The 72089-nt window shown below is 45.3% G+C and overlaps 2 protein-coding genes across 3 annotated transcripts; one reads left to right on the top strand and one right to left on the bottom strand.

The window, feature by feature from the left end:
• Positions 1-37984: 37984 nt before the first annotated feature.
• On the top strand, positions 37985-57323 carry LOC123096914 (protein PIN-LIKES 6). The gene is made up of 11 exons (XM_044518711.1): positions 37985-38448; positions 54770-54849; positions 55015-55184; positions 55226-55347; positions 55431-55610; positions 55711-55785; positions 55902-56002; positions 56104-56156; positions 56300-56494; positions 56627-56772; positions 56869-57323. The coding sequence occupies exons 1-10, from the start codon at positions 38266-38268 to the stop codon at positions 56746-56748; spliced, it is 1281 nt and encodes a 426-aa protein (XP_044374646.1). The 5' UTR covers positions 37985-38265; the 3' UTR covers positions 56749-56772; positions 56869-57323.
• On the bottom strand, positions 38848-40950 carry LOC123097571 (uncharacterized). Of its 2 annotated transcripts, none has more exons than XM_044519341.1 (4): positions 40875-40950; positions 40393-40496; positions 39791-39878; positions 38848-39709 (listed from the first exon to the last, which is right to left on the bottom strand). In XM_044519341.1, the coding sequence occupies exons 1-4, from the start codon at positions 40933-40935 to the stop codon at positions 39429-39431; spliced, it is 534 nt and encodes a 177-aa protein (XP_044375276.1). In that variant the 5' UTR covers positions 40936-40950; the 3' UTR covers positions 38848-39428. The 2 variants fall into 2 exon arrangements, with proteins under 2 accessions (XP_044375276.1, XP_044375277.1); XM_044519342.1 differs by having other exon boundaries at positions 40393-40487.
• Positions 57324-72089: the final 14766 nt, after the last annotated feature.

The following is a 72089-nucleotide window of genomic DNA, read 5'->3' as shown; positions in this document are numbered from 1 at the left end:
CTAGGATATCCCGGAGTACCCGTGTGATCATCCTAAGGTCCGCCACCCAGGCTCAAAGGGAACTGAGATATTTTCATGCTAGAAACTTCCGTGTGCAGCCACAAGCTATTATGGGCTCTAGCATAGTTGAGTAAGTTGCATGAGCTCTTGAAGAGGTGGATCAGCAGGTAGAGGGATGTAGGTTTGGTATGGTCTGCCCGGAGTAAAGATTTAATATTTCTGAAAGACTATGTCTCGGTCATCCGTTTCTCAAACACCTTGTAGTGCGAGAAATCCAACGGAGGAGATCGAGTCTTGTGGGGAAAAGTGCGCAAACCTCTGCAGAGTGTACAATCTAATCATGGTTAGCCGTGTCCCCGGTTATGGACAATCTTGAGTATCTAGTACTTGGAGTATCCTAAGTATCTCATCACTCTAAATTAATATTGTTGGGTTGATAATTACTTTAATTGGGATTGAGTTGAAGGAACCTTCTCAATGATGTTTCAACTACCATGATAGTTAAAATAAAACTTATTCCTTTGTTGTAGGGCAAAATTGGCTTTTCGCGGAACTATAACCATAGAGCTTTCCACCAGCCAAATATGCATGTAGTGATAGCATTATTCTGTTCTTGCTCTACTGTGTTATATTGCTAGCATATTCCATGTGCTGACCCGTTTTCGGGCTGCAACGTATTATGTTGCAGACTTTTCAGACAAGGAGTAAGGTTCGTTAGGTCGTTGCCGTGCAGCTCAGCTATGTCGTTGGAGTTGATGGACTCACTTTATCTTCCAAGCCTTCCGCTGTTATCGTATTAGATGGCCTTAGGCCATATTTATTGTAATAAGTTCTATTTTGAGACATTGGATGTAATAAGTGTGTGATTGCTACTCCGTTATAAATCCTTCGAGTAATGTGTGTGTCAGCATTATCGATCCAGGGATGACACTGAAGCACAGAGACTTGACCGTTTGAGGTCGGGTCGCTACACAAGTGCAATATGGATGGTAGATATAGGATTTTGTAATCTGAAAATATAAAAACAGCAAGGTAACTAAAGATAAAAGTGAGCGTAAACGGTATTGCAATGCTAGGAAACAAGGCCTAAGGTTCATACTTTCACTAGTGCAAGTTCTCTCAACAATAATAACATAATTGGATCATATAACTATCCCTCAACATGCAACAAAGAGTCACTCCAAAGTAACTAATAGCGGAGAACAAACGAAGAGATTATGGTAGGGTACAAAACCACCTCAAAGTTATCCTTTCTGATCTATCTATTCAAGAGTCCATACTAGAATAACACCTTAAGACACAATTCAAACAAAACCCTAATGTCACCTAGATACTCCAATGTCACCTCAAGTATCCGTGGGTATGATTATACGATATGCATCACACAATCTCTGATTCATCTATTCAACCAACACAAAGTACTTCAAAGAGTGCCCCAAAGTTTCTACCGGAGAGTCAAGAAGAAAACGTGTGCCAACCCCTATGCATAAGTTCACGAGGTTACGGAACCCGCAAGTTGATCACCAAAACATACATCAAGTAGATCACGTGATATCTCATTGTCACCACAGATAAGCACATGCAAGACATACATCAAGTGTTCTCAAATCCTTAAAGACTCAATCCGATAAGATAACTTCAAAGGGAAAACTCAATCCATTACAAGAGAGTAGAGGGGGAGAAACATCATAAGATCCAACTATAATAGCAAAGCTCGTGATACATCAAGATCGTATCACCTCAAGAACACAAGAGAGAGAGAGAGATCAAACACATAGCTACTGGTACATACCCTCAGCCCCGAGGGTGAACTACTCCCTCCTCGTCATGGAGAGCACCGGGATGATGAAGATGGCCACCGGTGAGGGATCCCCCCTCTGGCAGGGTGCCGGAACAGGGCCCCGATTGGTTTTTGGTGGCTACAGAGGCTTGCGGCGGCGGAACACCCGATCTCTTCTGTTCCCCGAAGTTTTTAGAGTATATGGATATATATAGGCGAAAGAAGTCGGTAAGGGGAGCCACGAGGGGCCCACGAGGGTGGAGGGCGCGCCCAGGGGGTGGGCGCCCCCCTGCCTCGTGCCTTCCTCGTTGCTTCCCTTACGTACACTCCAAGTCTTCTGGATTGCTTCCGTTCCAAAAATAACTCTCCCGAAGGTTTCATTCCGTTTGATATCCCTTTTCTTCGAAACACTGAAACAAGGGAAAAAACAGGAACTGGCACTGGACTCTGGGTTAATAGGTTAGTCCCAAAAACAATATAAAAGTGTAAAATAAAGCCCATTAAACATCCAAGATGGATAATATAATAGCATGAATACTTCATAAATTATAGATACGTTGGAGACGTATCACCCCTCGTCGGAACCACGGGCGGCTCCTCTCTCTCCGGGAGGACGCCGGCCTCGTCATCATCATCAAGCAGGGTGCGGAGGATGTCGGCCTTGCGCAAGGGGGAGGTCTCCCCCATCCCCTCGGGGGTCACCTCCGAGTCACGCTCCTCGCCCTCCTCCTCTTCCTCCTCCTTGCGGGAATCGCCAGAGGACACGTCCACCGGCGTCGTCGCCACCGGGACCCCATGGGGCGCCGGCGGCACCGGGCCGCGCCCGTCAAAGGTGGGCATGGCGGCCACAACCTGCGCCCCGTCCTTGCGGAGGAACAAGGGAACGAGGGCACTCGGCGGATATTCTTGGTCGTCTCCGACCAAGAGGCGGAGAGCCACAGCCTGCTCTTCGTCAGACAAGGCCTCTGGACTCAGGCGAAGCTTGTCTTCTTCGCCCCCAAGCGTCCACAAGGAGCGCGAGCGTGCTTGGAGCGGAGCCACCCGCAGCATCAGGAATTCTCTCAGGAGCATGGCCCCTGTCAGCTTCGCCGCCTTCGCGTTGCCCGACCTCAAGTCGGCGGTCATCTTCCCCAGCACCGACTTCGCCCGGTCGTCAGTAAGCTTCACATGAGACCACCCCTCGTCAGACTGGGGCATCTCCGTCGGCAGCTTCAACCGTGGGTGGACACACTTGGCATCCATCATGACCCACTTGCTCCTGAAGCCATCGGCCTTCTTCCCGGCCTTCGAGATCGCGTTGGCCTTGCCGGCCGCGACGAAGTTGGCGCACCCTGAGGTGTGGCCGTCATTGATTCAGAGGAAGAAGAAGTGGCGCAGCAGTGCCACGGACGGCATCACCCCGACATACGCCTCACAGTAGAAGGCGAAGATTGACAAGAGAAGAATGGAGTTGGGATGGAGATGGAGGGCCTGCAACCTGTAGTGACGGAGGACGGCGTAGAAGAAGTCGGAGAAGGGGGGAACCAGGCCCGCGACGATGCTGCTCATGAAGAAGGGGTAGAAGGTGCTCTTCGAAGCCTCCGGCTCGGCGGAGCCAGCCCGGAGCTCGGTCTTCCCCCTCTCGTTTCTCTCCCCCGCCGTCAGCAGGCGCGTAGCGGCGAGGTTCTTCTCTGAGACATTGGGTGCATCCAGAGACGGCTCGTACCAGGCAGGCGGCGAAACGACCTTGGCCTTTCGGGGCGCCATTAGTCGGAAGCTCGGAAGGGGATTGAAGCAGATCTGGAAATTTTGGAGGCAAGGAGCCAGAAAGGGGATCTGGAGCAAGACGAAGGAAAGCAATGAAGGCAAGCGTTACCCGTGCCAGGCTTTTATCAGGCGGGCAGTTGCCGAGGCAGCGTGGGGAAGCGGAGACGCCCACGTCCAATCAACCGCCACGCGTCGAGCGGGGCCACAGGCTGTTGGGGCTCATGGCGCTCCGCACTTGCCCTTTGGCTTTGCCTCGAAGCCAAGTCCGAGCGCGCCTTGGGCCTGGGGGCTGTTGTCGGTGTCCTGGGAACGGGGCTCCCCAGACTTGCCTGCCTACGGCCCACGGCGTGGCTCCACCAGCGGCCCTGTACGGCCCATCTTCACCAGCAAACACTCAAGACCCTCGCGAGGGGCCAAGCCTCGCGAGGGGGACGACACAAGACCTCCTCAGGGGCGGCCTCACCAGGCTGGCTCGCGCGGGGCAGAGAGATCAAGGCAAGGGATGCCTCGCGAGCTTCCTATGACGCAAGCCATGACGACTGGAGCCAGGCAGGCGCCAGCGTGCACAATGTCCTCATTTCCTCTTTGGTGCTAAAGAGGCAAGCGCAGGCGAGGAGTCCCGAGGCATCAGGCAAAGGTTTCCATATCGGTGGAACGAGACCAAGACCAGTAGGATGATAGGACGGAGGTCACCGTGGAGCCCAAGACGGCGTCACCACCAGAGCCTTTGGCAGGCGAAGACCACCTTTAGTCAGAATAACTTGTACTAGTTGTCTCCCTTTGAATTTGGCCATTGTTGGATCCCTTCCCGCTCAATATTTGGGGAGAGGACCGGGGCCTCTATAAATAGGACTAGCCACCACCATAGAGGGGGGATCATTCAGATCATCCTCAACCACACAAGTTCACCAAGCATAAGAGCACCTCTCCTCAGGAGGCTGTTCTTCCCTTGTAACTGTTCATCCTCAGCCCAAGAGGCAATCCACCACACCACACTGGAGTAGGGTATTACACCACATCGGTGACCCGAACCAGTATAAACTCTTGTGTCTCTCGTTCTTCGGGTTCGTCGAGCTAGGCCTTGCGATTTGGCGAGAGCGATCTAGGGAGGGAGAGATCTTCGTGCGCACCCCAGTGTTCGAACCTCAAGGGTTTTGCTGGAACCCAAAATCCGAAAGACTTCATTCAAAGATCATGTGTTTTGAACACTGGCCCTCTACAATGCGGGATCCCTTCAGGACATCATCAAAATACCGCTCGGACGTGCGGTGCTCCTTGCCCGTGGGGGGTCCCTCGGTCGCGAGCTTGACGGCGTCCATCTTCGCCCACTGCACCTTGACACGGGCGAAGGCCATCCGCGCACCTTCGATGCAGACCGACCGCTTGACGGCATCAAGCCGAGGCAGGCATTGACCAGCCGCTTCACGAGCCCGAAGTAGCTGCTGGGTATGGCTTCGGTAGGCCATAAACGGATTATCAAATCTTTCATGGCCAGTTCGGCCACCCTATGCAGTTCGGTTAGCTGTTTCAGCTGATCGCTAAAGGGCACCGGATGCTCTGGCGCAAGGTATTGCGACCAGAACAGCTTCTCCATTGAGCTCCCCTCTTCGGCTCGGAAGAACTCCGCCGCATCAGCAACACTGCTCGGCAGGTCCGCAAACGCTCCTGGAGAACTCCAAATCCAGGTCAGTAAGAGGTACCTTTTCACAAATTTGCTCTGCATAATAAAGGCCTTACCCGCCGCGATTTTCCTGGCCTCCTGGATTTCTTGGAGGGCGCCCTGGGTTCAACCCGGGCATCTTGTGCGCTTTGGCGGGCCTTGGCAAGTTTGGACTCTTGATCCGCAATATTGCGCTCCAAGGACTCGCATTTCTTCACGGCGTCCTAGAGCTCCTGCTGGACCTCACCGACCCTGGCCTCGTGTTTCTCGCGAGCGGCTTGTTCCTTTGCCACTCTCTCCTGGGCTTCGGCCAACACCTTCTTGAGGGTATCCACCTCGGTCGCCGCTCCTACAAAATATAATGGCACTATGGTCAACACAAATCATTCATCCTTTCTGAATCTACACAAGATCATTGCATACCTTGATTGTCCTCCAGCTATTTTTTCACACGGCCAAGCTCTTCCTCGGTCCGCTCCAGACTCTGCTTCAGTCTGGAGAATTTGGCAGAATGGGAGGTCACAGCCAGCAACGACGCCTGCTTATTCACATAGACATGTATGGTTAGTCTCCTGCAAAAATTATTTGATCCTCTGCCGGCTTTTCTTTCCGAACACCGGACTGAGTCTCAGGGGCTACTTTCTATACTATGACATTCTTTTTGCATAATTATGTCGCATACCTAAAAGCCTGTTAGAAGGCTGGTGCCGGCTTTGGTCAGTCCGCTCTTAGCGGACTGAACCCTCTCAACCACCGTACCCATAAGGATACGGTGTTCCTCAACAATGGAAGCGCTTTGCAGCGCTTCCAGTAGAGTATCCGGTGCCTCTGGATGGACAGAGGTCACCGGTGGAATCGGTGCACCTCCTTCTTTTGAAGGAGGCTGCTTGCCTGATTCTGGAGCCGTATAGGTCTCCGGAATTGTATTTGGCTGGGGGCCGAATTGGATATGGCCCCCATCGCCAGTCTCCATGGGGATTTGCTCCCCCATGTGTCCGGCGGCCGAGGTTTCACCCTCTGGCGCCACCCTGATGGCCTCCTGCGTCTCTCCCTGGCCTGGGGAGGTCCTTCGGGACAGCACCTCGGTGTCATCCATGGCCTTGGGAGAAGAGGCCGCCGGAAGGGACCCGCTGTCCATCACCTTCGGATCCAGCGAATTCCCCGAAGATGAGGATCGCTGGAGGTCGGAACGAGCCGGACTGCAGCGCATGATTCAACATGTTAAAACCATGGAGTAAAGAATCTGGATATATGTGCGCGTCTTTGAGTACTTACGATTCGGCCAGAGGCTTATCCCTGGGGCGCCACTCGGAGTTGCTATCAATGTCCCACGCGGAGTTATCCACGAGGGAGACCTTCCCCTTCTTGGACGCCTCTGCCTCCAGATGTGTGGAGGCCGCCCTTTTCTTCCTTCCCCCCTCTGAGGGAGAGTTGCTTTCCTCCTCCTCCTCCTCGTCCTCGGCGGGGGAGGAGTGGGTCTCGGCGTCTTCGGACTTCACGTCCGAAGTGACCTTACGGCAGAGGCCACTCCTGGTCTCCTTGGCCTTCTTCTCCGGCACTTGGTAGGGCGCCAGAACCAGCATCTGTGTCAGAAGTGGGATTGCTGAGTTTTCGGGCAGCGGAGCTGGACACTGAATCTGCTCCGCCTTCTTTCTCCAGCCCTGAAAAAACAAATAGGGAAGCTTAGACATCTTCCTTGAGTATGCAAGTAAAGGATACACCTTGAAATACAAAAAACTTACTGGATTGGCAGGATGGGTCAGATTGTACCCACGATCCTCGGTCGTCTTCGGCCACGTCTCATTGGCCTTGAAAAGCACCTTCCAGATGTCTTCGTGTGTAGTGCCGAAGAACTGTTGTAGGGTCTGGTGCTCGGCCGGATCGAACTCCCACAAATGGAAAGTCTGGCTTTGGCACGGAAGGATCCGGCGAAAAAGCATCACCTGGATCACATTGACAAGCTTGATGTTCTTGTCTACCATGCTCCTAATGCGCGTCTGAAGCGCGGTCAGCTCGTCTGACGAAGACCGGTCCAGGCCCTTCTCTAGCCAGGAGGTGAGCCGCATCGGGGCTCCGGACTGGAATTCGGGAGCCGCGGCCCAGGTGGCGTCGTGAGGCTCTGTGACGTAGAACCACTGTTGTTGCCACCCTTTGACGGTCTCCACGAAGGTACCTTTGGGCCATGAGACATTGGGAATCTTCCTCACCATGGCGCCTCCGCACTCTGCGTGTTGACCACCCACCACCTTGGGCTTCACATTGAAGATCTTTAACCACAATCCGAAGTGGGGTGGGATGCGGAGGAAGGCCTCGCACACGACAATGAATGCCGAGATGTTGAGGAAGGAGTTGGGGGCCAGATCGTGGAAATCCAGCCCGTAGTAGAACATGAGTCCGCGGACGAATGGGTGGAGAGGGAATCCCAATCCGCGGACAAAGTGGGGGATGAATACCACCCTCTCATGGGGCTCCGGGTGGGGATGATCTGCCCCTTTGCTGGAAGCCGGTTGGCGATTTCCTAGGCTAAGTACCCGGCCTCCCAAAGCTTGGTGATGTCCTTCTCCTTGACGGAGGAAACCATCCACTTGCCCTGCGCTCCAGATCCGGACATGGTCAGAGTGCTTTTCTAAGGCAGAGAGGATGAGAGCTTGGGCGCTGGAGCTCGAGAATGGGTGGGCAGAGAGAAAGAAGGCATGGGTGAAAAGGTGAAATCCTTATCCCTTTATAAAGGCAGTGAATATCAAGCGCCTCCCAACTCGCCTTAAAACTTGCCTATTCCCCAAGGGCCGCGCAGACAGTGCGGTTGGATTAGCCACGCACGTATTGATGAGAATCCCGCAATTAGGGGACAGGATCTCTGCTTCGACAAGACGTGCCAATAAAACCGCATCTTGAAACATGGAGCGGGAGGCTAAAAAACGGTTTGAATAATGACCGGGCAGCGACGTGATGTCACGCTACAAAAGTTGTCAGTAGATTGGACTCGTGAAATGTTATACTCTCTGCGTGTGTGTGTGTGTGGTACTTGTTTTGCAGAGCCAGACACATTTTTTGTGTTCAAAGGATGTTTTGGAGTATTCGGAGGAGGAACCCGCCTTGCAATGCCAAAGACAATCTGCACGCCGGACACATCGTCATTGAAGCCTGGTTCAGGGGCTATTAAGGGAGTCCTGGATTAAGGGTTCCTCGGGCGTCTGGACTATGTAACATGGGTCGGACTAATGGGCTATGAAGATACAAGACAGAAGACTTCTTCCCGTGTCCGGATGGGACTCTCCCTTGCGTGGATGGCAAGCTTGGCGTTCGGATATGTAGATTCCTTCCTTTGTAAACCGAATATGTACAACCCTAGGCCCCTCCGGTGTCTATATAAACCGGAGGGTTTAGTCCGTAGAGGCAATCATAATCATACAGGCTAGACATCTAGGGTTTAGCCATGAGGATCTCGTGGTAGATCGACTCTTGTAATCCACATATTCATCAAGATCAATCAAGCAGGAAGTAGGGTATTACCTCCATCAAGAGGGCCCAAACCTAGGTAAATATCGTGTCCCCCGTATCCTGTTACCCTAGACGCACAGTTCGGGACCCCCTACCCGAGATCCGCCGGTTTTGACACCAACAATCGGTATGTTACTTGCCCGAGATTCGATCATCGGTATCATCATACCTAGTTCAATCTCATTACCCGCAAGTCTCTTTACTCGTTCCGTAATACAACATCCCACAACTAACTCATTAGTCACATTGCTCGCAAGGCTTATAGTGATGTGCATTACCGAGAGGGCCTAAAGATACCTCTCCGATACACGGAGTGACAAATCCTAATCTTGATCTATGCCAACCCAACAAACACCTTCAGAGACACCAGTAGAGCATCTTTATAATCACCCAGTTACATTGTGACGTTTGATAGCACACAAGGTGTTCCTCCGGTATTCGGGAGTTGCATAATCTCATAGTCAGAGGAATATGTATAAGTCATGAAGAAAGCAATAGCAATAAAACTTAACGATCATTATGCTAAGCTAATGAATGGGTCTTGTCCATCACATCATTCTCTAATGATGTGATCCCGTTCATCAAATGACAACACATGTCTATGGTCAGGAAACAGAACCATCTTTGATCAACGAGCTAGTCAAGTAGAGCCATACTATGGACACTCTGTTTTGTCTATGTATTCAGACATGTACTAAGTTTCCGGTTAATACAATTCTAGCATGAATAATAAACATTTATCATGATATAAGGAAATATAAATAACAACTTTATTATTACCTCTAGGGCATATTTCCTTCAGTCTCCCACTTGCACTAGAGTCAATAATCTAGTTCACATCGCCATGTGACAAACATCCAAAGGGTTTGCTAGAGTCAATAATCTAGTTCACATCGCCATGTGATTAACCGAAAAATATTTCCTTAGTCCCCTAAGGATAATTTTGACCGCTGTCGAGTGATTTACTCCTGGATTACTGTTGTACCCCTTTGCCAAACTCATGGCAAGGTGCACAATAGATCTGGTATACAGCATGGCATACTTTATAGAACCTGTGGCTGAGGCATAGGGAATGACTTTCATTCTCTCTCTATCTTCTGCCGTGGACGTGTTTTGAGTCTTACTCAACTTCACACCGTACAACTCAGGCAAGAACTCCTTCTTTGACTGATCCATTTTGAACTCCTTCAAATCTTATCAAGGTATGTACTCATCGAAAGTCTTATCAAGCGTATTGATCTATCTTTATAGATCTTGATGCCCAATATGTAAGTAGCTTTACCGAGGTCTTTCTTTGAAAAACTCCTTTCAAACACTCCTTTATGCTTTCCAGAAATTTCTACATCATTTTTGATCAACAATATGTCATTCACATATACTTATCAGAAAGGTTGTAGTGCTCCCACTCACTTTCTTGTAGATACAAGCTTCACCGCAAGTCTGTATAAAACTATATGCTTTGATCACACGATCAAAGCGTACATTCCAACTCCGAGATGCTTGCACCAGTCCATAAATGGATCGCTGAAGCTTACACACTTTGTTAGGACCTTTAGGATTGACAAAACCTTCTGGTTGTATCATATACAACTCTTCTTTAAGAAATTCATTAAGAATGCAGTTTTGACATCCATTTGCCAAATTTCATAATCATAAAATGCGGCAATTGCTAACATGATCCGGACAGACTTTAAGCATAGATACGAGTGACAAACTCTCATCGTAGTCAATAGCTTGAACTTGTCGAAAACCTTTTGTGACAATTCGAGCTTTGTAGATAGTAACACTACTATCAGCGTCCGTCTTCCTCTTGAAGATCCATTTAATCTCAATGACTCGCCAATCATCGGGCAAGTCAATCAAAGTCCGTACTTTGTTCTCATACATGGATCCCATCTCAGATTTCATGGCCTCAAGCAATTTCACGGAATCTGGGCTCATCATCGCTTCCTCATAGTTTGTAGGTTCGTCATGGTCTAGTAACATGACTTCCAGAAAGGATTACCGTACCACTGTGGTGCGGACCATACTTCGGTTGACCTACGAGGTTCGGTAGTAACTTGATCTGAAGTTTCATGATCGTCATCATTAGCTTCCTCACTAATTGGTGTAGGAATCACTCGAACTGATTTCTGTGATGAACTACTTTCCAATTCGGGAGAAGGTACAATTACCTCATCAAGTTCTACTTTCCTCCCACTCACTTCTTTCGAGAGAAACTCCTTCTCTAGAAAGGATCCATTTTTAGCAACGAATATCTTGCCTTTGGATCTGTGATAGAAGGTGTACCCAACAATTTCCTTTGGGTATCCTATGAAGACACATTTCTCCGATTTGGGTTCGAGCTTATCATGTAGAAGCTTTTTCATATAAGCATCGCAACCAAACCACAGCTCATACGATGTCATCTCAACGGATTTAGATGGTGCCCTATTTAACGTGAATGCAGCTGTCTCTAATGCATAACCCCAAAACTATAGCGGTAAATTAGTAAGAGACATCATAGATCGCACCATATCTAATAAAGTGCGGGTACGACGTTCGGACACACCATTACGCTGTGGTGTTCTAGGTGGCGTGAGTTGCGAAACTATTCCGCACTGTTTCAAATGAAGACCAAACTCATAACTCAAATATTCTCCTCCACGATCAGATCGTAAAAACTTTATTTTCTTGTTACGATGATTTTCCACTTCACTCTGAAATTCTTTGAACTTTTCAAATGTTTCAGACTTATGTTTCATCAAGTAGATATACCCATATCTGCTCAAATCATCTGTGAAGGTCAGAACATAACGATACCCGCCACGAGCCTCAACACTCATCGGACCGCATTCATCGGTATGTATTATTTCCAACAAGTCTGTTGCTTGCTCCATTGTTTCGGAGAACGGAGTCTTAGTCATCTTGCCCATGAGGCATGGTTCGCAAGCATCAAGTGATTTGAAAAGTCCATCAGCATGGAGTTTCTTCATGCGCTTTACACCAATATGACCTAAACGGAAGTGCCACAAATAAGTTGCACTATCATTATTAAACTTGTATCTTTTGGCTTAAATACTATGAATATGTGTATCACTACTATCGAGATTCAACAAAAATAGACCACTCATCAAGGGTGCATGACCATAAAAGATATTACTCATATAAATAGAACAACCATTATTCTCTGATTTAAATGAATAACCGTCTCGCATCAAACAAGATCCAGATATAATGTTCATGCTTAACGCTAGCACCAAATAACAATTATTCATGTCTAAAACTAACCCCGAAGGTAGATGTAGAGGTAGCGTGCCGACGGTGATCACATCGACTTTGGAACCATTTCCCACGCGCATCGTCACCTCGTCCTTGTCCAATCTTTGTTTAATCCGTAGCCCCTGTTTCAAGTTGCAAATATGAGCAACAGAACCAGTATCAAATACCCAGGCGCTACTACGAGCATTAGTAAGGTACACATCAATAACATGTATATCAAATATACCTTTCACTTTGCCATCCTTCTTATCCGCGAAATACTTGGGGTAGTTCCGCTTCCAGTGACCAGTCCCTTTGCAGTAGAAGCACTCGGTCTCAGGCTTAGGTCCAGACTTGGGCTTCTTCACTTGAGCAGCAACTTGCTTGCCGTTCTTCTTGAAGTTCCCCTTCTTCCCTTTGCCCTTTTTCTTGAAACTATTGGTCTTGTTAACCATCAACACTTGATGCTCCTTCTTGATTTCTACCTCCGCAGCCTTTAGCATTGCGAAGAGCTCGAGAATTGTCTTATCCATCCCTTGCATATTATAGTTCATCACGAAGCTTTTGTAGATTGGTGGCAATGATTGAAGAAATCTATCAATGACACTATCATCAGGAAGATTAACTCCCAGTTGAGTCACGTGGTTGTGGTACCCAGACATTCTGAGTATATGTTCACTGACAGAACTATTCTCCTCCATCTTACAGCTGTAGAACTTATTGGAGACTTCATATCTCTCAATCCGGGTATTTGCTTGAAATATTAACTTCAACTCCTCGAACATCTCATATGCTCCATGACGTTCAAAACGCCGTTGAAGTCCCGGTTCTAAGCCGTAGAGCATGGCACACTGAACTGTCGAGTAGTCATCAGCTTTGCTCTGCTAGACGTTCATAACGTCCGGAGTTGCTCCTGCAGCGGTGCTTCCAGGACGTAATTCTTCTGTGCAGCAATGAGGATAATCCTCAAGTTACGAACCCAGTCTGTGTAGTTGCTACCATCATCTTTCAACTTAGCTTTCTCTAGGAACGCATTAAAATTCAAAGGAACGGTAGCACGGGCCATATATCTACAACAACGTAGACATGCAAAATACTATCAGGTACTAAGTTCATTGTAAATTAAAGTTCAATTAATCATATTACTTAAGAACTCCCACTTAGATAGACATCCCTCTAGTCATCTAAATGATCACGTGATCCATATCAACTAAACCATGTCCGATCATAACGTGAGATGGAGTAGTTTTGAATGGTGAAAATCACTATGTTGATCATATCTACTATATGATTCACGCTCGACCTTTTGGTCTCAGTGTTCCGAGGCCATATCTGCATATGCTAGGCTCGTCAAGTTTAACCCGAGTATTCTGCGTGTCCAAAACTGGCTTGCACCCGTTGTATGTGAACGTAGAGCTTATCACACCCGATCATCACGTGGTGTCTCGGCACGAAGAACTTTCACAACGGTGCATACTCAGGGAGAACACTTATACCTTGAAATTTAGTGAGGGATCATCTTATAATGCTACCGCCGTACTAAGCAAAATAAGATGCATAAAGGATAAACATCACATGCAATCAAAATAAGTGATATGATATGGCCATCATCATCTTTTGCCTTTGATCTCCATCTCCAAAGCACCGTCATGATCATCATCGTCACCGGCTTGACACCTTGATCTCCATCGAAGCATTGTTGTCGTCTTGCCAACTATTGCTTCTACGACTATCGCTACCGCTTAGTGATAAAGTAAAGCAATTACATGGTGATTGCATTTCATACAATAAAGCGACAACCATAGGCTCCTGCCAGTTGCCGATAACTTTTACAAAACATGATCATCTCATACAACAATTTATATATCATCTTGCCTTGACCATATCACATCACAACAAGCCCTGCAAAAACAAGTTAGACGTCCTCTACTTTGTTGTTGCAAGTTTTACGTGGCTGCTACGGGCTTCTAGCAAGAACCGTTCTTACCTACGCATCAAAACCACAACGATTTTTCATCAAGTGTGTTGTTTTAACCTTCAACAAGGACCGGGCGTAGTCAAACTCGATTCAACTAAAGTTGGAGAAACGGACACCCGCCAGCCACCTGTGTGCAAAGCACGTCTGTAGAACTAGTCTCATGAACACGGTCATGTAATGTCGGTCTGGGACGCTTCATCCAACAATACCGTCGAATCAAAGTAAGACGTTGCTGGTAAGCACTATGACTATTATCGCCCACAACACTTTGTGTTCTACTCGTGCATATAACATCTACGCATAGACCTGGCTCGGATGCCACTATTGGGGAACGCAATATTTCAAAAAAATTACCTACGATCACGCAAGATCTATCTAGGAGATGCATAGCAATGAGCGGGGAGAGTGTGTCCACGTACCCTCGTAGACCGAAAGCGGAAGTGTTTAGTAACACGGTTGATGTAGTCGAACGTCTTCGCGATCCAACCGATCCAAGCACAGAACGCACGGCACCTCCGCGTTCAACACACGTTTAGCTCGGTGACGTCCCTAGATCTCTTGATCCAGTTGAAGACGAGGGAGAGTTCCGTCAACACTACGGCGTGGCGATGGTGATGATGAAGTTACCGGCGCAGGGCTTCTCCTAAGCACTACGACAATATGACCGTGGTGTGTAACTATGGAGGGGGGGCACCGCACACGGCTAAGAGAAGGCTTGGTGTGCCTTTGGGGTGCCCCCCTCCCACGTATATAAAGGGGGGAGGAGAGGTGGCCGGCCCAAAGGGGGCGCGCCAGGTGTGGGGAATCCAACTACGACTCCCTAGTCCAAGTAGGATTCCCCTCTCCTTTTTCCTTTTTCGGAATAGCAAAGAGGGAAATCGAGGAGGATTAGGAGAGGGAAAGGGGGGGCGCCGCCCCCACCCCTTGTCCAATTTGGATTGGCAAGGGGGGCGCGCGCCACCTCCCTGTCCGGCCCTCTCTCCTCCACTAAGGCCCATGTGTGGCCCATTAACTCCCTGGGGGGGTTCCGGTAACCCCCGGTACTCCGAAACTTATCCGATACTTCCCGAAACCATTCCAGTGTCCGAATATAACCTTCCAATATATGAATCTTCACCTCTCAACCATTTTGAGAATCCTCGTCATGTCCGTGATCTCATCCGGGACTCCGAACAAACTTCGGTCATCAAATCACATAACTCATAATACAAATCGTCATCGAACGTTAAGCGTGCGGACCCTACGGGTTCGAGAACTATGTAGACATGACCGAGACACATCTCCGGTCAATAACCAATAGCGGAACCTGGATGCTCATATTGGCTCCTACATATTCTACGAAGATCTTTATCGGTCAAACCGCATAACAACATATGTTGTTCCCTTTGTCATCGGTATGTTACTTGCCCGAGATTCGATCGTCCGTATCACCATACCTAGTTCAATCTCATTACCGGCAAGTCTCTTTACTCGTTCCGTAATGAATCATCTCGTGACTAACTCATTAGACACATTGCTTGCAAGGATCATAGTGATGTGCATTACCGAGAGGGCCCAGAGATACCTCTCCGATACACGGAGTGACAAATCCTAATCTCGATCTCCCAGTTACGTTGTGACGTTTGATAGCACACAAGGTGTTCCTTCGGTATTCGGGAGTTGCATAATCTCATAGTCAGAGGAACATGTATAAGTCATGAAGAAAGCAATAGCAATAAAACTAAATGATCATTACGCTAAGCTAAAGGATGGGTCTTGTACATCACATCATTTTCTAATGATGTGATCCCGTTCATCAAATGACAACACATGTCTATGGTCAGGAAACTTAACCATGTTTGATCAACGAGCTAGTCTAGTAGAGGCATACTAGGGACACTCTGTTTGTCTATGTATTCACACATGTACTAAGTTTCCGGTTAATACAATTCTAGCATGAATAATAAACATTTATCATGATATAAGGAAATATAAATAACAACTTTATTATTGCCTCTAGGGCATATTTCCTTCACATGCCGAGTTCAATCTCGTTACCAGAAAGTCTCTTTACTCGTTTTGTAATGCAACATCGCACAACTAACTCATTAGTCACATTACTTGCAAGGCTTATACTGATGTGCATTACCGAGAGGGCCCAGAGATACCTCTCCGGTACTCGGAGTGACAAATCCTAATCTTGATCTATGCCAACCCAACAAACACCTTCGGAGACACCTGTAGAGCATATTTATAATCACCCAGCTACGTTGTGACGTTTGATAGCACACAAGGTGTTCCTCCGGTATTCATGAGTTGCATAATCTCATAGTCAGAGGAATATTTATAAGTCATGAAGAAAGCAATGGCAATAAAACTTAACGATCATTATGCTAAGCTAACGGATGGGTCTTGTCCATCACATCATTCTCTAATGATGTGATCCCATTCATCAAATGACAACACATGTCTATGGTCAGGAAACATAACCATGTTTGATCAACGAGCTAGTCAAGTAGAGGCATACTAGGGACACTCTGTTTTGTCTATGTATGCACACATGTACTAAGTTTCCGGTTAATACAATTCTAGCATGAATAATAAACATTTATCATGATATAAGGAAATATAAATAACAACTTTATTATTGCCTCTAGGGCATATTTCCTTCAAGTTTCCCCATTGGTGCCCCTTCTGCGTCTGCATCGACGCCTTGGGGGGATCTGGGGGTGTCAACCATGTAGACATCATAAGTGGATGCCGCAGTCCACCTGCCAGTGTTTACTAGAGGCGAGGTGTTTTCTGTGGGGCCATCGGCACCTTCATCCATGTCCGTGGCCTCGCCGTAGTCCAGCACGTCGGTTAAATCATTGAACGTGGTGACTAGGTGGGTGGTGGGTGGGATGTAAATTTCCCGATCGTCGGCTTTAAGTCTGATCTGATCATAAACCGAAGTCTTACCGTCCGAGATAGACATGCTCTGTATATGGTCAAGCACCTCATTGAGGTGGGATAGCTCTTCGGAATTTATTGCTTGGTTATAAGCGGGGCTGACCCGAAGTGTACCCGGTGTGTAACTTGCCATGTTTTCGTGCGAAGGGGTGATACATCTCCAACGTATCTATAATTTATGAAGTATTCATGCTATTATATTATCCTTCTAGGATGTTTTATATGCATTTATATGCTATTTTATATGATTTTTGGGACTAACCTATTAACCTAGAGCCCAGTGCCAGTTTCTGTTTTTTCCTTGTTTTTGAGTATCGCAGAAAAGGAAAACCAAGCGGAGTCCAATTGACCTGAAACTTGACGGGGCTTATTTTTGGACCAGAAGAAGGCCATGGAGTAAAAGAGTTGGGCTAGAAGAGTCCCGGGCTGCCCACGAGGGTGGGAGGCGCGCCCACCCACCATGGGCGCGCCCCCTACCTCGTGGATAGCCCGGAGACCCCCCCTGACTTGTTCTCAACGCCAAAACCTCTTATATATACTGAAACCTCCAGAACATAACCTAGATTGGGCGTTCCACCGCCGCAAGCCTCTGTAGCCACCGAAAACCAATCTAGACCCGTTCCGGCACCCTACTGGAGGGGGGATCCCTCACCGGTGGCCATCTTCATCATCCCGGCGCTCTCCATGACGAGGAGGGAGTAGTTCACCCTCGGGGCTGAGGGTATGTACCAGTAGCTATGTATTTGATCTCTCTCTCTCTCTCTCTCTCTCGTGTTCTTGAGGTGCTACGATCTTGATGTATCGTGAGCTTTGCTATTATAGTTGGATCTTATGATGTTTCTCCCCCTCTACTCTCTTGTAATGGATTGAGTTTTCCCTTTAAAGTTATCTTATCGGATTGAGTCTTTAAGGATTTGAGAACACTTGATGTATGTCTTGCATGTGCTTATCTGTGGTGACAATGGGATATTCACGTGATCTACTTGATGTATGTTTTGGTGATCAACTTGCGGATTCCATAACATTGTGAACTTATGCATAGGGGTTGGCACACTTTTTCGTCTTAACTCTCCGGTAGAAACTTTGGGGCACTCTTTGAAGTACTTTGTGTTGGTTTGAAGAGATGAATCTGAGATTGTGTGATGCATATCATATAATCATACCCACGGATACTTGTGGTGACATTGGAGTATCTAGGTGACATTGGGTTTTGGTTGATTTGTGTCTTAAGGTGTTATTCTAGTACGAACTCTATGATAGATCGAACGGAAAGAATAGCTTCGTGCTATTTTACTACGGACTCTTGAATAGATCGATCAGAAAGGATAACTTTGAGGTGGTTTCATACCCTACCATAATCTCTTCGTTTGTTCTCCGCTATTAGTGACTTTGGAGTGACTCTTTGTTGCATGTTGAGGGATAGTTATATGATCAAATTATGTTATCATTGTTGAGAGAACTTGCACTAGTGAAAGTATGAACCATAGGCCTTGTTTCCAAGCATTGCAATACCATTTACGCTCACTTTTACCGTTCGCTACCTTGCTGTCTTTATATTTTCAGATTACAAAAACCTATATCTATCATCCATATTGCACTTGTATCACCATCTCTTCGCCGAACTAGTGCACCTATACAATTTACCATTGTATTGGGTGTGTTGGGGACACAAGAGACTCTTTGTTATTTGGTTGCAGGGTTGTTTGAGAGAGACCATCTTCAACCTACGCCTCCCACAGATTGATAAACCTTAGGTCATCCACTTGAGGGAAATTTTCTACTGTCCTACAAACCTCTGCACTTGGAGGCCCAACAACGTCTACAAGAAGAAGGTTGCGTAGTAGACATCAAGCTCTTTTCTGGCGCCGTTGCCGGGGAGGTGAGTGCTTGAAGGTATATCTGTAGATCTTGCAATTGAATCTTTTAGTTTCTTGTTTTATCACTAGTTTAGTCTATAAAATAAAACTAGAAAAAAATGGAATTAGGGTTGCCTCATATGCTTCATCTTTTTAATGTCTTTCGTGAAAATGATGGGAAGGAAAATTGTGCTCAAGTACTAGAAGAACAATTACATAGAATGCTTGGCATAAAATATGTGAATGATGAGCATGATTGCAATGTTGTTAGTATGAATTCTTTGAGTACCCTTGATGCTAATGATATGCAAAGCCACAAGCTTGGGGATGCTATGTTTGATGAAGACGTGTTTTGTCCCCCAAGTTTTGACGAGCAAATTTATTATGATGAAAGCATGCCTCCTATCTATGATGATTATTGTGATGACACGTAATGCTATAAAGAATAAAGATAACCATGAAACTTGTCATCATGATTTTAATTTTCAATTGGATTATGCTTCACATGATAGTTATTTTGTTGAGTTTGCTCCCACTACTATTGATGAGAATAAAATTGCTTATGTGGAGAGTAATAAAAATTCTATACTTGTAGATCATGAAAAGAATGTTTTATGTGATGGTTATATTGTTGAATTCATTCATGATGCTACTGAAAATTATTATCAGGGAGGAATATATGCTCGTAGGAATTGCAATAATATCAAGTTTCCTCTCTATGTGCTTAAAGTTTTAAAGTTATGCTTGTTTTGCCTTCCTATGCTAGTTTATAATTGTTCCCATAAATTGTTTGCTCACAAAATCCATATGCATAGGAAGTGGGTTAGACTTAAATGTGCTAGTCATATTCTTCATGATGCTCTCTTTATGTTTCAATTCTTATCTTTTAGGTGAGCATCATTGAAATCATCATGTCTAGCTAGGGGCGTTAAACGTTAGCGCTTGTTGGGAGGCAACCCAATTTTATTTTTGTTTCTTGCTTTTTGTTTCTGTTTAGTAATAAATAATACATTTAGCCTCTGGTTAGATGTGTTTTTATGTTTTAATTGGTGTTTGTGCCAAGTAGAACCTTTGGGAAGACTTGGGTGAAGTCTTTGTGATCTTGCTGTAAAAAACAGAAACTTTAGCGCTCACGAGATTAGCTCCCATTTTTTACTGGAGAGTTTTTTTAGGTTGATTCTTTTTGCAAAATATTAATAGACAAATTCCTCAGGTCCACAAATTTATTTCATAATTTTTGGAGTTCCATAAGTATACGTTTGATACAGATTACTAAAGAATTTTCTGTTTTTGACAGATTCTGTTTTCTATGTATTGTTTGCTTATTTTGATGTATCTATGAGTAGTATCGGAGGGTATGAACCATAGAGAAGTTGGAATACAGTAGATATTACACCAATATGAATTTAGAATGATTTCACAACAGTACCTAAGTGGTGATTTATTTTCTTATACTAACGGAGCTTACGAGTTTTCTGTTGAGTTTTGTGTTGTGAAGTTTTCAAGTTTTGGGTAAAGATTCGATGGACTATGGAATAAGGAGTGGCAAGAGCCTAAGCTTGGGGATGCCCAAGGCACCCCAAGGTAATATTCAAAGACAACCAAGAGCCTAAGCTTGGGGATGCCCCGGATGGCATCCCCTCTTTCGTCTTCATTCATCGGTAACTTTACTTGGAGCTATATTTTTATTCGCCACATGATATGTGTTTTGCTTGGAGCGTCATTTTATTTTCTTTTGTTTTGCTGGATGTATGAATAAAATACCAAGATCTGAAATTCTTAAATGAGAGAGAGTCTTCACATAGCTACATAATTATTTAACTACTCATTGATCTTCACTTATATCTTTTTGGAGTAGTTTGTCATTTACTCGTGTGCTTCACTTATATCCTATGAGTAAATGGTTGAATGATTTGAATATCATAAATCTGAAATTATATATATTTCATATGCTTATCCCATGGGGAGTAATGCCTTCACATATAAGAAGTAGAGGTGGTAAAAAAATTGAAGGTTAGCAAACATTGTATTGGTCACTTGAACAATTCATGAAAGAATATTGAAGGAAGAGAGATTTCACATATAAATATACTATCTTGGACATCTTCTATGATTGTGAGCCCCATTAATTATTTTCAAACCTGAGAAAATTAGTTGAAGTTGGACAAGGAAGACAACATAATGAGTTATGCTTGGGTATATTTGTATAGAAGTTATCTTGTTATGGATCCTCGAACATGTGGTGCTTGCTATTTAGAATCCTTTGCTAGCCAAAATATCTGTACTAAGTGGGAATACTGCTTGTGCATCCAAATTCATTGAACCAAGTTTATTCCATGAGTGTCCACTATATTTACCTGTATGCGGTATTTACCTGCCATTCCAAGTAAATTTGCATGTGCCAAACTCTAAACCTTCAAATAATAATCTGTTTTGTATGCCCGAATCGCTCATGTAGCGACTAGGGGCTGTCAATATCTTCCATGCTAGGTGGGTTATTCTCACGATGAGTGGACTCCGCTCATCATTCATGAGAAAATGGCTGGTAACTGGGATGCCCAATCCTATGATCAAAAGATCAAAAACAAAATCACAAATAATTTAAACAAAATTCCCCTAGGAATGTTGATAGTTGGACGGCACCCATTGTTTCGGACAAGCTGTGGAGTGTGAATGTTGGTGGAGGGGGAGTAAAAATTTTACCTTTCTGTTTGGGAACTTCCTATAATGTATCTAGTATGGAAGATATTGGGAACTCTTGGTCGTTATGTTGACGATGAAAGCATACCTCTCAAAATTATTTTCATCTCTGTTTTGGCTTCAAGCTCTGGCACCTCTGCAAATCCCTGCTTCCCTCTGCGAAGGGCCTATCTTTTACTTTTATGCAAGAGTCAGTAGTATTCCTTCTCATTCCAACCTACTCTTTAGTTGGCAAGCATCATGTGGTGGAGAAAGATCTAAGCATATATGGTCATTCAAATATATTTGATCGTGAATTATTATTGTTGACAATTATCTATATGATAAATAAGTTGGGACGCGAAACATTAAGCCCCTATCTTTCTCTGTGTTCGATGGATGCTATTTGTTCTAAAACTATGCTTTGAGTGGTAGAAATCATGGAAGACTATATGATAGTTGAGTATGTGGGATTTGCTAAATCAAAGCTCTTACATAGACCCTTCCTGAAAATAAGATGAATTGCAATTGTTTGATGCCTGACAACTGTTTGTCAGTTTTCGAGAAAGTTTATGATCTATACTTTAACATGTTAATAGCTTGTTACTTGATCATGAGAAGCTTTATGATATGAGCTACTGTTATGGCATATAATGATGCTAGAAAAGGTGATTGAAATTATCATTGATCAAACTTGTGCACCTGCTAGCATTCACACTTCATAAAATATTTCTTTTATCATTTACCTACTCGAGGACGAGCAGGAATTAAGCTTGGGGATGCTGATACGTCTCCACCGTATCTATAATTTATAAGTATTCATGCTATTATATTATCCTTCTAGGATGTTTTATATGCATTTATATGCTATTTTATATTATTTTTGGGACTAACCTATTAACCTAGAGCCCAGTGCCAGTTTCTGTTTTTTCCTTGTTTTTGAGTATCGCAGAAAAGGAAAACCAAGCGGAGTCCAATTGACCTGAAACTTGACGGAGCTTATTTTTGGACCAGAAGAAGGCCATGGAGTAAAAGAGTTGGGCCATAAGAGTCTCGGGCTGCCCACGAGGGTGGGAGGCGCGCCCACCCCCCATGGGCGTGCCCCCCTACCTCGTGGACAGCCCGGAGACCCCCCCTGATTTGTTCTCGACGCCAAAACCTCTTATATATACTGAAACCTCCAGAACATAACCTAGATCGGGAGTTCCGCTGCCGCAAGCCTCTATAGCCACCGAAAACCTATCTAGACCCGTTCCGGTACCCTGCCGGAGGGGGGATCCCTCACCGGTGGCCATCTTCATCATCCCGGCGCTCTCCATGACGAGGAGGGAGTAGTTCACCCTCGGGGCTGAGGGTATGTACCAGTAGCTATGTGTTTGATCTCTCTCTCTCTCTCGTGTTCTTGAGGTGGTACGATCTTGATGTATCGCGAGCTTTGCTATTATAGTTGGATCTTATGATGTTTCTCCCCCTCTACTCTCTTGTAATGGATTGAGTTTTCCCTTTGAAGTTATTTTATCGGATTGAGTCTTTAAAGATTTGAGAACACTTGATGTATGTCTTGCATGTGCTTATCTGTGGTGACAATGGGATATTCACGTGATCTACTTGATGTATGTTTTGGTGATCAACTTGCGGGTTCCGTAACATTGTGAACTTATGCATAGGGGTTGGCACACTTTTTCGTCTTGACTCTCCGGTAGAAACTTTGGGGCACTCTTTGAAGTACTTTGTGTTGGTTTGAATAGATGAATCTAAGATTGTGTGATGCATATCGTATAATCATACACAAGGATACTTGTGGTGACATTGGAGTATCTAGGTGACATTAGGGTTTTGGTTGATTTGTGTCTTAAGGTGTTATTCTAGTACGAACTCTAGGATAGATCGAACGGAAAGAATAGCTTCGTGCTATTTTACTACGGACTCTTGAATAGATCGATCAGAAAGGATAACTTTGAGGTGGTTTCGTACCCTACCATAATCTCTTCGTTTGTTCAACGCTATTAGTGACTTTTGAGTGACTCTTTGTTGCATGTTGAGGGATAGTTATATGATCCAATTATGTTATTATTGTTGAGAGAACTTGCACTAGTGAAAGTATGAACCCTAGGCCTTGTTTCCAAGCATTGCAATATCGTTTACGCTCACTTTTACCGTTCGCTACCTTGCTGTCTTTATATTTTCAGATTACAAAAATCTATATCTATCATCCATATTGCACTTGTATCATCATCTCTTCGCCAAACTAGTGCACATATACAATTTACCATTGTATTGGGTGTGTTGGGGTCACAAGAGACTCTTTGTTATTTGGTTGCAAGGTTGTTTGAGAGAGACCATCTTCAACCTACGCCTCCCACGGATTGATAAACCTTAGGTCATCCACTTGAGGGAAATTCGCTACTGTCCTACAAACCTCTGCACTTGGAGGCCCAACAACGTCTACAAGAAGAAGGTTGCATAGTAGACATCAAGGGGATCCTAAGGCGATTCTACATCCTCGCCAGGGTCGGCTCTAAGGCTGACGCAACTTTAGGGGTGGGAATCGGATCTACGTCCGGGCCGGAGATCGAAAGGGGACCGTCCGGAGTTGTTACGCCGGGGGTCTATGGTGATGCCACAAGTCCTTGCCCGACATTCTCGGCAGAGATCAGCTCCGGAGTCAAGCCTCCAGAACCGGCCAGGTCCTCAATCCGGCCGGGCTTCCAGCCTGACAGGACGAGTTCGCTGCGGGAATCTGCAGTGACTCATGGCCGCCGAAGGTCACGACCCGACCTGAGGCGTAGTTTTCAACGAAGGCCGGATGGCCCGTTGAGTCGACGCAGAAGATCATGCTGCCGAACACAAAAAGTTGGCCGGGGGCGTAAACGCTCCCATGGACCTTGTCGCAGTTGATCTGCGAGTGAGCCATCGATCTTTCTGTTGATCCCGTAGTGGAAATCTCAATGAAAGCACGAGTGTGGGTGTCAAAACCGGCAGACCTTGGGGTAGGGAGTCCCGAGATGTGGATCTCGGACAAATGGTAACAGGAACAGAGAGACGATGTTTTACCCAGGTTCAGGCCCTCTTGATGGAGGTAACACTACTAGGGAAAACCCTTGTAGTAGCGCGGGTTTTGAGGCTAGCAGCAGCGCGGGCAGCCGTGCTACTACTACAGCGCTACACCTAACTGTAAGTAGTAGCGCGGTCCGCACCCGCGCTACTACTGTTGACTATATCAGCAACGCTTTTCTGGAATGCGCTACTATTAGTTAGCTGTAGCGATTTCCTAGCCCCTCGCTACTGCTATATCTTTCATCATTTTCCCCCGCTTCCTACCCTGTTTCGGTTTCAATAAACTGCAATTTCCAGATACTACTACTAGATATCAATTTCATAAAGCATTAAAGGTACTAGGTAGTACTCCCTCCATTCCAAATTACTCGTCGTGGTTTTAGTTCAAACCACGACGAGTAATTTGGAACAAAGGGAGTACTAGATAACAATTTCATGTATAGTCAACATGCATCCTCAAGCAGTACAACGGCATATCGATGATGATCATCATATGTAATTCTAGATGATATCGACGACGATCATCCTATGTAGTTCTAGATGATATGGCCACACACACATATGTAGTTCTAGATGATATCGAAGACGATCATCATCCTCAAGCCTGGGCGGTGGGTGTTCCTGATAGTAATTAGGATGGCCTATCCAACACGAAGATTCTTGCCATCGAGGAATCTCTTCCACCCAACCGAGTTTAAGTGTGTGCGACCGTCTGTGTCCACGCGGTAAGTACAGATTGTGACAGAGCCCCTTGCAGTAAGGCGTAGTCCAGCTGAGCCTTCTTCATCAGGCTCGATACCATAACTCACAGATAGGATCTTTGCCAATTTCTGAATAAGAAAAACATATCAATTAATAAATAGCCTCGCACATACTCTTGTAAATAGGTATATATGGATTATCTACACTATTAATAGTTCCTTAGATTCTACACTAATAAGCATGTGATCGAACTCTACACTAAAGCATATCATCGACTAGATTCCACACAACATATCATTGGACTCTACACTAAGCATATCATCGGATAATTTGCATTTGTAAGTATAACATACCATATCATGTCGATTGACCATGGTACTTGTCAGGCGGGTCACGAATGGCACCTCGACAAAGTCACCACGTGGCGGAATTATGTCCCATAGGTTGCACACCTCCTCCTCGCTCAGCCTCACTCTTTGAGCTACGATGGCTTCATGAAGTGGGTCCTAATCATCTTCATCGAGTGGGTCCTCATTATGTTCACCATCTTCGTCATCTTCATCATCTTCCACCAGGTTGATATAAATGACAGCCAGCTTGGGTCTTTCTGCTCTGAAGGAGAAGCGATCAACTCACCACCAGTAAGACGCATGCGGGCGAGGAAATGGGCCCATCCATTGTTGGGGATCGTTGCAGAAATTAAAAAATTTCTACGCATCACCAAGATCAATCTATCGAGTTTACTAGCAACGAGAGGGGAGGAGTGCATCTACATACCCTTGTAGATCGCGAGCGGAAGCATTCAAGAGAACGGGGTTGATGGAGTCGTACTCGTCGTGATCCAAATCACCGATGATCCAAGCGCCGAACGGACGGCACCTCCGCGTTCAACACACGTACGGAGCGGTGACGTCTCCCATGCCTTGATCCAGCAAGGAGGAGGGAGAGGTTGAGGAAGAAGGCTCCAACAGCAGCACGACGGCGTGGTGGTGGTGGAGTGACAATTCTCCGGCAGGGCTTCGCCAAGCACACGCGGAGGAGGAGAGGTGTTGGGGAGGGGAGGGGCTGCACCTTGGGAAAGGTGTGGCTGCCCTCCTACCCCTCCACTATATATAGGGGCAAGGGAGAGGGGGGCGGCCCCCTTAGATCCCATCTGGTGGGAGGGGCGACGGCCAGGGGGAGGTGGCTTGCCCCCCAAGCAAGGGGCACCCCTTTTAGGGTTCCCCCCAAACCCTAGGCGCATGGGCCCTTGGGGGGTTTGGCGCCCAGCCCACTTAGGGCTGGTTCCCTTCCACCTACAGCCCATAAGGCCCTCCAGGGCAGGTGGACCATCCCGGTGGACCCCCGGAACCCCTCCGGTGGTCCCGGTACAATACCGGTATACCGCCGAATATTTCCGGTGACCGTATGGTGACTTCCCATATATAAATATTTACCTCCGGACCATTCCGGAACTCCTCGTGACATCCGGGATCTCATCCGGGACTCCGAACAACATTCGGAAATCACATACAAACCTTCCTTATAACCCTAGCGTCATCGAACCTTAAGTGTATAGACCCTACGGGTTCGGGAATCATGCAGACATGACCGAGACACCTCTCTAGCCAATAACCAACAGCGGGATCTGGATACCCATGTTGGCTCCCACATGTTCCACGATGATCTCATCGGATGAACCACGATGTCGAGGATTCAAGCAATCCCGTATACAATTCCCTTTGTCAATCGATAGATTACTTGCCCGAGATTCGATCGTCGGTATCCCAATACCTCGTTCAATCTCATTACCGGCAAGTCACTTTACTCGTTCCGTAATGCATGATCCCGTGACTAACTACTTAGTCACATTGAGCTCATTATGATGATGCATTACCGAGTGGGCCCAGAGATACCTCTCCGTCATACGGAGTGACAAATCCAGGCTCGATCCGAGCCAACCCAACAGACACTTTCGGAGATACCTGTAGTGCACCTTTATAGCCACCCAGTTACGTTGTGACATTTGGTACACCCAAAGCATTCCTACGGTATCCGGGAGTTGCACGATCTCATGGTCTAAGGAAATGATACTTGACATTAGAAAAGCTTCAGCAAACGAACTACACGATCTAGTGCTATGCTTAGGATTGGGTCTTGTCCATCACATCATTCTCCTAATGATGTGATCCCGTTATCAATGACATCCAATGTCCATGGTCAGGAAACCGTAACCATCTATTGATCAACGAGCTAGTCAACTAGAGGCTCACTAGGGACATGTTATGGTCTATGTGTTCACACATGTATTACGATTTCTGGATAACACAATTATAGCATGAACAATAGACAATTATCATGAACAAGGAAATATAATAATAACCATTTTATTATTGCCTCTAGGGCATATTTCCAACAGTCTCCCACTTGCACTAGAGTCAATAATCTAGTTACATTGTGATGAATCGTACACCCATAGAGTTCTTGTGTTGATCCTGTTTTGCCCGTGGAAGAGGTTTAGTCAACGGATCTGCGACATTCAAATCCGTATGTACTTTACAAATATCTATGTCTCCATTTTGAACATTTTCACGAATGGAGTTGAAGCGACGCTTGATGTGCCTGGTCTTCTTGTGAAACCTGGGCTCCTTAGCAAGGGCAATAGCTCCAGTGTTGTCACAGAAGAGAGTCATCGGCCCCGATGCATTGGGAATAACTCCTAGGTCGGCAATGAACTCCTTCATCCAGATTGCTTCATGTGCTGCCTCCGAGGCTGCCATGTACTCCGCTTCACATGTAGATCCCGCCACGACGCTTTGCTTGCAACTGCACCAGCTGACTGCCCCACCATTCAAAATATACACGTATCCGGTTTGTGACTTAGAGTCATCCAGATCTGTGTCGAAGCTAGCATCAACGTAACCCTTTACGATGAGCTCTTCGTCACCTCCATAAACGAGAAACATATCCTTAGTCCTTTTCAGGTACTTCGGGATGTTCTTGACCGCTGTCCAGTGTTCCATGCCGGGATTACTTTGGTACCTTCCTACCAAACTTACGGCAAGGTTTACATCAGGTCTGGTACACAGCATGGCATACATAATAGACCCTATGGCCGAGGCATAGGGGACGACACTCATCTTTTCTCTATCTTCTGCCATGGTCGGGCATTGAGCCGTGCTCAATCTCACACCTTGCAATACAGGCAAGAACCCCTTCTTGGACTGATCCATATTGAACTTCTTCAATATCTCGTCAAGGTATGTGCTTTGTGAAAGACCTATGAGGCGTCTTGATCTATCTCTATAGATCTTGATGCCTAATATGTAAGCAGCTTCTCCAAGGTCCTTCATTGAAAAACACTTATTCAAGTAGGCCTTTATACTTTCCAAGAATTCTATATCATTTCCCATCAATAGTATGTCATCCACATATAATAAGAGAAATGCTACAGAGCTCCCACTCACTTTCTTGTAAACACAGGCTTCTCCATAAGTCTGCGTAAACCCAAACGCTTTGATCATCTCATCAAAGCGAATGTTCCAACTCCGAGATGCTTGCACCAGCCCATAGATTGAGCGCTGGAGCTTGCATACTTTGTCAGCATTCTTAGGATCGACAAAACCTTCCGGCTGCATCATATACAATTCTTCCTTAAGGAAGCCGTTAAGGAATGTCGTTTTGACGTCCATTTGCCATATTTCATAATCGTAGAATGCGGCAATTGCTAACATGATTCGGACGGACTTCAGCTTCGCTACGGGTGAGAAGGTCTCATCGTAGTCAACTCCTTGAACTTGTCGATAACCCTTAGCGACGAGTCGAGCTTTATAGATGGTAACATTTCCATCCGCGTCCGTCTTCTTCTTAAAGATCCATTTATTTTCTATCGCTCGCCGATCATCGGGCAAGTCTGTCAAAGTCCATACTTTGTTTTCATACATGGATCCTATCTCGGATTGCATGGCTTCAAGCCATTTGTTGGAATCTGGGCCCGCCATCACTTCTTCATAGTTCGAAGGTTCACCGTTGTCCAACAACATGATTTCCAGGACAGGGTTGCCGTACCACTCTGGTGCGGAGCGTGTCCTTGTGGACCTACGAAGTTTAGTGGTAACTTGATCATGATCGCCATCATTAACTTCTCTAGTCGGTGCAGGCACCACAGAAACATTTTCTTGTGCTGCGCTACTTTCTGGTTCGAGAGGGGTCATTTCATCAAGTTCCACTTTCCTCCCACTTACTTCTTTCGAGAGAAACTCTTTCTCCAGAAAGGACCCGTTCTTGGCAACGAAGATCTTGCCTTCGGATCTGAGGTAGAAGGTATACCCAATGGTTTCCTTAGGGTATCCTATGAAGACGCATTTTTTCCGACTTGGGTTCGAGCTTTTCAGGTTGAAGTTTCTTGACAAAAGCATCGCATCCCCAAACTTTAAGAAACGACAGCTTAGGTTTCTTTCCAAACCATAATTCATACGGTGTCGTCTTAACGGATTTCGACGGAGCCCTATTTAAAGTGATTGCGGCAGTCTCTAAAGCATAACCCCAGAATGATAGCGGTAGATCGGTAAGAGACATCATAGATCGCACCATATCCAATAGAGTGCGATTACGACGTTCGGACACACCATTACGCTGAGGTGTTCCAGGCGGCGTGAGTTGTGAAACAAGTCCACATTTCCTTAAGTGTGTGCCAATCTCGTGACTCAAATATTCCCCTCCACGATCTGATTGTAAGAACTTTATTTTCCTGTCACATTGATTCTCAACCTCACTCTAAAATTCCTTGAACTTTTCAAAGGTCTCAGACTTGTGTTTCATTAAATAGACATACCCATATCTACTCAAGTCATCAGCGAGGGTGAGAACATAACGATAGCCACCGCGAGCCTCAACGCTCATTGGACCGCACACATCAGTATGTATGATTTCCAATAAGTTGGTTGCTCGCTCCATTGTTCCGGAGAACGGAGTCTTGGTCATTTTGCCCATGAGGCATGGTTCGCACGTGTCAAATGATTCATAATCAAGAGACTCCAAAAGTCCATCTGTATGGAGTTTCTTCATGCGTTTGACACCAATGTGACCAAGGCGGCAGTGCCACAAGTATGTGGGACTATCATTATCAACCTTACATTTCTTGGCATTCACACTATGAATATGTGTAACATCACATTCGAGATTCATTAAGAATAAACCATTGACCAGCGGGGCATGACCATAAAACATATCTCTCATATAAATAGAACAACCATTATTCTCGGATTTAAATGAGTAGCCATCTCGCATTAAACGAGATCCAGATACAATGTTCATGCTCAAAGCTGGCACTAAATAACAATTATTGAGGTTTAAAACTAATCCCGTAGGTAAATGTAGAGGTAGCGTGCCGACGGCGATCACATCGACCTTGGAACCATTCCCGACGCGCATCGTCACCTCGTCCTTTGCCAGTCTCCGCTTATTCCGCAGCTCCTGCTTTGAGTTACAAATATGAGCAACCGCACCGGTATCAAATACCCAGGAGCTACTACGAGCGCTGGTTAGGTACACATCAATAACATGTATATCACATATACCTTTGGTATTGCCGGCCTTCTTATCCGCTAAGTACTTGGGGCAGTTCCGCTTCCAGTGACCGTTTCCCTTGCAATAAAAGCACTCAGTCTCAGGCTTGGGTCCATTCTTTGTCTTCTTCCCGGCAGCTTGCTTACCGGGCGCGGCAACTCCCTTGCCGTCTTTCTTGAAGTTCTTCTTACCCTTGCCTTTCTTGAACTTAGTGGTTTTATTCACCATCAACACTTGATGTTCCTTTTTGATCTCCACCTCCGCTGATTTCAGCATTGAATATACCTCAGGAATGGTCTTTTCCATCCCCTGCATATTGAAGTTCATCACAAAGCTCTTGTAGCTAGGTGGGAGCGACTGAAGGATTCTGTCAACGACCGCGTCATCCGGGAGATTAACTCCCAGCTGAGACAAGCGGTTGTGCAACCCAGACATTTTGAGTATGTGTTCGCTGACGGAACTATTCTCCTCCATCTTACAACTGTAGAACTTGTCGGAGACTTCATATCTCTCGACCCGGGCATGAGCTTGGAAAACCATTTTCAGCTCTTGGAACATCTCATATGCTCCGTGCTGCTCAAAACGCTTTTGGAGCCCCGGTTCTAAGCTGTAAAGCATGCCGCACTGAACCAGGGAGTAATCATCACTACGTGACTGCCAGGCGTTCAGAACGTCTTGAGTTGCTGGGAAAACAGGTGCATCACCTAGCGGTGCTTCAAGGACATATGCTTTCTTGGCAGCTATGAGGATAATCCTCAGGTTACGGACCCAGTCCGTGTAGTTGCTACCATCGTCTTTCAGCTTGGTTTTCTCTAGGAACGCGTTGAAGTTGAGGGCAACATTAGCGTGGGCCATTTGATCTACAAGACATATTGTAAAGGTTTTTAGACTAAGTTCATGATAATTAAGTTCATCTAATCAAATTATTAACGAACTCCCACTCAGACAGACATCCCTCTAGTCATCTAAGTGATACATGATCCGAGTCAACTAGGCCGTGTCCGATCATCACGTGAGACGGACTAGTCATCATCGGTGAACATCTTCATGTTGATCGTATCTGCTATACGACTCATGTTCGACCTTTCGGTCTCTTGTGTTCCGAGGCCATGTCTGTACATGCTAGGCTCGTCAAGTCAACCTAAGTGTATTGCGTGTGTAAATCTGGCTTACACCCGTTGTATGCGAACGTTAGAACCTATCACACCCGATCATCACGTGGTGCTTCGGAACCTTCGCAACGGTGCACAGTTAGGGGAACACTTTCTTGAAATTTTAGCGAGGGATCATCTTATTTATGCTACCGTCATTCTAAGCAAATAAGATGTAAAACATGATAAACATCACAATGCAATCAAATAGTGACATGATATGGCCAATATCATTTTGCTCCTTTTGATCTCCATCTTCGGGGTGCCATGTTCATCATCGTCACCGGCATGACACCATGATCTCCATCATCGTGTCTTCATGAAGTTGTCTCGCCAACTATTACTTCTACTACTATGGCTAACGGTTAGCAATAAAGTAAAGTAATTACATGACGTTTCAGTTGACACGCAGGTCATAAATAAATTAAGACAACTCCTATGGCTCCTGCCGGTTGTCATACTCATCGACATGCAAGTCGTGATTCCTATTACAAGAACATGATCAATCTCATACATCACATATATCATTCATCACATCCTTCTGGCCATATCACATCACATGACACTTGCTGCAAAAACAAGTTAGACGTCCTCTAATTGTTGTTGCAATTTTACGTGGCTGCTATAGGTTTCTAGCAAGAACGTTTCTTACCTACGCCAAAACCACAACGTGATATGCCAATTTCTATTTACCCTTCATAAGGACCCTTTTCATCGAATCCGATCTGACTAAAGTGGGAGAGACAGACACCCGCTAGCCACCTTATGCAACTAATGCATGTCAGTCGGTGGAACCTGTCTCACGTAAGCGTACGTGTAAGGTCGGTCCGGGCTGCTTCATCCCACGATGCCGCCGAATCAAGATAAGACTAGTAACGGCAAGTAAATTGACAAAATCGACGCCCACAACAACTTGTGTTCTACTCGTGCATAGAAACTACGCATAAACCTGGCTCATGATGCCACTGTTGGGGATCGTTGCAGAAATTAAAAAATTTCTACGCATCACCAAGATCAATCTATGGAGTTTACTAGCAACGAGAGGGGAGGAGTGCATCTACATACCCTTGTAGATCGCGAGCGGAAGCGTTCAAGAGAACGGGGTTGATGGAGTCGTACTCGTCATGATCCAAATCACCGATGATCCAAGCGCCGAACGGACGGCACCTCCGCGTTCAACACACGTACGGAGCGGTGACGTCTCCCACGCCTTGATCCAGCAAGGAGGAGGGAGAGGTTGAGGAAGAAGGCTCCAACAGCAGCACGACGGCGTGGTGGTGGTGGAGTGACAGTTCTCCGGCAGGGCTTCGCCAAGCACACGCGGAGGAGGAGAGGTGTTGGGGAGGGGAGGGGCTGCGCCTTGGGAAAGGTGTGGCTGCCCTCCTACCCGTCCACTATATATAGGGGCAAGGGAGGGGGGCCGGCCCCCTTAGATCCCATCTGGTGGGAGGGGCGGCGGCCAGGGGGAGGTGGCTTGCCCCCCAAGCAAGGGGGCGCCCCTTTTAGGGTTCCCCCCAAACCCTAGGCGCATGGGCCCTTGGGGGGTTTGGCACCCAGCCCACTTAGGGCTGGTTCCCTTCCACCTACAGCCCATAAGGCCCTTCGGGGCAGGTGGACCATCCCGGTGGACCCTCGGAACCCCTCCGGTGGTCCCGGTACAATACCGGTATACCCCCGAATAGTTCCGGTGACCGTATGGTGACTTCCCATATATAAATCTTTACCTCCGGACCATTCTGGAACTCCTCATAGCATCCGGGATCTCATCCGGGACTCCGAACAACATTCGGCAATCACATACAAACCTTCCTTATAACCCTAGCGTCATCGAACCTTAAGTGTGTAGACCCTACGGGTTCGGGAATCATGCAGACATGACCGAGACACCTCTCTAGCCAATAACCAACAGCGGGATCTGGATACCCATGTTGGCTCCCACATGTTCCACTGATGATCTCATCGGATGAACCACGATGTCGAGGATTCAAGCAATCCCGTATACAATTCCCTTTGTCAATCGATACGTTACTTGCCCGAGATTCGACCCTCGGTATCCCAATACCTCGTTCAATCTCGTTACCAGCAAGTCACTTTACTCGTTCCGTAATGCATGATCCCGTGACTAACTACTTAGTCACATTGAGCTCATTATGATGATGCATTACCGAGTGGGCCCAGAGATACCTCTCCGTCATACGGAGTGACAAATCCCAGTCTCGATCCGAGCCAACCCAACAGACACTTTCGGAGATACCTGTAGTGCACCTTTATAGCCACCCAGTTACGTTGTGACGTTTGGTACACCCAAAGCATTCCTACGGTATCAGGGAGTTGCACGATCTCATGGTCTAAGGAAATGATATTTGACATTAGAAAAGCTTCAGCAAACGAACTACACGATCTAGTGCTATGCTTAGGATTGGGTCTTGTCCATCACATCATTCTCCTAATGATGTGATCCCATTATCAATGACATCCAATGTGCATGGTCAGGAAACCGTAACCATCTATTGATCAACGAGCTAGTCAACTAGAGGCTCACTAGGGACATGTTATGGTCTATGTGTTCACACATGTATTACGATTTCCGGATAACACAATTATAGCATGAACAATAGACAATTATCATGAACAAGGAAATATAATAATAACCATTTTATTATTGCCTCTAGGGCATATTTCCAACATCCATCTCCTCCAATCTGCGACATATTGCGTCCTTTCTCGACCTCCATAGTGTACGGCCCTCCAAATGTCACAGTGTCTCCTGTCAGCTTGTTGAATTTCAGCCTCACATTGCATGGGACGATCTGTGTAAAAAAGCAAAATGACACAATGCAGTAATGTCAACACTAAAAATAAAATAGTTGTTAAATTTCATATAATTTCTTACCGCCGCATGACGAAAACTCAGCTAGAAGTAGATGCCGAACAGCTTGCCAGTTGCAAGGCTGCTGGCGCACCTTGACTTGCACAATCGACATGGTGGTGGTGGTGGTGGGGCCATTTTCCTAAAGCAATATGAGCAAGGATTAACGATCCACTTCACAGAAAAGAAAAATAATTGTTAAATCAAAATGTTCTATAAATCAACTTGCCTATTAAATTAACTTGCCTACTAAATCAACTAAATCAAAATGTTCTATAAATAAACTAGCCTATTAAATCAACTTGCCTACTAAATCAACTAAATCAAAATGTTCTATAAATCAAGTAAATCAACTAGCCTACTAAATCAACTAAATCAAAATGTTCTAAATCAACTAAATCAACTAGCCTACTAAATCAACTAAATCATATGAACTAAATCAAAATGTTGCATATGAACTAGCCTACTAAATCAAAATGTAGCAGGGAGGAGGGGTTGTGGATGGAGGAGGGAGGAGGGAGAAGGAGGGGCGACTGGAGGAGGGAGGAGAGAGTGTTGGGGAACGTAGTAATTTCAAAAAAATTCCTACGCACACGCAAGATCATGGTGATGCATAGCAACGAGAGGGAAGAGTGTTGTCTACGTACCCTCATAGACCGAAAGCGGAAGCGTTAACACAACGCGGTTGATGTAGTCGTACGTCTTCACGATCCGACCGGTCAAGTACCGAACGCACGGCACCTCCGAGTTCAGCACACGTTCAGTTCGATGACGTCCCTCGAACACCGATCCAGCCGAGTGTTGAGGGAGAGTTTTGTCAGCACGACGGCGTGGTGACGATGATGATGTTCTATCGACGCAGGGCTTCGCCTAAGCTCCGCAACGATATTATCGAGGTGTAATATGGTGGAGGGGGGCACCGCACACGGCTAAAAGATCGTTGATCAATTGTGTGTAGAGAGGTGCCCCCCTGCCCCCGTATATGAAGGAGCAAGGGGGAGGCCGCCGGCCTAGGAGGTAGAGGCGCGCCAGGAGGAGTCCTACTCCTACCGGGAGTAGGACTCCCCCCCTTTCCATGTTGGACTAGGAGTGGAAGGGGGAAGAGGTGGAGGGGAGGAAGGAAGGGGGGCGCCGCCCCCCTCTCCTTGTCATATTCGGACTGGGGGGGAAGGGGGGCGCGGCCCTGCCCTAGCCTCCTCTCCTCTCTTCCACCTAGGCCCAATAAGGCCCATTAAGTTACCGGGGGTTCCGGTAACCTCCCGGTACTCCGGAAAAATCCCGATTTCACCCGGAACACTTCCGATCTCCAAACATAGGCTTCCAATATATCAATCTTTATGTCTCGACCATTTCGAGACTCCTCGTCATGTCCGTGATCACATCCGGGACTCCGAACAACCTTCGGTACATCAAAACATATAAACTCATAATAAAACTGTCATCGTAACGTTAAGCGTGCGGACCCTACGGGTTCGAGAACTATGTAGACATGACCGAGACACCTCTCCGATCAATAACCAATAGCGGAACCTGGATGCTCATATTGGTTCCTACATATTCTACGAAGATCTTTATCGGTCAGACCGCATAACAACATACGTTGTTCCCTTTGTCATTGGTATGTTACTTGCCCGAGATTCGATCGTCGGTATCTCGATACCTAGTTCAATCTCGTTACCGGCAAGTCTCTTTACTCGTTCCGTAATACATCATCCCGCAACTAACTCATTAGTTACAATGCTTGCAAGGCTTTATAGTGATGTGTATTACTGAGTGGGCCCAGAGATACCTCTCCGACAATCGGATTGACAAATCCTAATCTCGAAATACGCCAACCCAACAAGTACCTTTGGAGACACCTGTAGAGCACCTTTATAATCACCCAGTTACGTTGTGACGTTTGGTAGCACACAAAGTGTTCCTCCGGTAAACGGGAGTTGCATAATCTCATAGTCATAGGAACATGTATAAGTCATGAAGAAAGCAATAGCAACATACTAAACGATCGAGTGAGCTAACGGAATGGGTCAAGTCAATCACGTCATTCTCCTAATGAAATAATCCCGTTAATCAAATGACAACTCATGTCTATGGCTAGGAAACATAACCATCTTTGATCAACGAGCTAGTCAAGTAGAGGCATACTAGTGACACTCTGTTTGTCTATGTATTCACACATGCATTATGTTTCCGGTTAATACAATTCTAGCATGAATAATAAACATTTATCATGATATAAGGAAATAAATAATACTTTATTATTGCCTCCAGGGCATATTTCCTTCAGAGAGTAGGACGGAGGAGGAAGGGCGGAGTGAGGAGGGGACGGCCGGCGGCGAGTCGAGGGTGGACGGAGGACGAGGGCGGTACCGAGTCCAGCGAGGAGGAGGAGTTGACGGCGGCGCAGAAGGAAGAGGGGTAGGCGACGGCGGCTGGCGGGGGAGGACCGGCGCGCGGGGGGGGGGTTGAGGGGAGATGGAGTGAGTGTGAGTGTGAGTGTGGATCGGATAGAGGAGAGCGTGGGGGGTGGGAGATAGCTAGTTTTAGCAGTAGCGCTCTAAAGGTAAAGGCGCTACTGCTAAACTACCTAGCAGTAGCGCGCTCCGAATTAACGCGCTGCTGCTAGAACTAGCTTCGCGGCAGGGTCGTGGGAATTATAGCAGTAGCGCGGCTTGGAGGAGGCGCGCTACTGCTACGTTTATTTCAGCAGCGAGTATTGCGGGAGCGCGCTACTGCTACACTGCAGGCAGCGCCTTAATTTAAAACTCGCTGCTGGTAAGATCCTGTGTATAAGCTTTTCCCTAGTAGTGATGGCGAGGACAACTCGGACGACGAGCAGATCCGGTTCAATCCGTACTGCGTCTTCGACCGGTACTTCCGCGAGAAGGACGGCAAGGGCGCCGGGAAGGGCAAGGGCAGCCGTGGATGAACTCCATCATATTCAAACATGCCAAATTTTGGTAGTCTGATGGCATGTTTAGTAGTAGTGATGGGGTAACCGGACAATGTGTGTGCATCGACGTAGTTGCATGAGTTTGTATAGATTTGAGATATGATAATTTAGGTGATCGGATGTGGATTACATTATTTGAGGGGTGACCGGTCAGTGCCCCGGCGTTTGAGAGGCCGGATTTGTCAAGTCCGGCTGTAGATGCTCTTACGGTTAAGAGTTTATTTAGATTTTTTTTATACTCCCTTCGTCTCAAAATAAGTGATTCAACTTTATACATATACTTTGATCTTACGGTTAGATTGAGCCCCCAAAGTTAGTGCAAGGCCGCGAGACAGCGGCAATGAAGGACCCGTCACATGCTCGCGCTCTACTCCGCTCCGCTCCCCGCCATGCATCTCCGCAGCGCCCGGGCGCATCGGCCTAGGCCCCCCACGTCGACCACCAACAGCCGCGCACTCCCGAATTCATCGATTGAGATCCAGAGAAGCACGGCCGCCGAGGAAACGGGAGGTAATTAAACACGGCGTTTGACCAACTGCGTGCGTGCATGCATGCGTTCTTGCATTGCTCTTGGCTACCTCGCTGCCGATTCGCCGTCGACGTGGTGGCGCATACATGATGGAGATGTCGCTGATGGAAGCGATGGTGAGCGGCGGCACCGGGGAGTCGATCCTGACGTCGATGAAGTTTGCGGTGCTGCCGATCGCCAAGGTGTTCACATTGTGCTTCATGGGCTTCCTCATGGCCACCAGGTACATCGGCATCCTCGACGCCAACGGCCGCAAGCTTCTCAACGGGGTGAGCAAATTCCATATCCATGCGCGTCTGGTCTTTCAGAAAACGTTCACCTCAAATTATTCTCAATGGACTAGACCTCTATCGATGGCTTCGAAAATCTATACGTAGCACAAAATTATGTATGGGCAGACTACATATATATGGTTATCTGTTTTTAAAGGAGGATAAATGGGCCCTGCGTACTTAGCTTCAATCACAATAACATTACACTAGATCGGTACCGCGCCTTGGCGCGAGGATGCCGGTCCCAAGTTAGTAGGAATCCAGATTTAGCATATGCATTTATACAGGACAACTACCGAGTGATCCATTAAATAGGGATTTCATAATCTGGAACATTAGTTACTGCGTACATACCAGAAATAAACATAAGAACAAGACACTTCCTACCAAAATATATGTGTCCTCTAAAACCAGAATCGACATGAACAAACAAAAGAATTGTTGACGAACAACACTTGGACGAAGCAAATCATTCTAAGCCTACAATTGATAAGATGGGTGGGACATATGCAAAGGAATTGTTGACGAACAACACTTGGACGAAATAAATCATTCTAAGCCTACAATTGATAAGATGGGTGGAAACACATATGCACGGCCAGCCGCTGAGTAATGCATTTAAATAGGGATCTCGCAATCTGCACCGATAGTTGATGCATCAATATATAATAGGAAAGATTTCATAAAGAAGAGCAAGGGTATTACTAATGGCAGGGGCAAGCATTATTGGCATCTTGGCAGTGGCTTAATATGTCAATCTTTTGATCGTCATCTTCAACCTCCTTACATTCTGGACATTTTCTCTTTTAAATCACTTGAATGGTCTTCAAATAGCATTGCCCACGAGGATATGCCTCACTACCGCAAGCCACGCCAACGCATACACCACAAGAAGGAGCAGCATCACATCCTTGTCCATCTCTGCGGTGTGGTGGCGGCTGTGCCTATCCTGCGGAGTGCCGAGGAGTGATAGCAACCTAGGTTATGATCAGCAGCAGCACGAGCACGACGACGGTAAGAGAAATAGGGAAGGATAAAGTGCACGGAAGAGGCGGGTCGAAGCAGCGAGGACCTTGAGGACGGCGCTGCCCGAGTCGTCCTCCTTGATGAGGAAGCACCAAGGGAAACTTGATGCTTGCCGCTGGCCTCCCTGATGAATTGGAGCTGAGCACTACGGGGTCAGAGGTGCAGCGCCTCATGCTTCTCCCGCTGACCACCGAGGAAAGCGAGGCCAGCTTGGGAGCAAAAGAGCCAGAAGCTGAATATATATAAGCAATCAACCAAGAAATGAGATGCTATATGTGAATAATATACAAATAAGAGATGCTATATAAATGACCTGCAGCGCGCCTTGGCGCGCGGTGCCGGGGCCGATTGTTGTGCCTAAGCGTGTGTGCCAGCCAGGCAAGCTTAGCATGTTTACTGGCCTATGATAAAGCAGAAGCATTTATCCTGATTAATAGCAATAGGAGTTGAGCACAAAGCAGAAGCATTTAGCTTGATTAAGAGCAGTATGGCATAAAGATTAGTGCTATATAGTAGCAGAAGCAAACAAAGCGGTAATGAGATCGATATTGAGCAAGCAAACCACATATAGGGCTAACAGAGAATGCCATTTTTTTCATACAAAGCAAGATTTTGATCTAACATAACAGAGAAACGGGCCTAACAGAGAAACATTTTGATCTAACAGAGAATGGCATAAAGATTAGTGCTATAGAATGGCATTTGGATCTAACATATAGGGCTAATAGTGAAAGCCTTTTCTTGGTGAAGTTTTTGTTGCCCAGAGTTTCGTGGTAGAATACGCCTCCTCTTGCGCCGCAAGGTATTGTTTGACACACAATAGAAGGGAACCAGAAATATTATGCCAGCCTTGCTTGTTTTTTGTAAGGCATGGAACAAAGAAATAGGCCTTTTACTGTGTCTATATGGGCCTACCTGATCGCCTCGAGTTGAAAACAAGAGAATCACGCTCCACGCCTTCATACCAATAGAGAAGCTGAGCCTAGGTGTATCAATTACGAACATGTGTTCTGCTACATCTAAAATAGAAGGATCAGTATGGTCATTACATGGAATTCTAAAGACAAATTAAACAAGTATCTGCTGCTGATAAAAAAAGTATAACAGGATTTGGTGAAATGTCAGTAGATTCTTAGGATCAGGGTAGCAGTCTTCGCCATCTAAAATTCTCTAGTTTGTAATTACACAAAAAATGGAGTTTCATTTGTTTGTATTTACACAAAAATAGAGTTTCCTTTGTTTTTCTACATACAAAAAAATGGAGTTTGCTAATGCAATCACATGTAGCAGAGTTGTTCAAGCAATTGACAGGAGGAGATGATACATACACTAAGCACCACAAAGTCATGTAACAAAAAATAGAGGAAAACTGAAGGAAGAGACAAAGATGGCATTACCTTCACAGGAGAGGTAGACCTGACTTTGTTGGGAGAGGAGCAGGGTAGCGGTCATCGCCATCGCCGACGGGAGGTGTCTCCAGTGAGAAAAGACATGGAAGCAAGTTGGAGATTCGCGACCCAACTACAATGAACTCCACTAAAATCCTTTGAAGCATTCAATTGCTGCAACAGACCTAGAGGAAAGTAGCCCAATTAGCTCACCCGCTCACCAAAAAAAGAAATGGAGGGAAAGAAATCCAAGAACACAAACTTGCACTACAATGGGTGAGTGGATAAGAAACAGAAACATGTAGCAATACAATAAGCCTTTGAAGCACTTAGCCTTAGTTGAGTCTTGCCAGGTAGTTGCTATTTACTACCACTTCAAAATAAGGAAAACAATCATTTTAATTTGTCATTTTAAAATGTCAAGCCACCTCTAACAACCCCATTTCTAACAATTTGTTTTTGGCTAGCCACGGTTTAGATTTGTTCATGTTGTACATCTTTTATTTTCTTTTGGCTATTATATTTTGCCTGAGAAAGAAAAAGTGAGGCAGCCAACAAATCAAGCAAGAAAACAAAGATGCACTTTGCCAAAAAGTAGCTAGATCCAGGACTCTGCTTGACAGTAAAGCGCCAACAAGATTAAAAAAAAAGAGAAAGAGAAACCCCTTCTCTGGAAGCACGCATGACCGAAAATGATTTGCTTGTGCTCTTGGATAAATAGATACAGGTAGATCCAAGGCTTTACAGCAAGACGTATAGGACAGGACACGACCATCAAACCAAGCAAAGCAACCAAGATGTACTCTTTGAAATGTAGCTATATGAAAGTATCACTTTGACAGCAAAGTACCAGGAAAACAACAAAGACAAAGAAGGACCGCTTCTTTGAAACCAGCTAGACCTGAAAATCTCCCCCACATGATGTGAGCAGCGCCAACAAGCAAATCAACAGCTCACTTGTAGGGCATAGAAGAAACACACAAAAAGAAAAATAGGCCCCACCAGAATCCATAGAAGTGACAAAAAACCATGATTCCATCTCATAGTCGATCCAGCTGAGCAAGAACAAAAATACAAGCAAACAGTAATATACTCCTTGATGCCAGGCCTCTACCAACAAGAGCGCAAGCAAGCAAATGGTTGGAGAACTGAGAAGAGAAGAAGAAAAGGGATCGACCTGCAGAACGATGACCGACGTAGTAGTACGAATCGACCAGAAGCACGAGCACCCGCAGTGGACGAACCTGCAAGGGAAAAAGAGCAAATCAAGCATGAGCTCCAGGCAACCACGACTGGGACGGTCAGGGAAAAACACGTACAGATCGAGGGCCGCAGCAACAGATCCGGCGCACAGAGAACAAGAACAGAGGATCTACAACAAATAAGATCCAAAATTAGTTGACAGGAACACTATTTGTTTTTGAATATTTGTTAGTAGCAAACGTGAAATGCACAAAAAAATCAAATGGCTAATAAACCAACCAATCGTTCTGAAGCTAGTTCAGTAGGAAAGAACATTTAGCAAACTAAGATGAAGCTTTTTAAAAGTCTGGTGAGCATGCAATGGGCAGCACTGGATAAATCATTAACTCTAAACAAAAAGGATGAAAGAACAGGGAAAAGGTCAATTCACATGGGATAAATCACTAATTCTAAACACTACCATCTAATTTGGAGGGCCTCTGCTTTCATACATAGCTGATTCAGAAGGACATGCGAATCAGAAGTAGTCAACCTCACATAGAAGATAGAACTGCCCTTCCCCTGAGTCCCCGATTACTACTGGACCATGTACTGCTAAAAGCACAAGGCCAAAAAACAGAAGAAATAATCGGAGGACGCATAAACTGAATTTGTTGCAATATATCAGAGGAAGAATAACATTTATTCCTGACTGTAGCGCAATTGTAATGTCTTCTCAACTAACAGAAGTACCCAACTTTGTGAAAATAAATGTTTCTCGGAATTTTCTGCTGTGTGCCAAAAGTTTGTTTCGGTGGATCAGAGAATTCCTTCCAATTTAGCGGTAAAACTTGCTTCTGCATAAAATGAACTGATATCCATACAACTAATATGACTACTATTAAATCCGTCTTATTTTTCCTTTTTTTACTACTATTACAACAACCCACGTGTGTATGCGATAGAAAACTTGCCCAGGAGGGAGAAACACAAGGTCAATTAATCAGTCTACCGGAGCAACAAATTAATAGTTTTGACGGTTCTATACAATTAAGAAGCTGAACTTTAAAGGCATATTTGAAAGGCACACAGCTGCTCTGCTCAGAGATTGTTGGCCCAAGCTCCATCTCTAATTCTTTTGACTGAAAATAAACATGAAAATATGCTAGAAGAAACAGAGGAAACGGAAATAAGGAAAAACAAAGAGAAATATGGCATGTAGGATAAAGTTCTTACAGGGATTTCTGTCAACCATTGCCAGCAAGGACACTAATACTACTCCACACAAATGATTAAACACATGATTAACGATGTTGCCAACAACTCTTATTTAGCTGCACCTTTCTAGTCCTGAAATTAAAGGAATGAAGCACACAGCTTAAAGATTTAAGAGATTAGTAAACAACTGCAGGTTTCAAAGATGCAGTAAATTTAACTAACAAATCTGCATATGTAGATAATATCCTCATTGTTTGTCATGTAAAACACCCTGTAATGTAAAGGATGGCAGTGCCAAAATAACTAAGAAATATGTTCTTATCTTATATGCTTTCAAAACAGAGAACATGGTTGCCGCGGCGACAGATAATCCAATGAGTGCCAAAGTAGCAACACCACCAGCGAAACCATCAAGACCATCAACCAATGTTACTCCAGTATCCATAGAAATAGAACTTATTGTAGCCAGAACCCATATAAAGTTTTCCCATGCATGCAAGACCAAATGGTGGAGGTAGAGGAACATATGATGTGCTCAGTATACAGATTATGCCCAATCATATACACAGTTGCCTATTTTTGCAAGAACAAGAGACTATTGCTACAGGAGATAGAAATGAAAAAACTTCATCATGGGCACACAATATATACAATGTTTGGAAACATAGAGAAGAAATGCAGTCAATAATCTTAATATATCAATAGAGAAGATCACCTGCATGACGTGTTGTGGGTGAATCAGGTGAGAACGGTGCCGATAGGGCTGCGACCGCAATGTCCTTCTTCCCTCCTCTCAGCGCATAACAAAGAGTAGGAACTGAGATTGTGGAGTGTGCCTACTGCATTGCAGAACAAATGAGAGAACTGTTGGGGAACGTAGCAGAAATTCAAAATTTTCTACGCATCACCAAGATCAATCTATGGAGTAATCTAGCAACAAGGGGAAGGGGAGTGCATCTACATACCATTGTAGATCGCGATGCGGAAGCGTTGCAAGAACGCGGATGAGGGAGTCGTACTCGTAGCGATTCAGATCGCGGTTGGTTCCGATCTAAGCGTCGAACCACGGCGCCTCCGCGTTCAACACACGTGCAGCCCGGTGACGTCTCCCACGCCTTGATCCAGCAAGGAGAGAGGGAGAGGTTGGGGAAGACTCCATCCAGCAGCAGCACGACGGCGTGGTGGTGATGGAGGAGCGTGGCAATCCAGCAGGGCTTCGCCAAGCACCGCGGGAGAGGAGGAAGAGGGAGAGGGGTAGGGCTGCGCCGAAAGAGAGACATTCTCATATGTATGGCAGCCCCAAATACCTCAAGTATATATAGGGGAAGGGGAGGGGCTGCACCCCCATCTAGGGTTCCCTCCCCAGGGGTGGCGGCAGCCCCCAAACCCATCTAGGGTGCGGCCAAGGGGAGGAGAGGGGGGCGCCACTAGGGTGGGCCTTAAGGCCCATCTGGACCTAGGGTTTGCCCCCTCCCACTCTCCCATGCGCCTTGGGCCTTGGTGGGGGGGCGCACCAGCCCACCTGGGGCTGTTACCCTCCCACACTTGGCCCACGCAGCCTTCTGGGGCTGGTGGCCCCACTTGGTGGACCCCCGGGACCCTCCCGGTGGTCCCGGTACATTACCGATATCACCCGAAACTTTTCCGGTGACCAAAACAGGACTTCCCATATATAAATCTTTACCTCCGGACCATTCCGGAACTCCTCGTGACGTCCGGGATCTCATCCGGGACTCCGAACAACATTCGGTAACCACGTACATACTTTCCCTATAACCCTAGCGTCATCGAACCTTAAGTGTGTAGACCCTACGGGTTCGGGAACCATGCAGACATGACCGAGACGTTCTCCGGTCAATAACCAACAGCGGGATCTGGATACCCATGTTGGCTCCCACATGTTCCACGATGATCTCATCGGATGAACCACGATGTCGGGGATTCAATCAATCCCGTATGCAATTCCCTTTGTCTATCGGTATGTTACTTGCCCGAGATTCGGTCGTCGGTATCCCTATACCTTGTTCAATCTCGTTACCGGCAAGTCTCTTTACTCGTTCCGTAACTCACATCATCCCGTGATCAACTCCTTGATCACATTGTGCACATTATGATGATGTCCTACCGAGTGAGCCCAGAGATACCTCTCCGTTTACACGGAGTGACAAATCCCAGTCTCGATTCGTGCCAACCCAACAGACACTTTCGGAGATACCTGTAGTGCACCTTTATAGCCACCCAGTTACGTTGTGACGTTTGGTACACCCAAAGCATTCCTACGGTATCCGGGAGTTGCACAATCTCATGGTCTAATAAAATGATACTTGACATTAGAAAAGCTCTGAGCAAACGAACTACACGATCTTGTGCTAGGCTTAGGATTGGGTCTTGTCCATCACATCATTCTCCTAATGATGTGATCCCGTTATCAACGACATCCAATGTCCATGGTCAGGAAACCGTAACCATCTATTGATCAACGAGCTAGTCAACTAGAGGCTTACTAGGGACATGGTGTTGTCTATGTATCCACACATGTATCTGAGTTTCCTATCAATACAATTCTAGCATGGATAATAAACGATTATCATGAACAAGGAAATATAATAATAACCAATTTATTATTGCCTCTAGGGCATATTTCCAACAGTCTCCCACTTGCACTAGAGTCAATAATCTAGTTCACATCACCATGTGATTAACACTCACAGGTCACATCACCATGTGACCAACATCCAAGAGTTTACTAGAGTCAACAATCTAGTTCACATCACTATGTGATTAACACTCAATGAGTTCTGGTTTGATCATGTTATGCTTGTGAGAGAGGTTATTAGTCAACGGGTCTGAACCTCTCAGATCCGTGTGTGCTTTACGAATATCTATGTCATCTTGTGGATGCTACCACGCGCTACTTGGAGCCATTTCAAATAACTGTTCTACTATACGAATCCGGTTTACTACTCAGAGTCATCCGGATTAGTGTCAAAGTTTGCATCGACGTAACCCTTTACGACGAACTCCTTTTCACCTCCATAATCGAGAAAATTCCTTAGTCCACTAGATACTAAGGATAAGTTCGATCGCTGTCATGTGATCCATTCCCGGATCACTATTGTACCCCTTGACCAACTCATGGCAAGGCACACTTCATGTGCGGTACACAGCATAGCATACTGTAGAGCCTACGTCTAAAGCATAGGGGACGACCTTCATCCTTTCTCTCTCTTCTGCTGTGGTCAGGTCTTGAGTCTTACTCAATACTCACACCTTGTAACACAGCCAAGAACTCCTTCTTTGCTGATCTATTTTGAACTCTTTCAAAATCATGTCAAGGTGTGCGTTCTTTGAAAGTATCATCGGGCATCTTGATCTATCTCTATGGATCTTGATGCCCAATATGTAAGCAGCTTTATCCAGGTCTTCCTTTGAAAAACTCCTTTCAAACAACCTTTTATGCTTTCCAGAAATTTTACATCATTTCGGATCAACAATATGTCATTCACATATATTTATCAGAAATGTTGTAGCGCTCCCACTCACTTTATTGTAAATACAAGTTTCTAACAAACTTTGTATAAACCCAAAAACTTTGATCACTCCATCAAAGCGTATATTCTGACTCCGAGATGCTTGCTCTAATCCATGGAAGGATCGCTGGAGCTAGCATACCTTTTAGCATCCTTAGGATCGACAAAACCTTTCTGATTGTATCACATACAACCTTTCCTTACGAAAACTGGTAAGGAAACTTGTTTTGACATCCATCTGCCAGATTTCATAAATGCAGCTAATGCTAACATGATTCCGACGGACTTAAGCATCGCTACGGATGAGAAAATCTCATCGTAGTCAACTCCCTTGAACTTGTGGAAATACTCTTTGCCACAAGTCGAGCTTCATAGACGGTAACATTACCGTCCACGTCCGTCTTCTTCTCAAAGTTCCATTTATCTCGGATTTCATGGCTTCTAACCATTTGTCGGAATATGGGCCCACCATCACTTCTCCATAGCTCGTAGGTTCATTGTTGTCTAGCAACATGACTTCCAAGACAGGATCACGTACTACTCTGAAGTATTACGCATCCTCGTCGTCCTACGAGGTTTGGTAGTGACTTGATCCGAAGTTTCATGATCACTATCATAAGCTTCCACTTCAATTGGTGTAGGTGCCACAGGAACAACTTCCTGTGCCCTGCTACACACTAGTTGAAGTTATGGTTCAATAACCTCATCAAGTCTCCACCATCCTCCCACTCAATTCTTTCGAGAGAAACTTTTCCTCGAGAAAGGAACTGTTTTCTAGAAGCAATTACTTTTGCTTCCAGATCTGAAATAGGAGGTATACCCAACTGTTTTGGGTATTCTATGAAGACGCATTTACCTGCTTTGGGATCGAGCTTATCAGCCTGAAACTTTTTCACATAAGCATCGCAGCCCCAAACTTTTAAGAAACGACAACTTAGGTTTCTCTAAACGGTGTCGTCTCAACGGAATTGCGTGGTGCCCCTTTTTAAAGTGAATGTGGTTGTCTCTAATGCCTAACCCATAAACGATAGTGGTAATTCGATAAGAGACATCATGGTATGCACCATATCCAATAGGGTGCAGTTATGATGTTCGGACACACCATCACACTATGGTGTTCCAGGCGGTATTAATTGTGAAACACTTTCCACAATGTCTTAATTGTGTGCCAAACTCGTAACTCAGATACTCATCTCTATGATCATATCACAGACATTTTATCCTCTTGTCACGACGATCTTCAACTTCACTCTGAAATTACTTGAACCTTTCAATAATTCAGACTTGTGTTTCTTCAAGTAAATACACTCAGCATCTACTCAAATCATCTGTGAAGTAAGAACATAACGATATCCACTGCATGCCTCAGCACTCATTGGACTGCATACATCAAAATGTATTACTTCCAATAAGTTGCTCTCTTGTTCCATCTTACTGAAAACGAGGCCTTTCAGTCATCTTGCCCATGTGGTATGATTTGCATGTCTCAAGTGATTCAAAATCAAGTGAGTCAAAACGATCCATCTGCATGGAGTTTCTTCATGCATATATACCAATAGACATGGTTCGCATGTCTCAATCTTTTCAAAAACGACTGAGTCCAAAGATCCATCTACATGGAGCTTCTTCATGCGTTCTATACCAATATGACTCAAATGGCAGTGCCACAAGTATGTGGAACTATCATTACTATTTTATATCTTTTGGCACGAACATGTGTATCACTACGATCGAGATTCATTTTAGGTGTAAGACCATTGAAGGTATTATTCAAATAAAAGAGTAACCATTATTCTCCTTAAATGAATAACCGTATTGCGATAAACATAATCCAATCATGTTTGTGCTCAACGCAAACACCAATCTCGATGGTAGAGGGAGCATGCGATGCTTGATCACATCAACCTTGGAAACACTTCCAACACATATCGTCATCTCACCTTTAGCTAGTCTCCGTTTATTCCGCAGATTTTATTTCGAGTTACTAACACTTAGCAACCGAACCGGTATCTAATACCCTGGTTGCTGCTAGGAGTACTAGTAAAGTACACATTCATATAATGTATATCCAATATACTCCTGTCGACCTTGCCTGCCTTCTCATCTACCAAGTACCTAGGGTAGCTCTGCTTCAGTGACCGTTCCCCTCATTACAAAAGCACTTAGTCTCGGGTTTGGGTTCAACCTTGGGATTCTTCACTAGAGCAGCAACTGATTTGTTGTTTCATGAAGTATCCCTTCTTCCCTTGCCCTTCTTGAAACTAGTGGTTTTACTAACCATCAACAATTGATGCTCCTACTTGATTTCTACTTTCGCGGTGTCAAACATCGCGAATAGCTCAAGGATCATCATATCTATCCCTGATATGTTATAGTTCATCACCAAGCTCCAATAGCTTGGTGGCAGTGACTTTGGAGAACCATCACTATCTCATCTGGAAGATTAACTCCCACTCGATTCAAGTGATTGTGGTATTCAGACAATCTGAGCACATGCTCAACGATTGAGCTTTTCTCCCTTAGTTTGCAGGCTTAAGAAACTTGTCAGAGGTCTCATACCTCTTGACGTGGGCACTAGTCCGAAATCCCAATTTCAGTCTTCGGAACATCTCATATGTTCTGCGACGTTTCAAAAACTGTCTTTGGTGCCACAATTCTAAACCGTCAGCATTACTCACTGAATTATCACGTAGTCATCAAAACGTGTATGTCAGATGTTTCGCAACATCTACAGACGACGCTGAGGTTCAGCACACCGAGCGGTGCATTAAGGACATAAGCCTTCTGTGCAGCAATGAGGACAATCCTCAGTTTACGGACCCAGTCCGCATAATTGCTACTACCAACTTTCAACTAAATTTTCTCTAGGAACATATCTTAAACAGTAGAACTAAAGCGCAAGCTATGACATAATTTGCAAAGACCTTTTGACTATGTTCATGATAATGAAGTTCATCTGATTATTGAACTCCCACTCAGATAGACATCCCTCTAGTCATCTAAGTGATACATCATCCGAGTCAAACTAGGCCGTGTCCGATCATCACGTGAGATGGACTAGTCATCATCGGTGAACATCTCCATGTTGATCGTATCTGCTATACGACTCATGTTCGACCTTTCAGTCTCTTGTGTTCCGAGGCCATGTCTGTACATGCTAGGCTCGTCAAGTCAACCTAAGTGTTTTGCATGTGTTCCGAGGCCATGTCTGTACATGCTAGGCTCGTCAACACCCGTTGTATTCGAACGTTAGAATCTATCACACCCGATCATCACGTGGTGCTTCGAAACAACGAACCTTCGCAACGGTGCACAGTTAGGGGAACACACGTCTCTTGAAATTTTTAGTGAGGGATCATCTTATTTATGCTACCGTCGTTCTAAGCAAATAAGATGCATAACATGATAAACATCACATGCAATCAAATAGTGACATGATATGGCCAATATCATTTTGCTCCTTTGATCTCCATCTTCGGGGCACCATGATCATCTTTGTCACCGGCATGACACCATGATCTCCATCATCATGATCTCCATCATTGTGTCTTCATGAAGTTGTCACGCCAACGATTACTTCTACTTCTATGGCTAACGCGCTTAGAATAAAGTAAAGTAATTTACATGGCGTTATTCAATGACACGCGGGTCATACAAAAAATAAAGATAACTCCTATGGCTCCTGCCGGTTGTCATACTCATCGACATGCAAGTCGTGATTCCTATTACAAGAATATGATCAATCTCATACATCACATATATCATTCATCACATCTTCTGGCCATATCACATCACAAGGCACATGCTGCAAAAACAAGTTAGACGTCCTCTAATTATTGTTGCAAGTTTTTACGTGGCTTGTATAGGTTTCTAGCAAGAACGTTTCTTACCTACGTAAGACCACAAAGTGATATGCCAATTTATATTTACCCTTCATAAGGACCCTTTTCATCGAATCCGTTCCGACTAAAGTGGGAGAGACAGACACCCGCTAGCCACCTTATGCAACTCGTGCATGTCAGTCGGTGGAACCTGTCTCACGTAAGCGTACGTGTAACGTCGGTCCCGGCCGCTTCATCCCACAATGCCGCCGAAACAAGATAAGACTAGTAGCGGCAAGAAGAATTGGCAACATCTACGCCCACAACTGCTTTGTGTTCTACTCGTGCATAGAAACTACGCATAGACCTAGCTCATGATGCCACTGTTGGGGAACGTAGCAGAAATTCAAAATTTTCTACGCATCACCAAGATCAATCTATGGAGTAATCTAGCAACGAGGGGAAGGGGAGTGCATCTAAATACCATTGTAGATCGCGATGCGGAAGCGTTGCAAGAACGCGGATGAGGGAGTCGTACTCGTAGCGATTTAGATCGTGGTTGGTTCCGATCTAAGCGTCGAACCACGGCGCCTCCGCGTTCAACACACGTGCAGCCCGGTGACGTCTCCCACGCCTTGATCCAGCAAGGAGAGAGGGAGAGGTTGGGGAAGACTCCATCCAGTAGCAGCACGACGGCGTGGTGGTGATGGAGGAGCGTGGCAATCCCGCAGGGCTTCGCCAAGCACCGCGGGAGAGGAGGAGGGAGAGGGGTAGGGCTGTGCCGAAAGAGAGACATTCTCATATGTATGGCAGCCCCAAATACCTCAAGTATATATAGGGGAAGGGGAGGGGTTGCGCCCCCATCTAGGGTTCCCTCCCCAGGGGTGGCGGCAGCCCCCAAACCCATCTAGGGTGCGGCCAAGGGGAGGAGAGGGGGGCGCCACTAGGGTGGGCCTTAAGGCCCATCTGGACCTAGGGTTTGCCCCCTCCCACTCTCCCATGCGCCTTGGGCCTTGGTGGGGGGCGCACCAGCCCACCTGCGGCTGGTCCCCTCCCACACATGGCCCACGCAGCCTTCTGGGGCTGGTGGCCCCACTTGGTGGACCCCCGGGACCCTCCCGGTGGTCCCGGTACATTACCGATATCACCCGAAACTTTTCTGGTGACCAAAACAGGACTTCCCATATATAAATCTTTACCTCCGGACCATTCCGGAACTCCTCGTGACATCCGGGATCTCATCCGGGACTCCGAACAACATTCGGTAACCACGTACATACTTTCCCTATAACCCTAGCATCATCGAACCTTAAGTGTGTAGACCCTACGGGTTCGGGAACAATGCAGACATGACCGAGACATTCTCCGGTCAATAACCAACAGCGGGATCTGGATACCCATGTTGTCTCCCACATGTTCCACGATGATCTCATCGGATGAACCACAATGTCGGTGATTCAATCAATCCCGTATGCAATTCCCTTTGTCTATCGGTATGTTACTTGCCCGAGATTCGATCGTCGGTATCCCTATACCTTGTTCAATCTCGTTACCGGCAAGTCTCTTTACTCGTTCCATAACTCACATCATCCCGTGATCAACTCCTTGATCACATTGTGCACATTATGATGATGTCCTACCGAGTGGGCCCAGAGATACCTCTCCGTTTACATGGAGTGACAAATCCCAGTCTCGATTCGTGCCAACCCAACAGACACTTTCGGAGATACCTGTAGTGCACCTTTATAGCCACCCAGTTACGTTGTGACGTTTGGTACACCCAAAGCATTCCTACGGTATCCGGGAGTTGCACAATCTCATGGTCTAAGGAAATGATACTTGACATTAGAAAAGCTCTGAGCAAACGAACTACACGATCTTGTGCTAGGCTTAGGATTGGGTCTTGTCCATCACATCATTCTCCTAATGATGTGATCCCGTTATCAACGACATCCAATGTCCATGGTCAGGAAACTGTAACCATCTATTGATCAACGAGCTAGTCAACTAGAGGCTTACTAGGGACATGGTGTTGTCTATGTATCCACACATGTATCTGAGTTTCCTATCAATACAATTCTAGCATGGATAATAAACGATTATCGTGAATAAGGAAATATAATAATAACCAATTTATTATTGCCTCTAGGGCATATTTCCAACAAGAACTGGTTCTGTGATACCCTGCAGCTACTCCTGGTCCTAAGAAAAACGGAAATACAATCAATTTCCTCTGTTTTTGCCCTGTGGTCAAAATGAATATTTATGTAATGCTTCTGCTTACTGAAAACGGCATGCACAACTACTTAAATAATGAACTCCTCGTTGCAGGGAGGCAGATCTCTATTATGAGCAGATACTCTCTTCTACAACTTGTTCCTGAACAGGAGTATTTCACACGATCAGAGTACTGAACGGGTGCTATAAGACAATGTACAAGAAAAACATCAACCACACCAGGGTTGCACGAGCTACCTCAAAATTGTCAGCATAATATGGCATTGATGAAGGCATAATACCAGACTTGAGGATAAATGATTTGTTTGAGATAGTGTTACTTACATCTAAACATTCTCAGTTTTGGTGCCAAGAGGATGCCTTCTGAGAACCACCTCCAAACTAATATGAAAAAGCAAGTACAGAAGAAACATCACACAATAAGATAAAAGCATATGTTCTGTCAACAAAGATACAAAACACACAAGCAACACATGCAGGTCAATCCCAACTATTTGAATGAACCCAAGAAAAATATTCCATGCCGTTCTTTACAAAATTAGACAAAAATAATGTACCAGCAAGTATATGCTCCTGAAAAAGAAGCCATGTCTAGGCATCAGAACAAAGGTTTCCTATGTGATAAGAATCAAGCCAAAGGGATTGTTATTTAACAATAAATATATGAGTATGATAATTAGCTGAAGGTCTCGATGCTTCCCCTATTTGTGTGGTTAATGATGTTATGTTCAGTCCACATAGTCTAGATGTACGATTTCTAGGAAACACTTGATATGTTTTTATTAAAATGCTTATCAGTACTGCAGGAGTGGAAGAAGTTTCTACTATAACAATTGCACATGATTCAGCGTTTTGATGGATCAAGAGCTTTCTGATCTATGTGTGATTGAGAAAAGAAACAATAGAAAGAAGAGATTGAGAGGGAGAGAGATGTCAGGGAGCAAACCTGTTTGGAGGAGACAAGAGGGCATCGACGGCAGCAGGGCGCTTGGCGACGACAGGGAGGAGACCGCTGCTTTGCGCCGCACACCTCGCATGCGCATCCTTGTTCGCCGACGGCCCCGCGTCCATCCACGTCCCCGGCGGAGGCCACCTGCAGAGAACGGGTTAGTTGAAGGGTGGTGCGGCGAGGCAAGGGGCGAGCGGCGGCTTGTGCGGATCTCGAACCGGCGGGGAGCTGGCGACAGAGGGGCGGCGCCCGGAGGGGACGAAGGAACGGGAGGTGGTGGCGCCGAGCGGCAGGCGGCTGCCCTTGGGCTGCTTCTCGGAGGACTTGCGCTTCTTCCGGCCATGGCTGGCTCAGCCACGGGAGAGGAACATGGAGAGGATTGTAGCGCGGCTGCGGCTGGTTGGCGGCGGCGGCGGATGGGGAGGATGGTTGGTGGCGGCGGCTCTCGAGAGAAAGAGATGTGCGGGAGAGAGAAGTGAGGGGGCAGCGAATCGAACGAGGAGATCGAACCCTACCACTGATTGGGGAGGAGGGAGCGAATCAGAAAAGGGCGCGTGTTGACCTAAGATGTGAAATGACAAAAATACCCTCGTGGGGGCACCAAAATATCGGCGGTGGCACGAGATCTTTACAGTGGGGTGAAACTATTCATTGCTACAGGAGCTCCTGTTCAATCCGATGGCCAAGATCTTTCCTAAGGAGCATCGAACGGCCGAGATTGCATCAAGCAAAACGATCCAACGGCTGGGAACTCCAAATCGCTGAGGAGGCTGGAGGTTCACTGTCATCCTTATTTCTCGATATGACACCTTATATTAATTCATGTGAATAATACCTGTAGGTACGAACTCATTGCGTCAGTGGCCTGAAATTCTCATAGTACAGTTGTGTCCCTACCTACGGCTCCTGACATTCTCATATGTATTCTTCATGTTTTAATTGTATATATCCGGTTGTTGTTTCCAGCTAGTGTTTTCCCTACTACTTCCGTGCCTTATATTCACTCAGCTTGGACGAGCAATTACAGTGCAGAAACTGTTAGACTGGTAAGTATCAGTAAGCTCTAGCTCTAATTAGCACGAAAAATACGCTAGGTCGAATTGGAATACTATGAAATTAGTGTGGATACTTCTTACAGATTTTCCTCCGTCAGAACACTGAGCAAAAATGGAGACGAGAATCCTTATATACTAATCTCCAACACTCTGCAGGTGGTACATCCCTTTAAATATTGTTCTGGGGACAGTGTCTGGTTCTCTAGTGGGCCTTCTTGTGGCGTTCATTGTACAGCCGCCACGTCCATATTTCAAGTTCACCGTTGTCCACATCGCCATAGGCAAGCCGTATTCTGCCAGCTTGTGGATCCATGGTTTGATACGTGGGTCCTGAGCTTGTGATGGGTGTGTGCGTGCATGCATGCAGGTAACAATGGAAACATGCCTCTTGTCCTGATCGCCGCTCTCTGTCGAGACCCATCAAACCCGTTTGGCGACCCTGAGAAATGCAAGCAGGACGGCAACGCATACGTCTCCTTTGGGCAATGGGTACAGCATAACATATATGCGTTCCCGTTTCATCCCTTGTGGGTTGTGAGGTGTGATCTCATGTATGTGTCCTTGGCCGCCAGGTCGGGGCGATCATCTTGTACAGCTACGTGTTTCAGATGCTTGCGCCGCCGCCTGGTGAAACCTTCGACGGAAGCAGAGTGGAGAAGCCCCCTCCCCCGGCCCTGGCTGCCGCACCTGCACCTGAACAAGTTCCCCTGCTAACGTCGCGTGCATCTGAACAAGCTCCCAAGTGCTCAAAAGTAAGATGTTTTTCTTTCTTCCGTAGTTCTGTCGTTACAAGTTCTTCCGAAATGCCGATGAATGGTTTTCTGAAGGGTACCTGCCCTGTAAACTGGACAGGCACTGGAAAGCCTGCACATCTTTGTTCGGAAATTTAAGCTGAAGCGAGTGTTTGAACCACCGGTGATTGCCTCGGTGAGTAATTAATACTGTAATACAGTGCTCGTTTGATTCTGCTCACACAGAGACTCTGCACTGGCTGCCCTTTCCATCCACCGCTGTGATTCAACGTTTGTCAACATGTTCGTCAGGCACTGGGGATTTCCATTGGAGCAACGCCATCCCTGAAGCACTTGGTCCTGACTAACCACGCCCCGTTATTCTTCTTTACCGATGCCTGCATCATTCTTGGGTACAATTTCATATTGCAGTTGCAGTATACACAAATCTCGTAGTGTGCCTTAGAGGATACTACTGCATGGTAACACAATACGGTCTGCTGCCTTCCTGTAGGGGGGCAATGATCCCATGCATCTTGCTCGCCCTCGGAGGCAATCTCGTCGATGGTTAGCTCCGTCCGCTGTGCTCTCCTGCATGCATGCATGTAACCTCAGTTATCAGTGAACGCGAATGATTACTACTACGAGTACAAGAAAGATATGCACTCCTCAGAAAAGCGTGTATGTGTTGTTGATTGGAATCGATGCAGGTCCGGGTGCGGGCAGCAAGAAGCTGGGACTGAGGACGACGGCGGCGATCATCATCGGGCGGCTGGTGCTGGTCCCACCGGCGGGGATGTGCATGGTCGCCCTGGCGGACAGGCTGGGGTTCATCCCGAGGGGCGACACCATGTTCAAGTTCGTCCTCCTCCTGCAGCACTCCATGCCCACCTCCGTGCTCTCCGGTACAACAATTCATGTCCCCGACCCAACTCAACCAAATTAAACCGCCACGCGTGGATGGATGTTGCATACATGCACCAGGTTAAATCATGCATGAGTAACGAAGCTCTGCTCTGTACGTTGGATTCGAGCAGGGGCCGTCGCTAATCTGCGCGGTTGCGGGGAGGAGTCGGCGGCGGTGCTCTTCTGGATGTACGTTTGCGCCGTCTTCTCCGTCGCCGGGTGGATGGTGCTCTACATCAGGATGCTCTTCTGAGGCCAGGCCTCCACCCCTTCTGTGGTTCCGTTCCCGCTTCTTCCACCAAGCAAATGTTACTCTGTACTCCATCCACTCCGACCGATACATCAATTCATACGCTGCTGTTGCTTATTGCAGTTCACACGCGCCGACGATGGTGATGCTAGTAGTAGCTGACACTGACAGTGACCTCCCGGTCGCGGACAAAGTTTGCTGTCGACGCTCTCGATTTGTGCGTCCAGGACGTGTCCCTCACAAGACTCGCCGCCCCGGCCGGGAAGGGCTTGGCTCCTTTTGATTTGTGTGGCGGGGACGGGATACTGCCGCCGCTGGAAATGCCCTGCAGCTTCACATAAACGACAGAAAGGAATATGCACCAAGCATTCGGTCTACATTAGAGTTATGGATCACTAAAACCTAGCACTCTTTATGAGTTGTCCACAGCGTGTATGGGTTCCTTTGATTCCAAGGATTTTCATAGGAATTTTAAATCCTTAGAGCATCTCTTCCAATTACTATAATTTAGAGGACTACACGGTCTGAGTATCATTTAGCAAAGTATATTCACTACTTTAAAAAAAGGCCGTTTCTAATCGATCCCCTAAACTTAACTCACTAATTTTCTTTTTGACCAAATCCGTTTAATTTGATCCACCAAGTTAAACTTCAATACTCAATTATTTTATTAAACGACGTCTTTTTTAAAGAAAAGGCATGAGCCCGACTTTACAAATAAAGCCACGAGGGGTAGCAAGACATAACAGACAGGACAACCAACCAACATCCAGGACAATCACGAGAAATAAGACCGGCCAACAGACACGCAGGCCAGCATAAAAACATAACATAGGCACGTAGGCCAACAACCTACTCCTAAAAACAGAGGACGGCAAGACTAGGCAGGATCATCATCCGCTGGAGACGATAAAGAGTTGGTGGACACTCGAACTTTAGCAATCAGCATCTCAGGGAGTCCCGATCATCAGGTTTAGTCAATAATTTTCACTGCCGCAAAAAGATACATTTTAAACAGGACATAAGCAGGTTTGTTAGAAAAAACACCCTCAATGGTGAATTTGTTTATTGTAGTCTAAAGCGACCAGCATAAAGAGCCAACGCCGACCCAAAACAAACGTTTGGACCGTCCTGGAGCCCAGATGAAAGAAGCCGAAGCTCATGAAAGGAGTTGGGGCCCAGGAGACATTAAGCCAGGCATGAACGCAACACCAAACCGTGTTGGCCAACACACATCCAAAGAAAATGTGGCCGACATCTTCCAACTGAGAGCACAAGGCGCAACGATCAGAACTAGGGTCATTCCGCTCGCGGATTTGGTCCGCCGAAGGCAAACAGCCCCTAAAGGCCTGCCAAAGAAAGATCTTGATCTTGGGGCGCAGTTAAGGCCAACTCCAGCGCACGACCCCAAATCGTCCGGGTCTGTCGGTTTGTGGTTAAACGGACATATGAGATGGACCTATATAATTAAACCACCCGCGAAATTATTTTAGCTTCAGCAGTAGCAACACCCTATATAATTTACAAGAAATAAACAATAGCAAGAGGTTCAACCCTGATGAGGCGGCGGTCCAGGCGCAACAGCCTCCGTGACCAGCGTCGGCGCAGCTGCCTCCCTGCGGACGTCCTCCAATTGCTCTGAATTGGTGCATGGACGAGATCATGAGCCAGCATTTCTGGTTTGGACATTGTGGCTTGGTTGTCCAAATGTGGATAACGGGTAGCTAGTTTGGACATTGTCTAAATTTTAGACGACGAAATAGACAAGCCACTAAACACGTTTTTTGGCATGTGGTAGTCTAAAGTTGGCATAGACCAGCATTTGCACAAGCCACTAGAGATGCTCTTACCACCTCAAGCGGACGAAATCTGGATAAAGCGGACGTCCGTTTGGGGTCGTGCGCTGGAGTTGGCCTAACCTGCTTAAATTTAGAGGTGGGAGTACCAGATATGAGGCAAGAGTATTAAACGACATCCTGGTCACATACTTCGCCAGTTCTTTGCTAAGAGAACCGATACAAAGAAATCTACAAGAAAAATAACACACTTCAATAGAAACACCACTTTCCTATTTGCTCAAATTAGTCTGATCAAAGCTTTCGCTTTCTCTTCATTGCCTACATTGTTCCTTTTCTCTATTGGCTTCTTGAGCTTGCACACTTCTGTCTTCTCCACCTCCTCAAAGTTGGACATCGCATCCTCTCTAGTCTCAACTTCGACACCATGTCCTCTCTAGTCCCATCTCTAGCAACTACTGCATGAACATTTTGCAAATTTCTCGCTGACAATAGTTCAATGTACTCTTCTTCCCAATGTCAAAACTTGCATTCTTCATACATACAATTTTGAGAAAATTTTAAATTGCGACGAATCCGAAGAGCAACCGTACAAAATCGTGTTGGGGAACGTAGCATGTAATTTCAAAATTATCCTACGATCATGCAAGATCTATCTAGGAGATGCATAGCAACTAGAGGAGGAGAGTGTGTCCACGTACCCTCGTATACCGAAAGCGGAAGCGTTAGTTTAACGCGGTTGATGTAGTCGAACGTCTTCACGATCCAACCGATCTTAGTACCGAACGTACGGCACCTCCGACTTCAGCACACGTTCAGCTCGATGACGTCCCTCGAACTCTTGATCCAGCAGAGGGTCGAGGGAGAGTTCCGTTAGCACGAAGGCGTGATGACGGTGATGGTGATGTGATCCGCGCAGGGCTTCGCCTAAGCACTACGACGCTATGACCGGAGGAGTAAACTGTGGAGGGGGGCACCGCAGACGGCTAAGAGAACAACTGATGTGCCTTTGGGGTGCCTCCCGCCCAAGTATATAAAGGAGGGGAGGAGGAGGCGGCCCGCCAGGAGGGGGCGCGCCAAAGGGAGTCCTACTAGGACTCCTAGTCCTAGTAGGATTCGGCCCCCTCTTTTCCATTCTTCACCGGAGGGAAAACGAAGGAGAGGGAGAGGGAGAGGAAAAGGGGGGGGCGCCCCCTCCTCCTTGTCCTATTCGGACTCCCTAGGAGGGGGGCGCGCGCCAGCCCCCTGCGGGCTTACCTCTCTCTCCCCTAGGCCCATGTAGGCCCAAATTCCCCGGGGGGTTCCCGTGACCCCTCGATACTCCGGTCAAATACCCGAACCACTCGAAGCCATTCCGATGTCCGAATACTACCTTCCAATATATGAATCTTTACCTCTCGACCATTTCGAGATTCCTCGTCATGTCCGTGATCTCATCCTGGACTCCGAACAAACTTTGGTCACCAAAACACACAACTCATATACAAATCGTCATCGAAAGTTAAGCGTGCGGACCCTACGGGTTCGAAAACTATGTAGACATGACCGAGACACATCTCCGGTCAATAACCAATAGCGGAACCTGGATGCTCATATTGGTTCATACATATTCTACGAAGATCTTTATCGGTCAAACTGTAATAACAATATACGTTTATTCCCTTTGTCATCGGTATGTTACTTGCCTGAGATTTGATCGTCGGTATCATCATACCTAGTTCAATCTCGTTACCGGCAAGTCTCTTTACTCGTTCCATAGTGCATCATCCTGCAACTAACTCATTAGTCACATTGCTTGCAAGGCTTATAGTGATGTGCATTACCGAGAGGGCCCAGAGATACCTCTCCAATACTCGGAGTGACAAATCCTAATCTCGATCTATGCCAACTCAACAAACACCTTTGGAGACACCTGTAGAGCATCTTTATAATCACCCAGTTACGTTGTGACGTTTGATAGCACACAAGGTCTTCCTCCGGTATTCGGGAGTTGCATAATCTCATAGTCAGATGAATATGTATAAGTCATGAAGAAAGCAATAGCAATAAAACTTAACGATCATTATGCTAAGCTAACGGATGGGTCTTGTCCATCACATCATTCTATAATGATGTGATCACGTTCATCAAATAACAACACATGTCTATGGTTAGGAAACTTAACCATCTTGATTAACGAGCTAGTCTAGTAGAGGCATACTAGGGACACTATGTTTTGTCTATGTATTCACACATGTACTAAGTTTTCGATTAATACAATTCTAGCATGAATAATAAACATTTATCATGATATAAGGAAATATAAATAACAACTTTATTATTGTCTCTAGGGCATATTTCCTTCAGTCTCTGACTTGCACTAGAGTCAATAATCTAGATTACATAGTAATGATTCTAACACCCATGGAGTCTTGGTGCTAATCATGTTTTGCTCGTGGAAGAGGCTTAGTCAACGGGTCTGCAACATTCAGATCCGTATGTATTTTGCAAATCTCTATGTCTCCCTCCTTGACTTGATCGCGGATGGAATTGAAGCGTCTCTTGATGTGTTTGGTTCTTTTGTGAAATCTGGATTCCTTCGCCAAGGCAATTGCTCCAGTATTGTCACAAAAGATTTTCATTGGACCCGATGCACTAGGTATTACACCTAAATCGGATATGAACTCCTTCATCCATACTCCTTCATTTGCTGCTTCCGAAGCAGCTATGTACTCCGCTTCACACGTAGATCCCGCCACGACGCTCTGCGTGGAACTGCACCAACTTACAGCTCCACAATTCAATATAAATACGTATCGATTTGTGACTTAGAGTCATCTGGATCATTGTCAAAGCTTGCATCGATGTAACCATTTACGACAGATCTTTGTCACCTCCATAAACGAGAAACATATCCTTAGTCCTTTTCAGGTATTTCAGGATGTTCTTGACCGTTGTCCAGTGATCCACTCCTGGATTACTTTGGTATCTCCCTGCTAAGCTTATAGCAAGGCACACATCACGTCTGATACACAGCGTTGCATACATGATAGAACCTATGGCTGAGGCATAGGGAATGACTTTCTTTTTCTCTCTATCTTCTGCAGTGGTCAGGCATTGAGTCTGACTCAACTTCACACCTTGTAACACACGCAAGAACCCTTTCTTTGACTGGTCCATTTTGAACTTCTTCAAAACTTTATCAAGGTATGTGCTTTGTGAAAGTCCAATTAAGCGTCTTGATCTATCTCTATAGATCTTGATGCCCAATATATAAGCAGCTTCACCGAGGTCTTTCATTGAAAAATTCTTATTCAAGTATCCTTTTATGCTATCCAGAAATTATGTATTATTTCCAATCAACAATATGTCATCCACATATAATATTAGAAATGCTATAGAGCTCCCACTCACTTTCTTGTAAATACAGCCTTCTCCAAAAGTATGTATAAAACCATATGCTTTGATCACACTATCAAAGCGTATATTCCAACTCCGAGATGCTTGCACCAGTCCATAAATGGATCGCTGGGATTTGCACACTTTGTTAGCACCTTTAGGATCAACAAAACCTTCTCATTGCATCATATACAACTCTTCTTTAAGAAATCCATTAAGGAATCCAGTTTTGACATCCATTTGTCAAATTTCATAATCATAAAATGCGGCAATTGCTAACATGATTCGGACAGACTTAAGCATCGCTACGGGTGAGAAGGTCTCATCGTAGTCAACTCCTTGAACTTGTCGAAAACCTTTCGCAACAAGTCGAGCTTTGTAGTCAGTAACATTACCGTCAGCGTCAGTTTATACGTCTCCAACATATCTATAATTTTTGATTGTTCCATGATGTTATATTATCAATCTTGGATGTTTTATAATCATTTTATAGTCATTTTATATCATTTTTTGGTACTAACCTATTGACATAGTGCCAAGTGCCAGTTGCTGTTTTCTGCATGTTTTTTACATCGCAGGAAATCAATATCAAACGGAGTCCAAATGCAACGAAACTTTACGGAGATTTTTTTTGGACCAGAAGGAACATAATGGGCCCTGGCTGCGCCTGGGGGGTGCTCCGAGGAGAGCACAACCCACCAGGGTGCGCCAGGAGGCCCAGGCGCGCCCTAGTGGGTTGTGCCCACCTCGGGTGCCCCCCGAACCGCCTCTTTGCTCTATAAATACCCCAATATTCCCAAAACTCTAGGGGAGTCGACGAAATATTAATTCAGCCGCCGCAGAGTCCAGAACCAGATCCAATCTAGACACCATCTCGGATGGGGTTCACCACCTCCATTGGTGCCTCTCCGATGATGCGTGAGTAGTTCTTTGTAGACCTTCAGGTTCGTAGTTAGTAGCTAGATGGCTTCCTCTCTCTCGCTGAATTCTCAATACAATGGTCTCTTGGAGATCCATATGATGTAACTCTTTTTGTGGTGTGTTTGTTGGGATCGATGAACTTTGAGTTTATGATTAGATATATCTTTTTTATATCCATGAAAGTTATTTGAGTTTCTTTGATCTCTTATATGTATGATTGCTTATAGCCTCGTATTTCTTCTCCGATATTTGGGTTTTGTTTGGCCAACTTGATCTATTTATCTTGCAAAGGGAAGAGGGCTTTGTAGTGGGTTCGATCTTACGGTGCTTGATCCCAGTGACAGAAGTGGAACCGACACGTATGTATCGTTGCTACTAAGGATAAAACGATGGGGTCTATCTCTACATAGATAGATCTTGTCTACATCATGTCATCGTTCTTATTGCATTACTCCGTTTCTCCATGAACTTAATACACTAGATGCATGCTGGATAGCGGTCGATGTGTGGTGTATTAGTAGTAGATGCAGGCAGGAGTCGGTCTACTAATCTTGGACATGATGCCTATATAATGATCATTGCCTGGATATCGTCATGATAATTTGAAGTTCTATCAATTGCCCAATAGTAATTTGTTCACCCACCGTTTGCTATTTTTCTCGAGAGAAGCCACTAGTGAAACCTACGGCCCCCGGGTCTCTTTCTCACATATTTGCCTTTGCGATCTACTTTTCCTTTGCATTTATTTTCAAATCTGTTAAACCAAAAATACAAAAAATACCTTGCTGCAATTTATTCTTATTTATTTTATTTGGCGTTCAATCTATCAATCTACTACAATTTTATCTCACGTCCGTTTGCCTATCTTGAGGCGCCGCTACCCGAAAGGGATTGACAACCCCTTTTACACGTCGGGTTGCGAGGATTTGTTATCTGTGTTCAGGGGCTGTTTAAGTAGTGTTGCTTGGTTCTCCTACTGGTTCGATAACCTTGGTTTCATATCTGAGGGAAATACCTACCGCCGCTGTGCTGCATCATCCCTTCCTCTTTGGGGAAATACCGACGTAGCTTCAAGCGACATCATCAGTCTTCTTCTTGAAGATCCATTTATTCTCTATGGCTTGCCGATCATCGGGCAAGTCAATCAAAGTTCATACTTTGTTCTCATACATGGATGCCATCTCGGATTTCATGGCCTCAAGCCATTTCACGAAATCTGGGCTCATCATCGCTTCCTCATAGTTCGTAGGTTCGTCATGGTCTAGTAACATGACTTCCAGAATAGGATTACCGCACCACTCTGGTGCGGAATGTACTCTGGTTGACCTACGAGGTTCGGTAGTAACTTGATCTGAAGTTTCATGATCATCATCATTAACTTCCTCACTAATTGGTGTAGGAATCACTGGAACTAATTTCTGTGATGAACTACTTTCCAATTCGGGAGAAGGTACAATTACCTCATCAAGTTCTACTTTCCTCCCACTCACTTCTTTCGAGAGAAACTCCTTCTCTAGAAAGGATCCATTCTTAGCAACAAATATCTTGCCTTCGGATCTGTGATAGAAGGTGTACCCAACAGTTTCCTTTGGGTATCCTATGAAGACACATTTCTCCGATTTGGGTTCGAGCTTATCAGGTTGAAGCTTTTTCACATAAGCATCGCAGCCCCAAACTTTAAGAAACCACAGCTTAGGTTTCTCGCTAAACCACAGTTCATATGGTGTCATCTCAACGGATTTAGATGGTGCCCTATTTAACGTGAATGCAGCCATCTCTAAAGCATAACCCTAAAACGATAGCGGTAAATCGGTAAGAGACATCATAGATCGCACCATATCTAATAAAGTACGGTTAACGACGTTCGGACACACCATTACGCTGTGGTGTTCCAGGTGGCGTGAGTTGCGAAACTATTCCACATTGTTTCAAATTAAGACCAAACTCGTAACTCAAATTCACCTCCACGCTCAGATCATAGAAACTTTATTTTCTTGTTACGATGATTTTCCACTTCACTCTGAAATTCTTTGAACTTTTCAAATGTTTTAGACTTATGTTTCATTAAGTAGATATACCCATATCTGCTCAAATCATCTGTGAAGGTCAGAAAACAACGATACCCGCCGCGAGCCTCAACACTCATCGGACCGCATACATCAGTATGCATTATTTCCATTAAGTCAGTGGCTCGCTCCATTGTTCCGGAGAACGGAGTCTTAGTCATCTTGCCCATGAGGCATGGTTCGCAAGCATCATGTGATTCATAATCAAGTGATTCCAAAAGCCCATCAGCATGGAGTTTCTTCATGCGCTTTACATCAATATGACCTAAACGGCAGTGCCACAAATAAGTTGCACTATCATTATTAACTTTGCATTGGCTTCAATATTATGAATATGTGTATCACTACGATCGAGATTCAACAAAAATAGACCACTCATCAAGGGTGCATGACCATAAAAGATATTACTCATATAAATAGAACAACCATTATTCTCTGATTTAAATGAATAACCGTCTCGCATCAAACAAGATCCAGATATAATGTTCATGCTCAACGCTGGCACGAAATAACAATTATTCAGGTCTAAAACTAATCCCGAAGGTAGATGTAGAGGTAGCGTGCCGACGGAGATCACATCGACCTTGGATCCATTTCCGACGCGCATCGTCACCTCGTCCTTAGCCAATCTTCGTTTAATCTGTAGCCCATGTTTCGAGTTGCAAATATGAGCAATAGAACCAGTATCAAATACCCAGGTGCTACTACGAGCATTAGTAAGGTACACATCAATAACATGTATATCAAATATACCTTTCACTTTGCCATCCTTCTTATCCGCCAAATACTTGGGGCAGTTCCGCTTCCAGTGACCAATCCCTTTGTAGTAGAAGCACTCAGTTTCAGGCTTAGGTCCAGACTTGGGCTTCTTCCCTTGAGCAGCAACTTGTTTGCTATTCTTCTTGAAGTTCCCCTTCTTCCCTTTGCCCCTTTTCTTGAAACTAGTGGTCTTGTTAACCATCAACACTTGATGGTCCTTCTTGATTTCTACCTCCATAGCCTTTAGCATCGCGAAGAGCTCGGGAATTGTCTTTTCCATCCCTTGCATATTATAGTTCAAGCCTTTATAGCTTGGTGGCAGTGATTGAAGAACTCTGTCAATGACACTATCATCAGGAAGATTAACTCCCAGCTGAGTCAAGTGGTTATGGTACCCAGAAATTCTGAGTATGTGTTCATTGACAGAACTATTCTCCTCCATCTTGCAGCTATAGAACCTGTTGGAGACTCCATATCTCTCAACTCGGGCATTTGCTTGAAATATTAACTTCAACTCCTGGAACATCTCATATGCTCCATGATTTATAAAACGTCTTTGAAGTCTCGATTCTAAGCCGTAAAGCATGGCAAACTGAACTATTGAGTAGTCATCAGCTTTAGTCTGCCAGACGTTCATAACATCCAGAGTTGCTCCTGCAGCGAGCCTTGCACCTAGCGGTGCTTCCAGGATGTAATTCTTCTGTGCAGCAATGAGGATAATCCTCAAGTTACGGACCCAGTCCGTGTAGTTGCTACCATCACCTTTCAACTTAGCTTTCTCTAGGAACGCATTAAAATTCAAGGGAACGGTAGCACGGGCCATTGATCTACAACAACATAGATATGCAAAAACTATCAGGACTAAGTTCATGATAAATTAAAGTTCAATTGATCATATTACTTAAGAACTCCCACTTAGATAGACATCCCTCCATTCATCTAAATGATCACGTGATCCATATCAACTAAACCATGTCCGATCATCACGTGAGATGGAATAGTTTTCAATGGTGAACATCTCTATGTTGATCATATCTACTATATGATTCACGTTCGACCTTTCGGTCTCAGTGTTCCGAGGCCATATCTGCATATGCTAGGCTCGTCAAGTTTAACCCGAGTATTCTGCAGTGCAAAACTGGCTTGCACCCGTTGTATGTGAACGTAGAGCTTATCACACCCAATCATCACGTGGTGTCTCGGCACGACAAACTGTAGCAAAGTGCATACTCAGAGAGAAAAATTATACCTTGAAATTTAGTGAGGGATCATCTTATAATGCTACCGCCGTACTAAGCAAAATAAGATGCATAAAAGATAAACATCACATGCAATCAAAATATGTGACATGATATGGCCATCATCATCTTGTGCCTTTGATCTCCATCTCCAAAGCACCGTCATGATCTCCATCATCACCATCTTGACACCTTGATCTCCATCGTGGTGTCATTGTCGTCTCGCCAACTATTGCTTCTACGACTATCGCTACCGCTTAGTGATAAAGTAAAGCAATTGCATTTCATACAATAAAGCGACAACCATAAGGCTCCTTCCAGTTGCCGATAAATTTTACAAAACATGATCATCTCATACAACAATTTATATCTCATCACATCTTGACCATATCACATCACAACATGCCCTGCAAAAACAAGTTAGACGTCCTCTACTTTGTTGTTGCAAGTTTTACGTGGCTGCTACGGGCTTCTAGCAAGAACCGTTCTTACCTACGCATCAAAACCAGAACGATTTTTTGTCAAGTGTGATGCTTTAACCATTCAACAAGGACCGGTCGTAGTCAAATTCGATTGAACTAAAGTTGGAGAAACAGACACCCGCCAGCCACCTGTGTGCAAAAGCACGTCGGTAGAACCGGTCTCATGAACGTGGTCATGTAATGTTGGTCCGGGCCACTTCATCCAACAATACCTCCGAATCAAAATAAGACATTGGTGGTAAGCAGTATGACTATTATCGCCCACAACTCTTTGTGTTCTACTCGTGCATATCATCTATGCATAGACCTGGCTCGGATGCCACTGTTGGGGAACGTAGCATGTAATTTCAAAACTATCCTATGATCACGCAAGATCTATCTAGGAGATGCATAGCAACGAGAGAGGGAGAGTGTGTCCAAGTACCCTCGTAGACCGAAAGCGGAAGCGTTAGTTTAACGCGGTTGATGTAGTCGAACGTCTTCACGATCTAACCGATCTTAGTACCGAACGTACGGCACCTCCGAGTTCAGCACACGTTCAGCTCGATGACGTCCCTCGAACTCTTGATCCAGCAGAGGGTCGAGGGAGAGTTCCCTTAGCACGACGGCGTGATGACAGTGATGGTGACGTGATCCGCGCAGGGCTTCGCCTAAGCACTACGACGCTATGACCGGAGGAGTAAACTATGGAGGGGGCACCGCACACGGCTAAGAGAACAATTGATGTGCCTTTGGGGTGCCTCCCGCCCCCGTATATAAAGGAGGGGAGGAGGAGGCGGCCGTCCAGGAGGGCGCGCACCAAGGGGGGAGTCCTACTAGGACTCCTAGTCATAGTAGGATTCGCCCCCCCTCTTTTCCTTTCTTCACCGGAGGGAAAAGAAAGGAGAGAGGGAGAGGGAAGGGGGGTTGTGCCCCCTCCTCCTTGTCCTATTCGGACTCCCTAGGAGGGGCGCGCGCTACCCCCCGCGGGGGTACCTCTCTCTCCCCTAGGCCCATGTAGGCCCAATACTTCCCGGGGGGTTCCGGTAACCCCTCGGTACTCCGGTGAAATACCCGAACCACTCGAAACCATTCTGATGTCCGAATACTACCTTCCAATATATGAATATTTACCTCTCGACCATTTCGAGACTCCTCGTCATGTCTGTGATCTCATCCTGGACTCCGAACAAACTTCGGTCACCAAAACACATAACTCATAATACAAATCGTCATCGAAAGTTAAGCGTGCGGACCCTACGGGTTCGAAAACTATGTAGACATGACCGAGACACATCTCCGGTCAATAACCAATAGCGGAACCTGGATGCTCATATTGGTTCATACATATTCTACGAAGATCTTTATCTGTCAAACTGTAATAACAATATACGTTTATTCCCTTTGTCACCGGTATGTTACTTGCCTGAGATTTGATCGTCGGTATCATCATACCTAGTTCAATCTCGTTACCGGCAAGTCTCTTTACTCGTTCCATAGTGCATCATCCTGCAACTAACTCATTAGTCACATTGCTTGCAAGGCTTATAGTGATGTGCATTACCGAGAGGGCCCAGAGATACCTCTCCGATACTCGGAGTGACAAATCCTAATCTCGATCTATGCCAACCCAACAAACACCTTTGGAGACACCTGTAGAGCATCTTTATAATCACCCAGTTACGTTGTGACGTTTGAGAGCACACAAGGTGTTCCTCCGGTATTCGGGAGTTGCACAATCTCATAGTGAGAGGAATATGTGTAAGTCATGAAGAAAGCAATAGCAATAAAACTTAACGATCATCATGCTAAGCTAACGGATGGTTCTTGTCCATCACATCATTCTCTAATGATGTGATCCCGTTCATCAAATGACAACACATGTCTATGGTTAGGAAACTTAACCATCTTTGATTATCGAGCTAGTCTAGTAGAGGCATACTAGGGAAACTTTGTTTTGTCTATGTATTCACACATGTACTAAGTTTTCGATTAATACAATTCTAGCATGAATAATAAACATTTATCATGATATAAGAAAATATAAATAACAACTTTATTATTGCCTCTAGGGCATATTTCCTTCAAATCGTACTCACTCCCTCCTTCTCGCACTTATAGAACACCCTTCTGGGATGTTTCGGCGAAACGAGGCACAACACCCGCCGCGTGCAGTGGCCACACTTGATGACCGTCAGCGGCGAGCCGATGACCTGCTGAGCGAGTGTTGAGCCCGACCGATGAGATGATGTGGCTGTGCCGCTGGTTGGTCGACAGTGAGATGCGAGCGTCGTGAGGAGGAGGGCTATTGAGATGCGGTGCAGAGCGGTCAAGGGGGTTGCATGGTTTGGTCCTTGTTGAATCACTCCAAAACGCGACGACACCAGCGATTGGGTGCGTCAAATCGGACGACGGCAGCATTGGACGTAGATCAGTCAGTTTTGGCGCCGGCAACGAGAAGCAGCCGAATCGAGGTGATGGGAGAGCGTGGCGACACTGGTTTAACTTGTGCTCAGAAGCACCTTGGATAGTAACATAATTCCTCCTGGACCAGTTTTGCATAGGTTCAATACGGAGTACATCCAAAAGGATATATAAATGTTGATTAAAACAAAATAGTGAACACCAAATTGTACGGATGTGAAAACTGAGAAATGGTTAAAACCAAAACAACATTTTGCTTTCCATGGTAGTTCAGTAGTTGTCGATAGAGCGGATAATATGATATGTATAATTATACTTAAGGTGGCATGGTATCCAACTAGAAAAAAGAGCCTGGAAAGGAATGGAGATGAAAAATGGACAACAGAAGAGAAGGCTTACCTTGGTTTCTATTTGGGTGCTATACATGTTTGTTTTGCTATCGTTTAAGTGTCTTACCATAAGAACAGACAACAAATATATTTATATTTACTATAGTAAGAAGATTGAACTTGCGATAGGTACTATCTATACCAAGCAAGCAAGACTAAGGTAACAATATGATTGTCAATTTGGTAAGCAGAGTAACTTTAGAAATGTATAGCAATTAGGCCTTAGAAGCAAGTGCAAGGAAAATGAAAGATTAGCTCGCACAACAATTTATGTTTTATTGCTGCTATTATATAATTGTATTTGCTGGTTCTCTCATTTGGACAATCTGCTCTCTGAATTAGAATGTACAGATCATTTATAGTACCCAAAAGTATGCCCTAAACTTATTCTTTACAAGGAACAACAAAAAATCAAATATCAAGAAGTTATGGTAATGAAGCTAAACCACAACATCACTATGTTCTTGAAAGAACACTTGTAACTACAATGACCGTACAAAGGCATCATTTTAATCTGTTGTAGTACACAAATTAAGATTATGTGAAAGATGTATCCTTGCATACAAATATATACAACTTATAGTCAACACTATAATTTAAATTTAATTCAAATGACACAATAGGTTAACAACCACCAGGAGCAATATGTGGAAGCTGAGTATATTTAGCAATCTGTGTGAAGTTAGGATGCAAACCAGATAATAAGATGATCTGAAAACCTATATTTATAATAACACAATGCAAATCTGCAGATATTTTCTCATAGACTTCAAATAAGACAATCCTAACATATTCAGTTTTATGTAAAACTTGCTAATCCATGTGTTGCAAAGCATGATAACAAACATGCTCAATGATTTTTTTAAAGCACCACAATCAAAATAGCAAATACGACATATACAACCACCACCAACAACAGGTTACAAAAGATTAGGAGATGATTTCCGACATCCATAATCAATAAAATATTAGAATAATCATCAACAATCGGTTTCCACGGTAACTTCAACATCCATCATGGGCAATCTATCTTTTGTAAATAACAGTAAGGATCAACTCCATAAATAAACCAATAGTGCGTAGATATTAAGTGTGCAACAACACAACTAAGTCTTTCCCATGTAGTGATAACTATCTAACTAGAAGATACCCCGCGTGTTGAAGTGGGAAATGTGAGCAAAAGGAGAAAAAATACCAACTATATTATATACATGTGATAGCAAATAAAAATGTACTAAAGTGGAAGCACCATCTATGAATTATCAGGTGCATCAGACGGTGTTTCGAACATTGACAATAAATTTTCAAGTCATCTAAAAGAACTATGTCTAATAACAGTGAACCTTTCATGTCCATACTTCACGCTAGCTAGGTTGAAAGGTTTAAATTTCATATCATCTTGAAAGTTTAAACGTATGTGAAAGTTTGTACAATCTAGAACACATTACATATTTCTTGCATCACATAATAATAAAATGAGTGTGTTACAACTGTTGATAAACATGCATAAGTAGATTCTGGCCATTACTAAATGTTATTGGTGAAGTATTGTCAGCAACTTGCAAATTTGAATGACAGACGTGAAGTCCTCAATTGGAAAAAACTATTTGGTATATCAAGTTTATTCTCGCTCTCCAATTCAGTCTAACGCTGCCTTTTTTTGGAGCAGATGGATGTCATATCAGACGGAAAAAAATGCTATTACCAAGTGCCTTAGGGAAAGGGGATGGACACTACAAACCAAACTTATTTTCCTACTACGCGTGCTTTATTTATTTGGGATGTGTACGGTTACTGTGATCTCTTATTTATGTATGTAACACTCAAAGGAAGAAAAACTGAAGAACAGAGTATATGACCACTACAACTGCAAGTCGTTATTGTAGTCCGAAGTTGGGTGTTTTGCATGACC

This window comes from Triticum aestivum, chromosome 4D, assembly GCF_018294505.1.
Source record: "Triticum aestivum cultivar Chinese Spring chromosome 4D, IWGSC CS RefSeq v2.1, whole genome shotgun sequence".
NCBI lineage: Eukaryota > Viridiplantae > Streptophyta > Magnoliopsida > Poales > Poaceae > Triticum > Triticum aestivum.
Note: the sequence above shows the minus strand (reverse complement) of the source record. Positions and strands in the feature narration are given on the sequence as shown.

Bases quoted from the DNA above. Each gene is read 5' to 3' on its own strand.
- LOC123096914 (XM_044518711.1), top strand. From the start codon at position 38,266: ATGATGGAGATGTCGCTGATGGAAGCGATGGTGAGCGGCGGCACCGGG. The intron at 38,449-54,769 runs GTGAGCAAATTC...TGTTGTTTCCAG, and splicing joins GCCGCAAGCTTCTCAACGGG to CTAGTGTTTTCCCTACTACT. The intron at 55,185-55,225 runs GGTCCTGAGCTT...GCATGCATGCAG, and splicing joins GATCCATGGTTTGATACGTG to GTAACAATGGAAACATGCCT.
- LOC123097571 (XM_044519341.1), bottom strand. From the start codon at position 40,935: ATGGCGATGACCGCTACCCTGCTCCTCTCCCAACAAAGTCAGGTCTAC. The intron at 40,497-40,874 runs GTAATGCCATCT...CTTCTATTTTAG, and splicing joins GGTCTACCTCTCCTGTGAAG to ATGTAGCAGAACACATGTTC. The intron at 39,879-40,392 runs GTAGGCCCATAT...GCTTTATCATAG, and splicing joins TTTCAACTCGAGGCGATCAG to GCCAGTAAACATGCTAAGCT.